The following is a 72089-nucleotide window of genomic DNA, read 5'->3' on the forward strand; positions in this document are numbered from 1 at the left end:
TAGTGAGAACAATTAACAAGTGGAACGGCTTACATCAGAATTTATGGGTGCTTCATCACTGGAGGCTTTTAAGAAGAGACTGGACAGCCACTTGTCTGGAATGGTATAGGGTTGGGATGGTGAAACTATGGCACGCGTGCCACAGGTGGCACGCAGGGCCCTCTCTGTGGGCATGCAAGCTGCTGCCCCAATTCAGCTCCGCCATGCATGCCGCCAGCCAGCTGGTCGTTGGATCTCTGCTGCACATACGCAGAGGATGGGGCGCATGCGGGGGGGCTGTGTGCACATGCACAGGAGTGGGGCACATGCACACGTATGTGCGGGGCCAAGTGTGCATGTGCGGGGCCGAGTGTGCATGCACGAGGCCGAGTGCACATACACGGGATGCTGTGGGGGCCTTGCGGCATGCGTGGGGAGTGGAGCATGTGAGGGGGGTGCATGCATGGGAGTGCATGCCGGGGGCCACGCGTGCATGCGCAGGGGTGGGGCGTATGCATGGGAGGCATGTGCGCATTGCATTTTGGGGGTTCAGGTGCGCTTTGGGCACTCAGTCTGGAAAAGGTTAGCCATCACTGGTATAGGGTCTCCTGCTTGAACAGGGGGTCAGACTAGAAGACCTCCTAGATCCCTTCCAACTTTATTATTCTGTTATTTCCTGTTAAATTCTAATTCTCCACAAGTTCTGGTCTCAGTCTATTGCTCCTGAGCTACATAACTTTATAAATAATGGTGCCACAGCGTGAAAAACAGAAAAATGTGTACATATGCTTTTGGAAGAATTAGAGGTAACATTCATATTTTCACTTAAGAAGTTTAAAATAATGTGCTTGATCCTTAATTCACCTTGACCATGGAATTAATCTCTAATTCTATCTGGGTAATGAAATTTTATTTGTTTATGTAGCCTAGGCTAGACATCAGAGGCATGATCTGCTAAAGTTGCAGTGAGTAAATGATTATGTAACTTTTTCTTTCTCCACTCTGATGATGCCCAGCTACATTGGTCTCAAATTACGAAAAAACGTGTAGGTTACAAATTCTAGGATTTATAATCCAACCAGTTCTAGAGAGCACCAGGGTTTGAGAATATTGTTCTAAGGTGAATGAGTTAGCCCCCATTTGTACTGCCAAATTGCCTTTTGCTTGAATAGATCAGCAGCTTTTAGGATATTTTGAAGTCCTGCTTCATTTGGACTCCTCAGATCAGGTGACTTGTAGTTGGGAAAGAACTTTTCAGGAGTGTCATCTTGATTATAGAACAGCCTTCCCTTTCCCAGAACAGCTTGCCCGATGGCATTTTTGTTATTGGTTCAGTGACTTGATTCAGTGATAAATGACTTTTTATTTATCCAGGCCTTTTAAATAATGTATGGGTTTGGTTTTTTTTTAGTCTGTTCAAAATGTGTGTTTAATCATGCATTAATTTTAGGTTCAGATTCCCATAAATGGTTGAGAATACTTTGTTCTTAGTCTGGGTCCTCCTAGCAACATCTAGGTAGGAGATCAAAAATATTTTCTTGACCCCCCCCCCCTCTCTTTTCTTTTTCTTTTCTTTTTGCTTCTAAACTGCCACATATTTTAGCTGGGAAGTTGGGAGGGGGTTGTTGTTGGAGCAATAGAAAGTTAGTCATTACAACATTCCGTACTTAAGGACTTTTGCCTGTGTCTGATGCAGATTGCATGAAGATTGTATCCGGTGCAGTGTGAAGAGTTGATTGGACAATGTGATGAACTTGTGGGTGTGGGGCAGGGCTGTGAACTCTTAGCTGGATGGGGGAAACCTGTAAGCTTTCAGATTCAGGTTTTCCCAGATGTGTCAACATGACATCTCTAATAAATTGGAACTTTGAGGAACCTCAGGTCTCACAGCTTTATTTTGTTGGGGTGTTCCTTGGAACCCTGACATTACTATGCTATTTAATATTACTATACTAAGTAATAGTAACAGTCATTATATATTACTACATTATTATATATTACTATATTACTTAAAACAGAAGTCCTTATGACAGACAATGATGGCTAGATTATCTCAACAGTTTTTCTTGGAGTATTTCACAAGTATTTGCCTAGGTCTTGAAATAAAAAAAGCTCCTTTTTATTCTTTGCAATCTAACAAAAAGTTTGAAAGAAATTATGCAAATTTACTGAGATCTTTGTCTGTCTGGATAACTCTCCAAAACTAGAATGGAATAATACCAAACTTAGTGCCGGAGAAAAAAACTGGAAAAAAGAAAGACTGAGTTTGGAAATGGATCAGATCTGACCGGGGCTGCGAAGGAAAAATATTGAAAAAAACAAAATCCCACAATGCACTTCTGTGGTGACCGCTCCCTTCTAGGCCCCTCCCTTTAGAACCTTTGACCTAGAGCAGGCGTGGGGAACTACTGCCCTTTTATGACTCGTGGACTTCAACTCCCAGAATTCCTGAGTCACCATTTCTAGGAGTTGAAATCCACAAGTCATAAAAGGGTCTTGATTCCTTACCTCTGACCTAGAGCAATACAGTTTATCTTTTGCATCCCAGTACACACACACACAAAACACATGAATTCATACAGATGCAACATGAGAGGAAAGCAAAAACATAGACGCAACAAGTTATTTCATCGCACAGAATAGAGATCCCTCCTATGGTGACGGCTGATTTTTTTAAAAATGGAAAAAGTTCAAGCAATCATGCTGTCTATATTCTCGATAGCTTGTTATATATAACCTTCTTTTTTCTAGAATCGGGTTATAAAGAAAGTTTAGCGAGGAGCTAAGGTGAGCTTAGATGAAGCTGCTTTAAGGAGTTGAATTATTGAAGTTAATGGGACTCTTCAAGCAACTGAAAAAAGATTCCCCAACTTTCTCCAGTGCCTATGCTAGGGAACTGGGAACTGGAAGCTGCAGTTACTTGCAGACTAAGTTGATTAACAGTTTGGAGGATACAGATGAGAACATGTTGAAATATATCTCCTGCAATTCTACAATCTGTGGGATCAGAGCTGAAGCCAGCATCAAGAGTTAAGGTGCAGGTAAGATGTATTTTATGTTTATGCTTTAAAAAATTTTTTTTTTAAAAAAAGAGTTAAGATGCAGGTCCATTGTTACATGGTGGAAAAGCTTTTTGTGATGATAACAGCTTGAGTTCAAAGGATTCTCTATTTTGAGTACCAAGAGCCTATAAATTAAGCAAGAAAGAAAGTTTGTAACAGCAGGTAAATAACCTATGTTGATATCTGCTGAATACAACATTTAGACAGGCTCAGAGGCCTAAATAAGGCTTTACAGTAGATCCCCCACAATTAAGTCCCTGTTCTTGTAGGACCCATTCCATTTCACAGAAGTTTAGAGCACATTAATTTTTATGAATCTTTCCAGTCTTATATCAAGCAGGTATATAGATCACAATAGAAGAGAATATACGTAGCTCAAAGGTTGAATTGTGGAGTCCTTGGTGCTCTCTAAGACTAAGGTATTTGTTTTCTTGCAAATAACCAATTAGAAAACCATCAATGCTAGTGAGTATGTGGTTTACTGTCCGATTACATACACTAGCTTGCCCTGTTACTTATGCTATCTCATATTATTTGTATAAATAACCTGCAGCATTCAAAATGTACACTGAGCTAAGGAATTTCAAATTGGTTCATACTGGATCTGCACAATATAGTCAGTGGTGGGATTCAATTTGTTTAACAACCGGTTCTGTGGGCATGGCTTAGTTGGGGGTGTGGCTTGGTGGTCATGTGACCGGGTGGGCGTGGCTAGCTGGTCATGTGACCGGGTGGGCGTGGCTATGTGCATAGGGACTACTCAGAGAGCTGAAAAAAGTCATTTCTGACTGGTCCTCGCACTTATGACCATCCTCACATTTATGCCCGTTGCGGCATTCTTAACAACCGTGTCAGTCATTTCACCACTACTTCTCTTCATCACAGTGACAAGATAGGGCGCAAAACGTAAAATGTGAGGACAGTTGTAAGTTCAAGGACTGGTCAAAAGTGCGAGGACCGGTCAAAAATAACTTTTTCAGCCTTTTGACTAGTCCATATGCACATAGGGACTATTCAGAGGGATGAAAAAAGTCATTTCTGACTGGTCCTCACATTTTTGACCAGTCCTTGCACTTATGACCTTCCTCACATTTATGCCCGTTGCGGCATTCTTAACAACTGTGTCAGTCATTTCACCACTACTTGTCTTCACCACTACTTGTCTTCACCACGGTGACAAGATAGGGCGCAAAACGTAAAATGTGAGGACAGTCGTAAGTTCGAGGACTGGTCAAAAGTGCAAGGACCAGTCAGAAATAACTTTTTCAGCCCTCTGAGTAATCCATACGCACAAAAGGATACAGCAATAGAGAGGGATGAAGGAAGGAGAAGAGAGATGGAAGAAAGAAGGAGAGAGAGGGAAGGAAGAGAAGGGAGGAAGGAAGGGAAGGGAAATTAGAGTAGGAGTGAGGGTAAGAGAGGGAGGAAGAGAGGAGGAGAAGGAGAAAGGAAGAGGAAGTAGGGAAGAGAAGAAGGGGGGGAAAGAAAGTAAGAAGGAAAGAAAAGAGAGAGGTGGTAGGTTTGAGGAGAAAGATTGCTGTACAGTAAAAAAGATGAAATGGAAGAAAGGCAACTCCAAACAAATATAAAGATATTAAGATAAAGAATGAATTGTTAAACTTTAAAGAACAAAAGAGAACAAATATGAATAAATAGCAATAATTAGAAACACACATACAAACATACAATTTATTTTCTTTGAACAGAGTATTTGGCCGGTTCACAAATTTAAACAGTGTTTACTCATTTCAATTAAATTTACAATTTCTATATTTCCTTTTTGGCATATTTATTCCTCATCTATTTTTTTAAAAAACCAATATTACCCTTTATCCTCATCTCTAATCTTAATCAAATTCAATTTTTCCCTTCTATTTTATATTATACCCCTTCCCATTGTCATCTATTTTTACATCCATCCTCACATTGGTTAATTATGTAATATTACAGTTGTTTAATATAAATTCAACATTTTAATATAAATCAATTAGTTATATAACTATCTTTTTTGTATATTAATCAATATGAACATGAATATTCCAATTATTTCCATGCAATCCAATTTCTTACAAATCAATTAATTATATTTACCAATAATAATAAACCAAATAATTTCCCCCATATATTCCTCCAAACCACAACCATTTCTACTTTCAACACAATATACAATTAATAGTATCTCAATTATTACAATTCCCTAGTTAAATAGAGCTTTTTTTCATTTGTGTTTTAAAATCTTGAAGTCTCCTCTTTTTCCCTAAATTTCCCATTGTTTACACCTATCTTTTTTGGTGAGGAAAAAGAAAAGAAATCTGCCTGCCTAATTTTCCAATGTTGCAGCAAACAGCAAAGCCAACAGCCTGCTTTACTTTCAGTTTCGTTTTTCAGCATAGCTAGGGGGAAAAAAATCTGCTCCAGCACTCTTTGCAAGCAAGCAGCAGAGCCCTGAGCAAAACAGCTGAGAGCAAATCAACTGAGAGTCGGGAGGCCGATCTAATCAATGGGCTAATTAGCCTATGCTGAAGCTCCGCGGGCCAATAAAATTACAAAAAAAACACCGAACCGTTTGTTAAATTGCTGGCTCTCCCGCCCCTCGCCCACCACTATTTATTGGCAATAAATAGTGGTGGAGCGAGGCATGGGGCGGGGCGAGCCAGCAGTTTAACAAACGGTTCGGCGGAACCACCTAGAACCGGCAGAATCCCACCACTGAATATAGTTCTATAAATTGTGATTGGATGCCATTATCCTTCTTATCTTCTCTATTACCTTCTCTTATTGGCATTTTAAGATTATATTACTTTGTTATTTGTATGTACACTGAGATCGTATGCACCAGAGACAAATTCCTTGGCTGACCAACCATACTTGGCCAATAAAGCTATTCTATTCTATTCTATTCTATTCTATTCTATTCTATTCTATTCTATTCTATTCTATTCTATTCTACTCTGTTCCGTTCCATTCCGTTCCGTTCCGTTCCGTTCCGTTCCATTCCATTCCATTCCATTCCATTCCATTCTATTCTATTCTATTCCATTCCATTTTATTCTATTCTATGACATTTTAGTGTACCATAATATTCAGTGATGGCCATGAACTTAAATGACTTGAAGTTAGATTAAATAAGTTCATGAAGGACAATTCTATCAAGGGATATTGATCTTGAAATCTCAGTGTTATTTCTGTGCTGGGGAAAGTATGGCTCCAAATGCTGATCTCAAGGACAAAACGGTGGGAGAGAAGTATGTCTCCATGTTCTGTTTGCAATCACCTCAAAAGCATTTGGTTGGCCAATATAAAAAAATTAAATGTTCCTTGACATTGCAATGGTATTATTATATTTTATTCACTAGTATCCTATTGTGAGACCATACCAACCAAAGATTTACAGCATTTAATTTTATTAAAAACTGATAGTTTTTTTCTTATTGTTTTTCCTGCAAGTACAGGTTCTACTTTTTTTTCAGATCAAATGAGTGTTGATCCATTGGTAATGATAGGAGTTGACTGATTGGCTTGTCGCCCAAGCCTGAAGTATTTTATTGTGAGAACATACCAACCAAAGATTTATGGTGCTTAATCTTCTTAAAGATGGAGATGTTTGTTTTAATTTTTAAAAACAGAAAGAGAGATCAGGTACACTTTAAAAAAAAAGTTGCAAGGTTTCTGCAAATCTTTGAGTTTTCTTTATTTGGACCATTATTTTTCTGCCATGGAGGATATTGTTCCATTTGCATTCAGTGATAAACTTTGTAATTCTTATTTTCTAGAAGAAACATTTGTAATAAACGCTATTTTCATTACTTAATTCAGATTGCTTAAAAAAACAGCCTTATTGCTATATGTGCTTCTTGTTCTTAGTACAAATTTATCTTAATTCTTAATTCTATTTTATGTTTGGATTCTAGCAGCTTTGATTTACGAAGTTAATCTGGCCCGAATCCCATCTTGGATTGTTGAATAATATATACTTGTATCATATTGTATTTTAATGATGCATTTATTCTAGTACATCATCTGACTGATAGTGCTTCCTTGACAGATTAGCATCATATATCATCAAAAAGGCATATTTGTAATATATAACCAAATAATGTCAGTGGGGAAGAAAGGAGAGGCCAATAGGAACTGATAGTTTATTAGCTGATTTGCTTATTTCTTTCTGACATTTTTGGGAAGGCTTTTAAAATACTGAGTTCAATAACAATTTTTTAACTGAAGTTGAAGATACAACATTTAAACACATCTTTTTCCTGTTATTTTGCTCTAATGATGGGAAAAGTCATTTGTAATAGAGAAGAGATCATTTGAACACTGAATCAGATGATCGGAGTTTGGCTTGCTGAGGTTTATTAAATTATTGGGTGTCAGAAGCCAAAGTCAAGTAGGCCAGGTCTGCTTTTGTGCAGGAGTTTTTTTTGTGTGTGTGTGTGTGTGTGTGTGTTTGAACCATATTGCACTTCTCAGACAGAAAGCTTTTTCTGTCTAATTTCTGATTCTCATTCATTTCAGTGAACTAGAATGTCATTCTCCAAATTTAACTAATAATATGTCCATCATCTTTTATATATATATTATTATTTTATATATATATTATTTTTTAATACAATACACACCATATGTATTTTGTGGAGAGTGTATTGACTGGGTCAAATCTTTTTTAAACAATGCTAACAGTAATAATACAAATAAGTATACATAATCCTGATCTTCCAGCTTCCAACAGTACCATTCTCTCTTTATAATTCTTTATCATTTTTTCCACTAATTCATTTAAACATAAATAACATTTCTTTGTGCCGTGTATTTGTTATCCCCTACTAAGTTACTGACATTTAATATTTTGAGAATTACTCATTATTCCACCATAATTTCAATATCCCAAATGTCTAGGACTACTAATAAGGCCAAATATTAACAAAATTTAATCAATCCCAGGAATATATCTCAAAATCCCCACAATTTCTAATCCTTAAAAGTTTAAGTTCACAATATACTTTAACACACAATTATTACAATAGTATAACAATACAATTAGATTTCCTAATCCTAAACTTCCACCTACTAAGCTAATAAGATAATAGATTCTATTATCTGTTAATATGTATGCTACTATTTTTCCTATTTGTATTTTCTATCTTTCCATTTTATTAATATATTTTATTATTATCCATCATCTCTTAGCCTTTTTGGAGTTCCATCATTTATTTACTTTTTAACCACCCTTTTATTTCTCTCTCTTGGAGTCTTATAACTCTTTTTGATATTTTTATACCTATTGAAGATTCCCTTCGGGTTTTGCCCTTTGTCTCTTTCTGCTGTATTATTTGAACACCCATCAATAAGATTTTCCTTTTTAAAAAAGAGATTTTTCTCTTTTTTTCTCTAAACCTTTCTTTTTTTTGAAGAGATTTTTCTCTCCCCCCCACCCCCACCCCCCGTTCTATTATAAGCTTTTAAGGAATTATCTAAGTGATTCCTACTTTTTAATCCTTTCTCTTCATTATCTGTATCTTCTTGCATCTCTAATTTCTCATCTATTTCCTGAATATCATGTTCATTTCCACCCCCCCCCCCCCAATTGTTGAGTGGCTTGTATACTCATTTAGTGGCTTCTACACTTTATCTTTAGAAAATTCCCTTGTCTCCTTATTGTTCTTTATAGTTTCATCATTCATGCATGTTTTTGAGCATCAAAATTATTTCCTCATTTGCCTCTATTATCCACTGTATATCAATTTTGTAACAATTTGATTCCAACATCTCAATATTTAAAAACTCCAACTTAATAAAATTCAGTCAATCCCATAGTTATACCACCAAATCCCCTAAATTTATAATCTTTAAAATTCTTTAGTAATTTACAGCCTTATGGTTTTCCAATTACATATCTTCCCAATTGTCCAAATTTCAAAGTCTTATTTAATTTTTCTTCTTTTCTCTTTTCTTCTATCACCTTTCTTCTTTTGCCTCGTAGAATGTTCTGTCAAATAGCATTAATAATCCAAATCCAAATTAATCCACTAGGTTCCTCCAATCTTTCAAATCCATAATCCAATAGCCAGTTCCAATAAAGTTTAGTTATTTGCACTTTAGTTCATCTTAGAAATCCTCAAGAGGAAAAAGAAACTCATTAGGTTTTTTCAAAATATCCAAATCATCTTCTAGAATAGAGTCAAGGTCAGGCTGCCTTCCAGATATTATTTACTTTCTTCTATTCTGTGTATTAGACTTTATGTGTATTGGACCTCAGTTTTACTTAGACTACTGGCACTGTAGTGTTCCTCTTCTTCCAGTAGATGGCTCTCCTGCTCCCAAATCCAAAATTAAACAGTATGTCAAAAACAGCTGATTATCAGATAGGTCCAGGGGGGTTAGAAATACAAATAAGCAAGACAGTTTCTCCAAAAAATCACCTTTCAAATTGTTTAAGCTTTTTTCCAGGCTTTCTGTATTTTAAAGCTTCCCTTGGCATTTCTTTCACCTTTTAATTTTCAGTCTTTAATCTTCTCCATGTGTCTAATCGCCACTTTCTTAATGCTTGGAGATTATCTTTTAAAATTCTTGTACTTAAATTAAATCTTTAGAGTAAGAGTTGGAAGTTATCTCACCCAGTTTCAGTGCTCTATCCATGGACCGTTCCAGCACAAATCTTATGATCCCGGTTGTCCCAGCTTGTGACTACCAAAAATGGCCTTCGTCCCTGCTGACGTTCGGGAGAGGTTGCTTTGGACCTAACGAGGAAATTGTGAGTTCCTTGTGGTTCACGAAGTACCTCTCTTTTCTTTGCTGCCCCTACAAGGCGGCTTTGACCTCGTAGGGTCTCCCAACAGTTGTTGCCGGCTGGATTTTGCAGGGCTTGGCGGAGCCCGCTATTTTTCAAGCCGTTCTTGCCACGAGGTCAACCAGAAGTCCTTTTCTATATGTCCATCATCTAAACATGCAAAAATAGTCTATTTTTCTTATTTTCTTCTATTATGACTTATATCAGTCATCTCTAGTTGGGCTCCCTTCAGATTACAGTTACCAGAAAGCTTCATTGCCATCATTCCTAGTGAATCTCTTGAGGCAGAGTGGATGGTGGTCTCATACCAGGAATTCCTAGTATAATTACAATAGACTGCCATTAATCAGGCTGAACCTGCAACTTTCTCAATTGTCTAGTTCAGTGTTTCTCAACCTTGGCAGCTTTCAGATGTGTAGACTTCAACTCTCAGAATTTTCCTAGCCAGTAATGCTGGTGATGCTGGCTGGGAAATTCTGGGAGTTGAAGTCCACACAACTGAAAGCTGCCAAGATTGAGAAACACTGGTCTAGCTGGAGAGTGCTTTGCTCTTCTCCCAAAGTCATTTGCCAGATCAAAGCTGTATTTCACTTTATTTCCTAATATCTTGTTCTTGCTCTTAGCAATTTCTGTTGTCTGCCCACCCACCAGTTTTTCTTTTCCTGGTTTTGTTTTTGTTACTCTTATCTGTACCTATGTGTCATCCTCCTTCTTTTCTTTCTCATTTTGGATTGTTCCTTTAGTCTTTTGTTACGCACTATGGCTTTACAAGAGAGATTGTGTATTGACAATATGTGTGGATGAAATAATCTAGTCAGATAATATGATCAAAGATTAGAAAGGAAAATTTAGAAGATCTTGCAAGCTAGTGCTTCCTATGGGTGTATGCTGTTCCTTGCCTTGGCCTTGTGTGTCAGAATGTATTCTTCATATTTCTCAATTCATTTTCTTGTGTAGTTGTGACTCATACTAGAATCTCTCAAATATAAAGCAGCATAATTTTGAAATAGTGGCATAAATAACAAAATATTGATTTAACAGGGATGACAGCAGTCAACGAGTGACACACATTTTTAAAATTAGCTTGTTGTAAAGTCATTCCTTGTCACTGAGTTGGCTTCGACCCCTGGTAACTGCAGGGATAAATACTTGCTATTCTGATATTGCTTAAAGTCACTCATAGTTCTTCCAGGAAGATTTCAGTAGTCTTTTTCATCCTGTTTATTTACTTTCTCCATTGTTTCTCCCTTCTTCTATTTCCTCTGAATTTGCCAGGCCTAATATTTTTTCTAGTCTATCATCAGCTTGCTCACATGCCCAGAGTGTTGGGTTTTGGCTTGCTGATCATCATCTCAAGGGAAAAATATTTGGCCAGGGGTAAACTCTTCTTGCAGTTCATTCAACCCCTATTAATATCTCAAAATCCATAATTTTAAGGCAACTATCTACTTTTTCTCACTCCACTTTTTCACTCATGTGAAAGATGTCCATCTTTCACATTATCACTGGGGAGGGGATGGGGGGGACAGAAACGTTGCTATTCAACTATTCTGATTTTCATTTTCACTATAATGTACTGTCTTTCATTACCTTGGCTAAGCATTTTATGTGTCTTCCTCTAGATCTAGGATCATTCTGGCATGATCTATTCAGTCAAAGCCCTTTCAAAAATCAATCAAGAATCAAAGGTGAACTGCCTTTTTATATTCTCTTGTTCTTTTTGTTATTCACCTGATAGTATATTAGCTATCTTGCTTGTGTCCATCTGTCTTTTGCTTAAGCCTGCCTACTTATTTGGATTTCTCTTTCAGCGTTTGGTTCTGTTCTTCTATATAGGGTGTTAAACAGGGCTTTACTCAGTTGAGGAATTAATGCGATTGCTTGTACTTGCTTTTTCTGTCTTCAGTATATGCACCAATCTTTTCCAGTCTCAACACATTCACTTTATTTTCTGAGCTAGGGTCTTCCCCCACGGTTGAGTTAAATTGCTAGCTACCATATTTGAGTTAGCAGTAAATTATATTGACATGATCTTCATGTACCTCCCCTTGCTAATCCCCATTTTGTCTATTGTGTCTATTCTGATTCTGTCTAATGAGTGCAGCAAAGTGATTGATTGGTTCATAGGATTGGAAGGAACCTTGGAGATCTTCTGCTCTAACCCTATGCCCCGCAGAGGTATCCTCGTACTATCCTAGACAAATGGCTGTTCAACCTTTATAGAAAACCTGCAGTGATGAAGCATCTACAACGCCAGGAGAGAAAACTGTTGCTACTTAATAGTTCTCATGGTCAGGAAGTTACTCCTTATTTCAAGTCTGGATTTCCTTTTGCAATTGGTTTTTGTCCTACACTCAGGAGCTATGTAGAATAATCAGTAGGTGGAAGCTTTACAGAAGAAGATCCATTCCTCCAATTTTGATGCCCTCCTTGCGTGTTATGAGCTGATGGGAAAACTCCTGCCAATCATGGCATTGCAGCAAAAATCTGTCATCTCCTGATTCCTTCCTGTGGGCTACTCTCCTACATCCTGTAACGTGGTAACATCAGCTGAATTAAATTTTTACATAGAGGCAGATTAGAATGAAATTTTTACACAGAGTCAGATTAGACTAAAAAAGGGAGTTGAGCCAGGGGTGAAATCCGCTTACCTTCGCTACCGGTTTGCAAATGGGAGTGCATGCGCGACACCTCTGTGCATGTGCAGGACCTTCGGCGCATGCGCAAAGCGTCAAAAACAGGACATGATGACGTCCGGATGGGTGGGCGGAGCCTCCCACCACCGGTGTTTCTAGTTCGGCCGAACCGGATAGAACCGGCTACATTTCACCACTAAGTTGAGAACTTTTACTTTAAAAAATCTTTCCTTTTTTAATAGATTCCTCTGTTCAGGAACCAGTGGGATATCTTTGTGTGGATGTGGTTGTTGTCATCATTTTAATATCGCAGTATTTCAGTGTGTTCCACTGAGACACTTTGTCAATATTATGCTATTTCCCTGTTGCACTATTTCATGGTCACCTTAATTCACACACTACTGTTTCATCTATTGATGTTTCAAACACCCCTGTATCCAGCTGTTTAGGGAAACAAGAGCAGAATAGCAGTAGAAGAGGCTGATCAAGGACAAGAGGACAAGAATCATATCCTTAAAGCCTGGTATTAAAATGAAAGCAGCATCTTTTTAAAAAATGAAAGTTGTTGTCTGGACATATTTGAACTGTGGTTAGATGCAGTTTTACTGCTGCTTCTGCAGTTTTAAATTGTTCAATGGGTAATTCATTTGTACCTGGTACTTGCCTATTTGACAGGTGGTCTATTACCTGTCATACCTTACTTTTTAGAGGAATTGATTCTTGAATATATTCTCTCTTGACAAATGTTTCTGTCATTCTAAAATCCCACTTGTGCTACAGACTTTATGTCTTCTTTTTGCCTCATTTGCTCCTGGGAGATCTGGTCTATTATTTTTCTTAGCTGTAAATTTTCTTGTGATTTCTCCGATCCTTCAAAAGATCTCTTTTTTCATTAAATATATTTAATTGTTGACATGTTTAGTTGAGATACTTTTCCAGGTTCTTTTTGGCTTTACATTGGAAATCTGTGTTCAATCATTGTTCATCCTTTTATCCAAAGATTTTACTCCCCATCTTACTTGGAATTTTTTCTCCTCAAAATGTTGGGAATATTTTTCCCAGTTCAGTTTTCAAGACATCTCTGGTCTCTTCCCATCATCCTTCAGGTTTTCTTTCACATAATTTATGCATAGAAATTCTAATATTTGTAGCTTTTATTGGGACCAGGGCTGATTAATGCTTCTTATTAATCAGAGTGGGGGAAAATGTACTATAGTCTAAAAATTCTGGTATTTCCCTTTTTCTCCAAAGTATCATTCTAATAGCTAATTGGGTCAGCTGGAAATACTGTATTATGTGCAATTATAACATAGTTAACCCAGCTACTGGTATCAACCAGAGGACGTTAGTTTAGTCCCAAGCATCCTTATCCAGACTGATTCAACCCTGTGTTCTCATTACAACGAATGGATATATGAACTCTTCTCTCCATTACTATCTCCTAAAGCTAATTAGTCAAGAAGCCGATGAAGGTAACATTACATTCCCATACATATTTTACAAAATCAGTTACAAAAACAGTAACCAAGATCTTCTCAATCCAGCAAATAAAATTGAGAAAACTGCACAAAATCAATTTCTGTGCAAATATTTCTTTGCTGTGTAAGAAACCATTCCAGAAACTGGGGTTGCAATTCTGCATGGTGACACATCTTCAAGGTCAAGGTATTGAGTAGCCTGCTGAAGAAGGGCATGGCATTTTAGCTGCTTCATAGCTCCAGCCAGCTAACTCATGTGAATGGATCTACCTATTCATGGATGACAGCTAGTACAAGACAGCGCAACATTTCTGTAATTCTGCTTTAAAGAAAGTGGCATATATAGATGCAAGCTCTTCCCAAATGTTATTTTTCAGGTACCAAATATTACGTATCATACCTATCTCCTTCTTTTCTACCTACCCATCTGTCTGCTTCTTCATGGATCATTCTTAATTAAAAATTGTTTCATACCAGCATCACTGAAGTGTGCATCAGCACAATTATGGCAGAGGCACACAAATAATAAAAGTAGCAGCCAAGCATAAAACATTTGTGAATCCTGAGGGATGTCGAGTAGACTCAGGGAAAAAGAGAGCCTTAAACAGTTGAGGGTGGAAAACCTTTCAATAAAAGTCCAATCTTGAGAGAAGGTCTGAGGACTGCATTTATTGTACACAGAGTATGCAATGTGAAGGAATGGAATCACTGAACCTGCAAACCAGATAAAGCCAAGCTTTTGTCATCTATTTGATTTTTAAAAAAATAATAGAATGGCCCACAGTGCATCTGTAGGCTTCGCAGCCCTACTAATGAAAGTCAAGAATTGTTCTGACTTGCATTCCCTGTTGCCAGGCAGCCTCGTTTAATTCTCCTTTCTTTCTATGTCCTTGTCCAGTAAAGTATTTTTCTTTTTCTACAGCTGGCTCTTTTGCCTGAGGATCTGCTCTTTTGCATTTTAAACATTTGCTTGGTTTTTAGTTTAAGCCCCTGAGACTAATTGAGAAGCTCTGGCTTTCTGCACTGCCAACTGCGGTTATTTATTTCTGTCACTTCATACAGGGCATCTTCTGCAAATTGGTTCCCTCCCTCATTATGGCACAAAGAATATCTTTAAAATAAATAAATAAATAACAATTATTGGAGGGTGTTTTTTTTTTTTTGGTTAAGCGTCATAAGGTATATTAAAGTGTTGGATTTGGGTCTTCTGAATAATTGATAGTAGTAGCCATAGCAACTGCAAAAGTTTTCTTCACTGTCTCCTCAATCTGCCTGCAAAACTGGCACTTTAGACTTCCACTTGGAACAAGGTGAATTAGTCCAAGAAGAAGCTGAGGCAGGCACTATGCTGTAGCCATTTTCCAATCTGAGCAAGGAACTATTGACTGAGTCACCAAATACCGAACAAAAACCAAAGTAAACCAAAGAAAACAATTGCAAATAAGCCTCGATTTACAACCAGTCACTTAACAGAGCCTCCAAAAAAGCTAATTATGACCCATTTTCAGAGTTAGAATGACCGCACAAACAGAAGTCAGCCACATGATCACACCTTTACGACTGTTTGCAGTGCTCTGTGGACACGTGACCACAATTTGACTTTTTTACCAGTTTCTGCATTTACTACAGATTTTTAGCAAAAAAAACACCCATTGGAGAAAATTGATTTGTTAACGGCTGCAATGTTCGCTTAATGATTATTGCAAAAGTGTTGAAAAATGAGGTCATGTGACGCCTCAACTTAAAGACCACAATGACTGATGACTGCTATTCCAGGCTCAACTATGGTCATAATTCAAAGACTGCCTGCATTCACAGATTATTTTACAGAGTTAAAGTGAAACTCCATTTTCTCTTGCAAGGGTCAATGCAGCCTTCTGAAAAGTCTAGTCAATAGGCACATACAAACTCTGCAAGCTAGAATATTTTTCCAAACTAAAAACAGAAGCCAAATCACAACCCACTTCTTTAAAATTAATTTTTGATATAGTATACTCTTATTAGATATATTTAGATTACTAGAATAAATAAGCAAGTACAACTGTTTTACAGCCTTATGCTATTGTTAGCCATTGGTGTTAATAAACCTATATGTAGTTTCCCTGATATCTACATTTCTTGATTGCCCTATACTTGATGTTAAGGATATATAGTAATAGCACTTAGACTTATATACTACCCCATAGTGCTTTACAACACTCTCTGGACAGTTTACAATGCCAGTATATTGCTCCTAACAATCTGGGTCTTCATTATACCGACCTTGGGAGGATGGAAGGCTAAATCAACCTTGAACCCCATCAGGATTGAACTCCAGGCTGTGGGCAGAGTTTGCCTGCAATACTGCATTCTAACCACTGCGCCCCCAGTGCTGTTACAGTATATAGGAGTTGTGATGCAATGCGACAAAATCTAAACTGCCAAATGTTGCCCACCTCTATCTAAAGCATGAAGACCACTGTTTCAGAGATAATCACTGAAAAATCTCTTGGTGGGTCTGGTTTATATTATGGTTTACAAATCGTAAGTGTTAGATTGAATCATAATAAAAACAGTTTTACTCAATCAAAGTCTTGGATGATCTTATATTAAACTTGTTTTATTTATAAAATCAATGCCAAATAAACAATATTATAGTTTGCATAATAGATAAGCCAGCCTTTGTGCATTATAACACATCATAAATTACTGTTACCATATATTGTATTAGGTTCCAGACGAGAAATGGATTAGTTTGGTGCAATAAAAACAACAAATATCTTTCTATATTGTACATTATAGCATTCTATTTATTTTATATTCTCTATTAATTAACACTGCATCTCCAGATGACAATTCAATATTTGTGGGGGTGTCAGTTAGCTAGCTTAATTTAACAGTCAATCTAGATTCAAATATTATTTAACAATTACTGTTTATAGAATTATTTTTGTGCTGATTGCCATGATTTAAATTTCACTAAAACGAAAAATAAGTGTCTGGACTGCATCACTTTAAACTGAAAAAGCCTTAAAATGATCTTTCAGTAGAACTGATAAGTATCATAGGAGTTCCGAGTCCAATTTGGTGTAGTTTAAGCTTACGTTTTCCTTTTAAGGGAAAACTAAATGTGTTTTCAGCCTAATATTCAAGATTGTGATGTGAACATTTCCAATTCCTTGGATGAGAAGGTAAGAAAGAGATGATAAAAGAGTTGTCATTTTACATTACTTGTGATTTGAATATTTAATCTGTCACTGCATCAATCGATGGTAAAGAACATCTTAGCATTTAGCCTAAATGCTGAGCAAGAAATAATTGGGGCAATCCATTTCTCATGATTTTACATATTGTCAGCCATTGTGACTTGGTTCATTAATTTCCCAAGAATTCCAAGACCCAACCTTTTCTTAAATCTATTAAAAATCTCAACAGAAATTGAAGAGTATCTATACAGAATATACTTTTAAGACATTCAGTTTAGCCACATAATCCTGAAAATAATTTATTATTCTCTGCTTTTAAATGATTGTTCCTTCCTTTTTAATTATTAAGTGTATTATACAAACTGTGTATATAATACAATATTAAATAATTTATTTACATTTTGTTATATTAATGCTTTACTGAGCTTTTTCTAATGAAAGGGTGGATGGACTTACATGGCAATAAAAAGTTGAAGTGATCCATACACTTTCAGTACAGAAGATGACTACATGTTTAATAACATAAAAATTTCACATTGCAACACACTTGGCTGACATATTTTCTTTCTGCACACACTATACTCAGTGGAATGTGTGTAGCTCTAAGCCTGTTTTAAAATTTGTGTTGGCTGTCCTCAAGAAAATTCCTGTTTTATTGTATGACAGGATGAAAAGTCAAACTGGCAGTTCTAAGTACTACAACCATCATACTTTATAAGATGTGACCTGATATTAATTATATATAGGAGAATATCTACATGTCAGTGTTCATTTTACTGCACTGGGAAGAGTTTTCAGATTCCACAAAAGCCTGAAGTTCTGCAGATGTTTATTATGAGCAAGAATACTGCCAGACTTGATCTACCAAGACAAGTTCTTAGGCACAAAAGCCATTCATTAAGACATCTTACCATAATTGTCTGCTTCTTTAGGAAGGATCAAGATCTTCCATATAAATCTACATGTCTCTTAAAATCATTATCAGAGATTTGTATGTATCCCAGCATTCCCAGAGAGATGTCAAAGTAAAATCAACAATCAGCTAATGGAAGCTTTTCTCCATAATGGCCTTCTGCAAAGTCACCAGATATTTCCTTCTAAAGAAAAGTTTTTGAAACATGAGTAGTTTCAGTCATTTTATTACTTTTATGGTTATTGTAGTTATTCTTTATGCTTACATGATTAAGGTTGTCCTATGTTATATGTCAGATGATTGGCAGCATCTGCCCACTTTTGGCAGATCTCAAAAAGTTATGCAGTGTCATATCATCAGGAACTATCAGAGCGATACTTGGAAATTTAAAAAAAGAAAAAAAGAAGAAGGCAATGGCAAACCATGTCCCTATTTTTGCTCAGAAAACTATATAGAATGTCCATGAAGTTGACTGAATTTAAAAGGATGTATTCATACATAAATATTTACATACATATATTTGTGTGTGTATGTGCGTAATTTAGAAACTGTCCATCTCTCTCAAAGAGTAACTATGTTCTATGTATTGTTAATTATTATTTATTAGTTCAACTTATGTAGTTAGTCACCTTGAGCTTGTTGCTGAAAATTTTATTTTAAATTTTATTTTATTTTAAACCGACATATATTACTAAATCAGAGATGTTAAAAATGACTAAATCCGAGATTTCCTAAAATGAACTATGTATGTTAAAATTTATTTCATGATCTATCCAGTGGCCAATCTGAAGTGTGTGGAAGGAAACCAAGAAGCATAAATCTATTCTTAAACAATTGCATAAATAAAACCTAATCTTATCTTAAGCCTTTCAATTGATTAATCAATTTTACTTCAAACTTTAACCAGCAAGAAATACAGAACAATAACAATTAATCACAAATCTATGCAATATCTCCGTAACATAAAAACACTGTACAATAACATAAGATGTACAGGTATTTACTATGAGTCTATAAGAATAAAATCAATAAAATTACTATAAGTGTACACATAAAATCTATTTACTGCAAAATACCTGTGGGATTAAAAACTATGAACTAAAAACTTGAAGTCTATAAACTATTAGATTTATTATAGTATAAATTTGAGGCTAAAATCTATAGCACTCGGAACAAAAGATAGATAGAGCTATGCAGCCAAGGTCTGTCAAGCACTATAAAATGGATTTAAATAACGTATCTTAAAATAACCTAACCCTAAAATAAGATAGATACAAGGTTTTGTCTTTTAGAGGAATTCCTCAAATTTTATATCTTAGGATAGAGCTGCCAAGTTTATCTCAAATTTGTTTCTGCTGGGTAAAATTGTGCTATTTTTTCCCCTCTTCTACTTGTTGCTGGTATCCTTAAAATTTATATTGACTGTTTCCTAATATGATTTGATTGCTTATTTGTTCCCTATGACTATCATGAATGTATCTTGTTTTTTTATGTATACTGAGAGCGTATGCACCAAGACAAATTCCTTGTGTGTCCAATCACACTTGGCCAATAAAGAATTCTATTCTATTCTATTCTTTCATTCATCTTGAAATTTGTTCAGTTTCTTCAGTGAATAAAGCCCCAAATACAATTTTGTCAGATACTGGCTTTTGAACACCCAGTGTGAACTGAATTAAGGCAGAATACTATGGTTGTCAGCTTTTTTTCCCGAACACCATCACTCTGCTAAACAAATAATTCCCTCAACACTGTCAAACTATTCACTAAGGCTGCATTACTATTACTATTAGTCTTCTTATTGTTCCTATCACCCATCTCCTCCCACTTATGACTGCATGACTGTAACTTTGTTACTTGTATCCTTACGACTTATTTTCACACTTATAACCATTGCAGCATCCCCATGGTCACATGATCAAAATTCAGACGCTTCACTTCAACTGACTCATATTTATAGTATATCGGTTGCAGTGTCCCAGGTCACATGATCACCTTTTGCAACCTTCCGACAGGCAAAGTCAATGGAGAAGTCAGATTCACTTAACCGTGTTACTAACTTAACAACTGCAGTGATTCACTTAATAACTGTGGCAAGAAAGGCGGTAAAATGGGGCAAAACTCACTTAACAATTGTCTCACTTAGCAAGAGAAATTTTGGGCTCAGTTGTGGTTGTAAGTTGAGGACTATCTGTACTGTCTTCAGTTCTTAATGGATTTATTCAGCAGGCTTGCAGTAGGATCTCCTTTAGCAAACGAAGGTCTAAGGATACACTGTCCTGGGGAGGAGAACACATAGTTTCTGCATTCCAACTGAGTGTAGCACAGTCCATTAGGTAAAATATGCTCACTGGTGGGTGGGTGGGATGGACAAAATTAGCATTTGCAAGAAAATAAAGGCTTTGTATAAGCCTTTCATCAAATTTTGTCAAGGGTTACCAGATATCTGACATGCCAAGGAAGACACAGACAATTGGAAAGAAGGACAAATAGTGGGGAAACGAAGACATGTTTTTAACTTTCTTGGCATGGGCAACAAAGCTGCAAAGAATTGACTTAGGCCTACATGTATGTAAAACTATTTTTTCCAGCATCAGAAAGACTGGTCTTTTTAAACTCAGTATTTTTTCCAACAAATTTTTATTTTTAAGAGGATGCTAGCAATAACATAGAATTTTTTTAAAAAAAATATTTTATTAGTTTTAAAAGTAAAAGAATGGACATTGCTCAACGTCTCTGGTTTCTAACATTTGCATCTAAATCAAGTTAATAAGTAATCTATTCCTTGATCTATATACAGATTTACATATCTCCTATTTCATTATATATCAAGTATGCAGTATTTTACTTCCTAAACAACTATGCATGTATTTAATAAACCTATATTACATTCACAAATTCAATATACATTGATATATTGATAAGCAATAACATAGAATTGATAACCTGTTTTCAACTTTCACTGTATGATGAGTCACGTGATCTCTAAACTACAGTGATCATAGATTTGAAAAGGCTAGATTGAAACCTATTGCTGGAATCGGAAAATAAATTAAATAACGTACATCTCTTTTTGTCTGTCAATGGATGAGGGAAAGGAAAAAACAAACAATTTACAAGGTCACAATAAAAAAAGTTTCAATGATTACTATTGTGGAAACAATCCCAGCACCAGCAACCCCATTTCCCCAGGACCCTCAAAAAGCCAGACAATATTTCATTTTAAAGCTATACCTGCTAGACAGAGGACATAAGGTTAAAAAAATAAAAGTAAAATAAATGTCTGGTAGAATTTTAGCAGTTTTATGTGCTGCCACTAAAATTAAGGGGCTCTGGGCAACATGTTTTCCAGGTCATCCTCAAGCACAGGGGTGCTTAAATATGGCCTGCAGGGCTGGCCTGGAAATAGCAAAATGTCCATTTGGCGGGCAAAGTGCTGCAGGAGGCCATCCAGGCTGAAAATGAGGTGCAGGGGGATCATGCACGCCCCTTGTGCCCCGCTTTGGCCAGGAAGGTACAGGGCGCCCTGTTTTGGGCAGCAGGAGACATCTATCCCATTCCCCCCGCTACAATGCTGATCCGGCCCTTGAAGAAATCCAGTTTGACATCCCTACTCTAGCATATTTTGATCTGTGCACTCCCTTCTCTCTCTCTCTCTCTCTCTCTTTCTCTCTCTCTCTCTCTCTCTCTCTCTCTCTCCCTCCCTCCCTCCCTCCCTCCTTCCCTCCATCTCTCTCTCTCTCATTCTCTCTCTCTCTCTCTCTCTCTCACACACACACACACACACATATATTCTTTTTATATCTCAACAGTATCAATTCCTTATCTCCTTGCTCTTCCGGTGCCTTGACCTGCTGGCTTGATTAGCAGAGAAGAGGGAAGCAGAGAGGAAAAAATTGAACAGTGAGGAAAAGAAACACAAGACTTATGGCGAGGGGGCTTGGGGTCATCCAGGCTTTGGACGTCCACCCAGATCCACCTCCAGGTTTCCATGATTTAAAGATTTAAAATAATGACCAAGGCTGTATTTTGGTTCTGATGCCGAAGTGGTTATCGAAAAAGTTTTTCTTCAAGTTCTGATTCAGTTTGTTTCATATTAAAGCTGCTGCTTATTCGGCGACTCTTGACCCAATTTATCTGATATGGAATTTTTTAAAAAAGCTCTCTCAAGCATCCATTAAGTGAGAAAGGTTGGTGAATTGATACTGGAATGTAAGTACATAATAATATTGTGCATTTTTAGCCTCTCTTAAAAAAACTGTAAAATAATCTGATAATTGCTATTAGGAGAAAACAAAGAGTGGGATGAAGTGTCTTAAGGCCAAATGTTCTACCAGATGGCTGTTTCAAGTGCTTTCCCCTGGTCTTTGAGCTAGCAGAAAAAACATCCTGGCATAAATATTCTGTCCTGACTGCCATAACGACAAGCCCAGTGAGTGGTGTTGCCGTTATATTTTTAATGAGGGACAAGTTAAGAAAAACATTCAGAGGATTTTCCGTCTTTCATTTCCCCTACCACCAAGCATTAGCTGCCAGCAGCAAAACCCTCACAATCACTCTCTCTAATGTGAACAGCTGCTTGGAATGGCATGTTTAATCCCTGTCAATTGACCAAGTAACAAGTTGCAGGTGATAGAACGCCATTGTACCATGACAGAAATGATACAATAATGTACTTTCGTGTTGACATCTGATGCCAGTATGTAAGTCAAGTTATTCACATGATATCATATTTCCCCCCTCATATCTTCTGCAGATGCCCAGAGTTAGGCGGGATCAAGGATTCATCTTGCTCTGCTTTGTATTTTCCAAACTGGCAGCCGTGCCCCTGTGCAGAGCACAAGAGGAATACAAAGCATCTCATTTTTCTGAGCAACTACTATTCAATGGCATACCGTTTCTAAATATGGAGGTTCTATTGAGCTATCGCAGTCAATTGCAGCTGATAACCCTGTTGTCCCTAACTATATTGTTACATTAATCCGCTAATTAAAAATGTCCTTCTAGTCAACGTTAATCAAGTTAATGTCACCATAATTCACCAAGGTAAAGTAGTAGCAGAGCATGTGATATTATATAAACTCTAGAGAGAAGCTGATGCTGCAAAGTTCCCATCTGGTTCACTGAACACAGCAAGTACATGAAGGGAGAGAGAGTTCTTACCTGGCAGATTTCATGAACAGAGAATTACATGCAATCATATGTCCAAGGCTTCCAACCCCTCATCCAGCTCAACATTCTAGCACATATGGCAGTCAGATGTGGTATCTGCATCATTCTGTGAAGTGTCCTTTGTAGTTTTTTTTCATAGTTTGAAGCTTAACAATTATACGGCTATTTGCCTAAGGAAAACTGATCTCCTCAATTTGTTGCCCTGTGAATATTTCATTGACCTTACCCTGGACTGTCACTTGGCTAATGGAAGGCAGTTCTTAAGTAGCATGTAATTTCAACTTGACCTTTGTCAGCATTATTTCCAAAAGCAAGGAAATGTTGCTTACTCCTACCATGCAGCTGAGAAAACTACGGCCCTCCAGATATTGATAAACTATCATTCCCAGCATCCTTCCTCATTGGTTATGCTAGCTGGGGCTGATGTTCGGCAATATCTAAAAGGCTCCAGGTTCCTCATCTCTGTTTTGTCAGGTTGTTCATCTACTAGAATTCCAACTAGAATTATTATTGTCAATAAATATCAGTAATGTTTACTTGCATACTTTCAGTTTGTAGATTAAGCATTTATACCTCACTGTTCATCCTCTCATGGCTACTTATATAATAATATAATAACCAACTTGTTCCTTGTTATATTGTTGAGCCTTCCAAAGGTTTGAAGTAGTTTAATATGCACTTCAGAGATGGGTTTCAGCAGGTTCTGACCAGTTCTGGAGAACCGGTAGTGGAAATTTTGAGTAGTTCGGGGAACCAGTAGTAAAAATTCTGACTGGCCCCGCCCCCATTTATTCTCTACCTCCCAAGTCCCAGATGATTGGGAGAAAATGGGGATTTTGCAGTATCCTTCCCCTGGAGTGGGGTGGGAATGGAGATTTCACAGTACAGATTTTTCCTTGGAGTGCCGTGGGAATGGAGATTATACAGTATCCTTCCCTTGCCATGCCCAAGCCACATCCACCAAGCCATGCCACACCCACCAAGCCACACCCACAGAACCGGTAGTAAAAAAATTTGAAATCCACCATTGATGCATTTCCTTTCCCAGTTCTATCCTCACAATACTCCTGTGAGGGGATTGAATTGAGAAATAAGGACTTGCCCAAAGTTATCCAATGGTTGAGGTTGACTCTACCTAAAACCATCATCATCTTTCTTAACCAAATTGTAGTGCAGTAGAAAACAAAAAACCAACAATACAAGGGTTGCTGGAGAAACTGCTTGACTCCCACAGTATCTGTATGGCTGATTCAATCTTGCGGGATTGATATACTCCAGGTTCCTTCATTTAAAATGGACCAAGGAAATATACCTTTCTCTGGAGCAGTGCCTACCTTCTGGAACAAGGTTCTTCCTGAGGTCCAGATAGTGCTCCACTCTGAGGTTTAGAAGAGCTGCTAACACTCAGCATTTCACCCAGGCCCTTGGCAAAGGAGAGGGAAATCCCTTGCCTCATGAAGCTTACCCTCTTTTTATCTTTTCACGTTTATTGATTTTATTGCAATTTATCTTTTTGATAGTTGTGAGCCACCCAGAGTCATTGTGAATTGGGTGCCATACAAATTTAATAAATTGTTCTTTTTATTATTACAAATAAACCCAATAAAATGAACTCAAAATCCAGTGAACAATACTAAAACAACCAACACAACAATAATAATCAGTGCCAAGGACCAAATGTCTATATTTGTTACAAATATTAATATTTAGAATATTTAATTTTAAATAAATTAGAACTATCGGCTAAATAGGAACGTGATGCAACAACCAGGCTTGCTCTTTAAAAAGGCTTTTTATTTTGGAATAAAGCCCTTTGAAACATCAAATTTCTATGGAGGGTGGGAATTGATTCCATAACCTGGACTTTGCCATCCTGTCTGGGGTTTGTTAAAACTCTGCTATCAGGTCTAAAAAGACAATACTAATGTCAGGTTCTGGGAAATGGCCAACAGAATGTTGTGTAGAATTTGAATTCCTCACTCCTAGTCCAAAATTGTAAAACTAGATAGGAATACAATCTAAAAAGATTTAATATGAAAAAGTAAGTAGATGGATAAAGGGGAAAAAAATTAGATTGTGTAGCAGTGGACAGCTCTGATGAGGGTGAATAGTTTCGCATAGTCTCTTGTTTTCTATCAAGTCAATTGAATCATTCATAAGGGCCACTGTTCTGAAACTTTTTTGAGTATTCCACTCAGCTCTTGCCCCAGGGACACCTGCGTTCTTGCTTTAAAATGTCAATAGGAATGTTATTAAAAGGGTCTGTCACTATCTCCTGTAACACCAGCCTTGTTATTTTGCTGTTCCTCGTGGAATGGAATGTTCTGAATGCTTTCCTGCCAAGTGTGACTGGGTGGCAAGAGTAGGAGAGATCTGCAATTTAATTATTTCAACATCACTGGAAATATGGAAAGAACATCTCTTTGGAGAACAAAAGCATACCGAAAAATACAGAAGCGAGCGGAAACGAGCTACAATGCATTGGTTTTTGGTTTTTCTTCATCGAGTCTGAAATCCTGCTCAGCTAGCTTCTTTGCCATTGTTACTTATCTGGATACCGAGTCAGTGTGACATCATGACTATGCATAAACTAGAGGTGAATTGCTGTAGCACAATGCCTTGCTTTTAAAAATGCATGCCTAATGTAAGATAGGGATAAAATACATACATGTAGCTGCATTTAACCCAAAAGGTTGTAAATCCTTTACATTTTTAAAAAGGAAAGAAATAACTGGTTAGGATTAGGGTTGCAATATCAAGAATCTTCCTGAACATCCTCAAGTGAGTGGGTATGATGCTTCACAACAATATTGTGGATTTTTATTTATTTTTTTTTGGTTGATTTGAGGGAGGAAATCGGCACCTTAACCGTTTTAAAGAATTGCACCACCCTGATTTAATATGGGATGTAAATCCAAGATTTTCATGCACCAAACGATTTTGTAAGAAGTAGAAACCCAACCACAATCTTCTATTCGCACAAATAAACCTGATATAACTGAGCTACATCTTCATAGTTATCCATTTCCATTTTCCCTTTGAAACACATATTTCTGCATCATATTAATCTTGAATTACTTTCTGAGAGCACTGTATTGTGGCAGCACTTGGTTTACCTTGCTAAGCTACAAGCTAGAGGGTTGGATCTAGGGAAGTCCCATTAGAGAATATCAGGCCTCTTGGCTAGACTGAGAAGTTAAAAAACATCTCAAATGGTGCCAGTAGCAACTGACTTCCTTAATGTTGCTAAGGAAACTGCATAATTATCTCCAAGGAGTCATCAAGAGACAATCTCAATTTTTACCTTCACACTTACAGAAGAAAGGGAATTGGGACCAAATAATTATGGCTACATTGGAGTTACAATTCTAGTTTTATAATTAAGAAAATTTGCTCCCTTGTTTTTCCCCCCCCTGTAGTTTCATTTTCAATCTGACAATAAAGAACAAGTCCAATAATCTATCTTCCTAAACCCTTTGTTTCTGTAGTGCCTTTTCCTCTAGTTGAAGATAAAAACTGAAAAATTGTATTCCAGTTGGATTTTGTTTTTCAGATGCTTTTGCAATTTTTTTTAAAAAAAATGCAAATACAGCAGCATGGCAAACTCAGCTCAATTAAACCTTGATGCTATCTTGACCTTCTGTAAAAATCCATGGAAGCAGAAAAATTGCACTACACAGTGCTCATTTGCAAACACACAAGCATTCAGATACTTGTCCACTATAGCAAGCTATTATTTTTCATCATTTGATCTCATTTCTTTGGGTTGTCTGATCAAATAATGGCACGGAATTTCCAGCTGAGATGTATGGATTTTCTTTTAAATACTTTTTGAAATATCAGTTACAGAACTTTCAAAACAAAATGGTAAATTTTTTTTATTCTAAAGATTCTTCTCACTCTTAATCCAAGTGGTTTCATAGTTCCATACATATTCCTTATTCACATTACTGTATTTTGCTGCAGATAGACGACAGTCGTGCCTTCCATATTTTGAACAACCCTTGTAATTCTCTGCAATTGTTGGTGTTATTGAGAATTAAGTCCAAAATCTCTGGAGAACAGCCAATTGCCAATGTACACACTAAAGAAACGTTAGCAAACAAGCTCCAAAACCTTTGGTTCCCTATCTTTTAACACAAAGAGCTAAGCCTTTTTTGAACAAAGCTTAGTTGCAGAATTTGAAACCCTCATTGTAGTCTATGCTTCTGCATGAATGAAGCCATTATGAGCTGTTAAAGGATATATATTTAGCACTCTGCCTTATAAAGCAATATATGGACCAAAGCTGAACCTGAACGCTTAAAACTTTCATTTGAATGTGTACTTGACTCTAGGACTCTTTCATTGGACCCCTACTTTATTAAAAAGGAAGGAAAAATTTAGCAACAAAGTTAGATATCTTGCCGATATGCAGCTCCTCACTAGACTAGAGACTAATAAATGTCAGTTCTAGCATTACAGCTACCATAAACCAGGAATAAAAAAATGGTGCCACTTCCCTACAGACTCCGGATGAGTCAGAATCAAACAAGCCAGCGAATTAAGATTGTCATAAAGATGAAAGGCAAGCACAAGTTCATTTATTTATAGCAAAGGTCTTGGGTTACAAGAGGTCAGTTCTTGCCATCTTGAAGAAACATTAAACAGGTTAAGTTATTGCATACATGTGCATTATAATTTAGCAGCAAGTCATTCACAGAACACATTTTTCTTTTGTACTGCCGCCTTACCTTTTTTTTTTCTTTTTTTTTTTCCCTTTTTGGTTTAATCTCTCAAATTGTATAGAGATAAATCTTTTTCGGCTTTTACAAAGCATGTAACACCACCTTTAAGTTAATGGTCTTTTATTGGAAAAAAGACTAGCATTTACAACTTGGAATGGACATAACTGTACTATCTTGAACATCGATGTTGATAGTTGTGCTGAAGTCCACAGGCTCCTCTGCCAGCTCCAAGTCTCGGTACAGTAAATTTTAAAACTGCAAGAGAGAGAGAAAGAGAAAGAAAGAGAGACAAGGAGAGAAACAGAGAGGGAGGGAAAGAGGAGAGGAGGGAGGGAGGGAGGGAAGGAAGGAAGGAGGGAGAGAGAGAGAGAGAGAGAGAGAGAGAGAGAGAGAGAGAGAGAGAGAGAGAGAGAGAGAGAGAGAGAAGGAGCATGTACCCAAAGGTGCTCCTGCCCTTTGGTAAAGATTTTGTTAAAACTTTTTAGAACGGTAATGGCCCAACATCCGTTCCACAATAGTGCAATGCAGACAATTTTAAAATCAATGTAGTTAACACAGAAATGCCACCAATTTGCTTTTGGAAACAAACTACAGCTACATATTGGTGAGCCTTCTCCACCTCGGATGGGGAATGGGGAGGGGGGGGTTGCCTCTAAACTTTTTCCAGTCCTCAGCCACTTTGCTGCATACCACCTGAGGTATAAAACAATTTTGAAAGTAACCAGCTTTGACAATTTTATAACTACAGATTCAGCCAGAACCCACTTTTTGACAAAAGAGTGATTAGGCTTTTTTTCCCTTTAAGGTTTTTCTCCTTTTTAAAACTGTTTTAATACAAATGTCTGACTGTGCTCAATTGTCAAGCTGCATGCATGAAAAACTGGCCAGCCCAAACAGAGTAATAGTTATTAGCAAATGGAACTTTTTGAGGAGTTCACTAAGTGCTTTCTTATTTTTAAAAGGCAGTACAATTATTTATATTGGAAAAAAAACTGATGGCTAACTTGATTTTTTGGGGGAACAGGACCACCAACCATTACATGCAGTTTGTGGACAGAAGGTATTTCAGCATTCAGTTTTGCTATACAGAAACAGAATGAATAAATGAACATTTTTTTTGCAAGAGGTAAGTAAAAGATTCAATTTGATTCTTCTAGAGGAAAAAAAAGGTGAAAGGAGATCTCTTCATTTTGCAGTCATCATCTGTACGAATTCTGAAAGAAACAAAGGAACATATTTTTAGCTTTTTCAGAAATTAAGCAACCTGTAATGCAGAAATTCCTTACCTCACTATATTCTAAAATGTACAAGATTAACAATCCACAACTTCTAAGACCTCACTGTAATTTCTGCTCTTGCAAAATTCTATAGTTATAGGAATCCACATTATACCTTCATAGTTAACTTGTCCATCTCCGTCAATATCTGCTTCTCTGATCATTTCATCTACTTCTTCATCTGTTAACTTTTCTCCTAAGTTTGTCATAACATGACGTAATTCTGCTGCACTGATGTAACCATTGCCATCCTGGCCGGGGGGGGGGAAGGGGGAAGGGGAGAGAGAACAAAATTGAGAGAAATATAAGATTCCAGAATAAACTTTACAATACAACTAAACATGGCAAAAATTTTGGAAATGAAAGAACCTGGAGGGATAACAGGACAGTATTTCTGTTAATCAAGTATATGTTTTGATTATAGAAGTTTGTAAATTCAATCTCTGGTATCTCCAGCCCAAAGATCAGGGAACAACTAATAGGAAAACTAACATTTGAGATCTTAGAAAGGTGCTGTAGCAATAGCTAACTCTGGGCTAAACCTGTAATATGGCTCCTTTCTATGTTCTATGTTTTTATTAACTTTATCCTATATATATTGTCCAGAATTTAATTGTATTAGTCTTAGGGAAATGTGCAAAAAACATATCCTAAATCTCTCAGGAATGTAGGATTACCAGAAGAACAATAATCTTTTAGTATTATGTAAAATGTTACTGTTAGGCAAACATTGTAAGCAGCAGAAGAATTAAGGTTTAATTCAAATCCAAGTCCTCAAACTATTTATTTTGCCATCTTAAAAGCTTTGTAATTAGATTTAGAATCAATGTTCCAATCTTGTTTCATTCTATTGGTTTACTTCTTATACCATGAAGAACGTTTCTAATATGAAATCACTTAAAAATGCCAATAAAGTTACTGAGTGTCCCATCAGAAAAAACAAATTATCAGAATCTAAATATATGAGAACAGTGTCTTTCTTCTCAATACACTGAGAAGTTTCTCTAACTCTACCAACAGCATATATCTGAATGCCTAGATTATCTCCAATGACTTTGAAGTCCTCTAGAGAACAGCAAGAAATTCCCTCCCGTGGGAAAAATACAAACAAAAATGTTTTTTTAAAAAACAGAAACCTATATCATACAAATATCCTAACAGTACCAAATAATCGAGATCTATGTGCTGAGAAATCAATGTAAGAGTGAATTTTAAGTTATTGGGCTGGTTCAGAATGCTTCTTGCAAAGTTGTTAACCACTTCTTAGTTTACATTTTATAGGAAATTTGGGTATTTGTTTCTAAAGGTCTAATAAGACAGGATTTATTGCAACTATTCTCAACCTAACCTTCTCAGGAATGTCAGAAATGCAGCTCCCAGAAAGTTTTATTGCCTAGGAATTTTTGAATTTGCAGACCCAACATATCTGGCAGGCTCCTGATTGGAATGACCAGCTTATTGACCTGAGATGATGACATCTGATCCAAGCCACCTCTTCTCTTGGAAGAGTACAATTTAGAGCTTACGTGCTAAAATAAAACATGCTTTAGACTCTATGAAAGATACAATTCTTCATTTAGGAGGTGAAGATGGGATAAAAAATAGACCGTTCAAGTTTTGACCTTACTGAACACAAACAAAGAGAAAAGACTCATTAGCCAAACCCGAGCAACTCTGATTGTAACAGATACATCAACTCGGTAAGGAATAGAATAGAGTAACAGAATTGGAAGGGAGTTTGGATGTCTTCTAGTCCAAACCCCTGCTCAGGCAAGAAATCCTATACCATTTCAGACAAATGATTGTCCAATCTCTTCTTAAAAAATTCCAGTGCTGGAGCATCCACAACTTCTGGAGTCAAGTCTGATTAATTGTTCTGTCAGGAAATTTCTCCTTAATTCTAGATTGCTTCTCTCCTTGATTGTTTCCATCCATTGCTTCTTGTACTGCCTTCAGGTACTCTGGAGAGTAGTCTGACTCCCTCTTCTTTGTGGCAACCCCTAAGATATTGGAACACTGCTATCATGTCACCCCTAGTCCTTCTTTTCATTTAATTAGACATACCCAATTCCAGCAACCATTCTTAATATGTTTTAACCTCCACATCCCTTAATCATCTTCGTTGCTCTTCTCTGCGCTCTTTCTAGAGTTTCAACATCTTTTTACATTGTGGTGACCAAAACTGGATGCAATATTCCAAGTGTGGCCTTACCAAGGCATTATAATTAGAAACAAAAAGACCTGGTCTTAATTTTTCACTTAGTCATAATGTTCCCAGAGAATCCAAATAACTTTCTCCTACAGTGAAACAGACACCAGGATGGCAAGCCAAATCAGGATTGCTATTTGCTTCCCCAAACAACAAAGAACTTTCTTAATCAGAGCCATTTCAATTATACATTACAATGCAATATACTAAATTGTTTGCCACAAGCACACTCAATACAATTTGGGCAATTCTGGCTTTTTGTTAAAGGCATCTTATACACCACTTGTTTTCACTGGACATATTTTTAAAGATATGCAACCAGTAAACAGTATACTGTGGAAGAGTCCTCATTCAAGATTTCAAGGATGCGTTTGCAAAATATCAATTGTTTCCATACAAAATACATTACAGTTCTCATATTATGTTTCCCTTCCAAATAGTTTTGCTAGGAAGATAAGTCAAACAAAGCAACCAGTTAGAAGTTTGATTGTGAATTGCAAATTACAAGACTCACTGGACTTTACTAGGAGGACATCGGCTTTTAGCAACAAAGAACAATTCCAAGGAAACTGTAACACTAGCACCCACCCCACAGTTAACCTTAAAATCATACCTTATCAAAAACTCTGAATGCCTCACGAATTTCTTCCTCACTGTCCGTGTCCTTCATTTTTCTAGCCATCATGGTCAAGAATTCTGGGAAATCAATGGTGCCATTGCCTGTCAAAAAAAGACATAGAAAGGAAAAAATATGTCCAATTGTATTTTCAACTCTATAAAAACAGAACTTGTTCTGTCTTCTTCCTCTTAATCCATTCCTCTTTAGTTAAAATTTGTTCTGTAACTGAATTCTCATATATTCTTTCTAGTCAAATACCTCAATGAAGTTCTTTCATATTGTTCAGTTTTCAATATCTTCATTCACCTATTTTTTTCTTGACCTACCTCATTTTATCAAAGATGTGCTATTCCTATTGCCTTCAACATACTTTTATGTTTTTCTTGACATGCCTAAGCCTCACTGTTGTTTAACATTCATCCTATTCACTGCCTTTCTACCAGATTTACATATCTTAAAATTGTATAATTCATTCTGCTAAGGGACACGGTTTAATCTGTTTGTTCCAGTTCTTCACCATGAATGTATAATTTAGAATCACTCTCCATTTTCCCTATCAAACATCACTACTCTTGGATATATTCACTTTTAGATCCATACTCCTTGTTGCATTTGACATTCACTGGAAATCATTTGGGTTCTCAGCCAAGTTATAACATCATATGCATGCTATCAGTTTTTTAAAAATAAAAACCTTTTTTTTTTTTGGTCATAGGAGAGTCCCTTTATACCACCAAAGATTTTAGATATAAAAGATGCAATTTCTTAGCAGATGTCAATTAGTTCAACTGCCTGAACTCCTAAATTGCTTTGAAAACATCACGTAACTGACCCCAAATTTGTGCTCTCCAAATCAAAGGCCATTGCAAGTGGAAATTTCAGGATTTGGGAAAGACAGAAATGAAATTTATTCTCCTCTACTACCTGCTCAACTATGAACTGGAAATTCTTAGTTTTTACATAATCCAGATTCTCTCTCTAGTTTTAATGCTAATTTATAATTTCACAGTCATTCTCTTCTCTTTAAATACCAGACTAATTTTCAAAGGAACTAAAAATCTGACTGCTAATCTTGGGAACGACAGGACTGCAGATGACTGGAAGGTCAACATTATGATGTCTTGTTCAGCACATGATCTATTCCTTACATTCAATACTCAGATTCTACAAACAATCTGAGGAACAGATCTTCAAAATTCTCAAGGGTGTGTGGTTTATTTTGGAAGGGATATTGTACAATTGGCCCCAATGAAGGCTTTTCTTAAGCACTGTTCTATATTTGTAGGTATAAGCAGTGGTGAAATGTAAAATTTGTTACTACCGGTTCTGTGGGCGTGGCTTGGTGGGTAATATGACTGGGTGGGCCTGGCCAACCTTTTTTTTTTTTTTTAACTTTTAAAAGCATTTTTTCGGCCGAAGAGGTTGTAGAAAAAATGCTTTTAAAAGTAAAAAAAACAGCCTCTGATGAGCGTGCGGCTCAGCTGGGCATGGGGGGGGGGGGGAGGCAGGTATTTTTGCTACCGGTTCTCCGAAACACCCGCCATCGCTACCAGATTGGGCGATCCGGTCTGAACCTGGAGCATTTAACTCCTGGGTATAAGACAAATTAACCAATTATATGCAGACAGTTATTTTATTAAAAATTGGTTCTCATGTCTTTAACACATGATATACAATTGTAAGCTTTCTCAAATTTGATGCCTTCCATTTCTACACAGCATATTGGTGAAGAGTTATGGCAGTGAATTATATCCTGTCTTGAAGATAACAGCGTAGTAATGCTCTGAATCTCTTCCACTAGATTACTGGACTAGAAATTATTTTGTAGACAAGACAGGATGATATAAATAGTTGTAAGAAAATGTTAGCTATTCTTTGCAGATTAGAAATTTATTTCAAAAATCGGGAACATCTCTGATCAAGATGTCTTTTTATAACGTTCAAAGTACTCAAGCTCTTATTTTGAACTCATTTGTATCACAAGAGGATATGCAGGAGCATGATTGGGCTTTGATTCCACATGCTCTGCTCTAGAGACGATTTTTTTAACTTTGAAGAAATATTTGATCCCCGATGAGCACTGATAATATTACCTAGATTGGGTAATCTGCAAGAAAACCAAGCTCAGAGAGCACGAAGGATCCCTCATTTCAACTGTGAGCTACAAATATTCTCCTGTTCCCCCCATACTCTAAGGAACAGTACCCAGAGAACTCAAATATTAACACATAAAAGGTAAAAATGGTTAAACAAATCAGTGAACAGTTATATTAATCACACCCAGTTTTATTTACATATAGTGTAGCCAATTCAAATTTAGATATTGTTCTAGCCCATCTATTTCTTTTTAAGTGTCTCTCTCAACAAGCCACTCAAACATTTTAAGCAATGCAAATAATTTTTCTTTGGCAGTCAGAAATATTCTCTATGTTAAGTTTCTCCAACCATGCCTATACTAGGGTCCCATCCTGATTAGGATTGATGCCATGAAGATGCATGATAAAAAATTTGCAGCTAGGCAATTTGTAATTTGACTTGAAATACATAGCTCCAATACACGATTATCTCACAGCAGGTAGTAGGATTTAGCCAATTTTGGCTGACTTTGGAAATGCTAAGAAGGGTCAAACTATTAGTAATAACACGAAATCAGGAAATCCCAGCCTAGACTGGAAGTTGAAAAACACCCAAGAAAGCAATGGCAAGTCATATTATAATCACTAGGGAGATTATAATAAACTCCAGGGAGATAAGATCTCTTCATCTAGAAAGTTGTGTGGCAAAAAAAAAAAAAGTTGCACTGCAAATTGCTTAACACATTGTAAGCCGCCCTGAGTCTCCGGAGAAGGGCGGCATATAAATCAAATTAAAAAAAAAATTCTCTTGCCATTAAAATATTTTTTACTCAGAATTTAATCCCGGATTTAATTTAGATTTGGAATCTATCACAAGGACATGGTAGAGAAAGCGGAGTCTATCTCTCGCCAAGCTACTCCATAGCCCACAGGCTAAAACTAGAGGGTAAGAAGATAGATAAACTGTTGCCTATAAGGTTTCTATTTCACTGACTCCATCTGACAGTCTGCCAAACTGAGTGCATTCTACTCCATTTGGAGATAGGGATACTATTAGCATATTGTCTATCCTGCAACCCAATAGTCCCTCTTCCTGAGCTAGCTGTTCTGACCTCTGGCAAGGCATTGGTTTACTCTAGGCATTTTGTTCAGGACATATATTAGGTGTGGTTTTCTGCTTGAGTGGAGCTAGTGATTTGAAGTTGGGGAAATTATGGTAACTCAACTGGCATGGTCAGATCACCTTCCAGTGAGACTGGCAGACGATGGAAATCTTAGTTAAAGCAATCCAATTCAGGCACCCGATGCATTTGGATATTTACCATAATGTGTTTAGGAAATTTCCCATTTTACTTATCAGCTATTATGTCAATGCTCGGTCTAATCTATGGAATTTAGAGATGGGCTGAATAATGGCCACTCTTTTCTCTCACACAGCAAGACCAAACCAGTTCCAGCAAAGAATATGAAAATAATGAAGCAAATGACAAATGGAACACAAGTGGACAGGAATTGAACAGGAATTGAGCACTACTTGAAGATTATGCAACAGCTAGAGAAGAATTAAAGAATGCTTACTTCTCTGCCATCACTCCATCCACATAAGAGGCCAGCCTTGCTTTATTGGTACAAGTGCCATATTCTTCAACAATATGTTGGAGATGCACAGCCAGAATTGATGGGCTAAGTTGATCAGCTGTGCTCCAACACCGTTATGCAAGCTGCACTGGCTGCTGGCCTGCTTCCAGGTGCAATTCAAGGTGTTGGTTATTACCTATAAAGCCCTATGTGGCACGGGTCCAGGTTACCTGAGGAACCATCTCATCCCAATGGAATGGGCTCACCCCACTTGCATCAGGAGAGGAGGTATACTGCGGATCCCATCAGTCAAGAAATTTCGGCTGGCAGGATACAGGAGAAAGCCTTCTCTGCTAAGGCTCCTACTCTTTGGAACATCTTACTCTTCAGGGTGAGATCTGCTCCTGACCTTCCATTAGGATCTGAAATTCTGGCTCTATCAGTTGGCTTGGAGTCCCAATGGAGACTTGTCACCGGAGGTGGTTGATGGACTAACAGCAGATTCCACCTCACTTCCTGCACACTTGTTCCCTCCCACCCAATCTTTTTACCATAGTTTATAATATTGCCACTAGTGGCAAATAAATTTAATAAATAAATAAACAAACAAACACACTTGGACAAATCATAGGGAAACAAATTTAGCAACAGCTTGTCCCATCACTTGGAATTTTGGGACTAGCTTTATGGAGAGATGAGAATTACCAGCCAATAATTTAATTATTGCCTTTCTTGACTGATTAAGACAGGACTGACATGATGGTAAAGAGAAGTAATCTATGTGTCACTGAGGGAAGGATGTATCTTAATTGCATAAAGAAGGGAAGTAGTCCATGCAAAGAAGACCCTCCTTTCCCTTGGCATTGGCAATCTGTGCGATATAAACAATAATTCCATTTCTGGGAAAGTTAACTGAGAAGACCTTACGATTCCAGACACAAATGAATTATGCTAATCATTGGGAGCCATTTTAATCATGGGATTACATTGGCAAGGGTCTCTGCCAGAACCAGATGTGATGGAATTAGCTTTACTCCTTCTCTTGGGCTTCTGGGAAAGTTTTGATACCATTAACCATGATACCTTTGGGATCATCTGATAGGATTGAACCTTGGAAACAAACACCACTTCACAGCAGCTTTGATCCTTCCAGTTTGACTCTGTGTGGATTCACCATCTGGCTTATCTATAATGTCCCATAGAGTTATAATCTGTCTCAACATTTATAGAAAACTGCTGGGAACAATAATCAGACGCCAACAGTATACGGAGGAAACTTTCTCATGATGCTGCTCTTTACCATCCAATCCACAGAAGTCAATAACCTTGAAAGCTGGGTTCCATTTATACCTACTGTGTGTGCTGTGACCTTTCTTGAGGTAGTTGTATTTGGCAATGGTTTGCCTTGGTTGCATTCCATTTTGTTTGCTGTAACACTCATCATAAGGAGCTACTGTTGAAAAGAGTGGAAACTGCAATGCAAAATGCAGCTGACAGATTGCCACTAACAGCGATCATGTGATGTCTGTACTAAAAGATCTGCTCTGATTATAAATTGCTTATGGGACAGAGCTTAAAGTTTTGATATTAACCTTTACAGTCCTAAATGGCTTAGGTCCTACTTACCTAAAATACTTTCTCTCCCATTACAAACTTGTTTGCCTGTTAAGATCTGCAACAAAAGGCTTCATCTGGCATTAGTCCCAGGCTACACATAATGTATTTAATTAATATGTGAGTGACAGCAGCTATGCCAAGGACTGGAATAAATAATATTCTTAGCAGATAGGCTGTATCTTCATGTGCTGTTTTATTTAGATTGCCCTGATACAGACACAATCATAGCTGTCACTAATACATGGCAGATTTTATTAGGAGTATAAAGCCCAGTTGTAATTAGTTGCCACAAACCTTCATATTCTGTAATTTAGAACTTTTACCAACACTGAGTTATGAGTTTGAAGAAACTGAATTATGTTCATGTATGAATGATAGCTGGTTCATTCCTTCATATGCTTACCATCAGCATCCACTTCATTAATCATGTCTTGCAATTCTGCTTCTGTAGGGTTTTGACCCAGCGACCTCATGACAGTCCCCAGCTCTTTGGTTGTGATGGTGCCATCACCATCTTTGTCAAATAAAGAGAAGGCTTCCTTGAACTCTGAGGACAGGGAAGAAAAAAATCATCAGCACTCAGCAACCAGATAGCACTATGTGTGAATAAATCTTCTCTCCAGTGAACGATGCCACAGTGAACAAATTAAGGACATGTTCCATCTTTTTGCAAATGTATTTTGCATTTGTGTTACTAATTTAACAGCTATAGTGATTCACTTAACAACTGTAGCAAGAAAGGTCATAAAATGGAGCAAAATTCACAACAGTCTCACTTAGCAACATAAAGTTTGGGCTCAATTGTGATCATAAGTCAAGGACTAAAACTTACTTAGTAAAATGCTCATCAGTAAAAGTGCAGTAATTCTATGGATGCAAATTGGGGAAGATCCAAGAAGAAAGTTAGTATAGAATAGCTAGACAAGAGCAGCATCCTGAGACAGAGAAAGTTATTTTGGCCTACAATGACCATTGTACTGAGTCAACAAAGAATAATCCAAACCGTGTATAAAGCATCCATTTCCATAACATCAGGACACATTTTTGGATATGAAATATGGAAAGTAGGGTTCAAAATCCCACATATAGCATATATGGAATCAGTCTCCTTTTCTCATCCTAACGTACATCACAAGAATCCAAAATCCCATGTCCTAAAAAAACTTGAAGTCTGGGATTGGGTGGCAGTGCGATATGGTAAAGACAGCTATGACATTACTGATACATAAACAGATAATTATATTCATAATATATTGCATTCATAATGATTATAAGCTCATTAGCTGCAAAAGAAACCTTGTTTTTCTCTTTTGAAGGAAAGAAGAAATGAGTATAAAATAGTTTCCTCTTAGACACTGCACACATAGATTTTTTTAAAGCCTTTACATTGTATACAACATTTACAGTTGCATAGCATCTTCTTCTCTCACTGCACTTAAAACATGTCATCCAGCGAAGCTAAATAAAAGTATTTCACAGAACACCTAATTAGCTTCAGTATGATGTCATTGTAGATCTTTTTAAAGAGAATAGGCAAATTCATGGAGACTACCATGACAGCTATTTCTTAGCTCCAGGTCTGGATGCAGTTAAGTCTCTCAAACATAAGTCCAAGGACTTACAGAATTCATGTCCTGCTTGTTGGTTTTCTGAGGACACGGTTTCAATGTGAAAAACAGGATCCTAATCTAGATTGCACAAATCCCAGAAACAGAACATGAGTAAAGAATTCTGCATGCCATAGACTTATGCTTTGATTCAACCAAGCGGTGATGTTCTTAAGGATTCATTCCCACTTGAGATCTCTTAACCCTGAAAGGTTAACTATTACCCCATCCTGAATACACAATAATACCATAATACATCAAGCTTCCTCAGTTTGATGCCCTACAGATATACTTGAACAGTAATTCCGTCACAGATCCAGTGACATGATGGCGGGGGTGATGTCATCATGCAAATCACACAATTTATATGTGTGTGTGAGAGAGAGATTTCTTTGGAAAAAATACTTCCAAGATTGGCAAAAATGTAAAAAAGAGAGATTACTTGCAACAGAAGTAAGGTTTGAATTAGGGATTTCTTGATTCATATCTCAGACTCTTAACCATGATGCTGCACCTGCAGCATTACTATAAGCATAACACTCACAGGGAGAAATGCAATCAGGCACGAAGCTCTGAATGCAAGGTGTGCAGTATTCAGATCCCCAAATGGTTCAGGTCCAACATAAGCTCATTATACTGGTTGGCAGTTCCTTAAAGAAGTTGTGCCAAGAAAATAAGCGCTAAGGAGTACAAGTCAGTGCTCTCTTGCCTGGTCCTTAACTCAACCATCTCAAGCCAGGTGACACACTCATGCTGTATGTGAAGTATCTTTTCTATTTCACAGCTGAATTTTGCACACTTCTGCTTTAGAGGATGAGAGAACAGAAAAATCACAAAAAGAGGGAATGACTACTCAGGACTTTTCAGCCCACTCTTGACCTAGCCAATGCAATTGTCTAAAGTTCCCAAATTATTCTATACTACTTTTTCCCTTCGGTATATTTAGCCACAACCTTCGGCAAACCAAGCAGAAACCAAAAAGTAACAGAAGGGAAGGGGAAAAAAGGCAGCACTTTGTTTAAATTTGGCAAGAGCCATTATTTTCTCTGAAAAATCCCAACTACTTTTTAGCTTTCAGCACTCTCAGCACTCTTTTATTCTGAGATAAATATGCCTTGATACAAAGCTATAAATAAACATTGTCAATTTCATGAGAAACAGTGCTTTGCACAGTAACTACCATCCAATGCATTAGAAAGCTTCAGATCTTTAATGTTGAAATAAGTGGTCTTGATTGGTACCTAAGCAAACGTACAGAGGAAATCAAAAGACCGTATCCATTTCATAGTTACATTTGTTATATTTATACAGCTATAACTGTGTACGCAAAAAAGGATGTGGGTTGCATAACCAGCCGGTAGGTTTCAATTCCTATGGTAACCAGTTATCTAGATAGAAACGAATACAAACATATATGTTTTCAGGAACATATTTAACTTGCTGAACGAAAAACAATTTAATGTGATGTTTTCTTGTCTTTTTAAGATCAATCCACACCAACAGGAATGTAAAATCTTGAGAAATAGCCAAGCGATGGCAGCCACCAAGAATGTTCTGCAATATTTTTGTATTCACAATAAGTTGCTAGGCCAACAGAAACCATCTCCCTCCAATTAGAATACTCACCAGCAATCTGTTCTTCGGTCAGCTGATCGGCCTATGTAAAGAATAGAAAAGTATTTCAGAACATTGTTTACCTGTAGCTATGTCAAAGCACACAATGCAGCAGCAACTCAGAGGCAAGATGACATAACATTATATTAATGCTTGGCACATCCAAGAGCAATTGGTAATAAACCATTCTTCTCTTCAGTGGATCGTGCAAACAGAACTGAGACAGCATGGGGGGAAAGAATATGAAATACCCAGAAAGCTGGAGAGCCTTCTTTATTACTCTGATGATCAAGAAACAGACCCTCCCCCCTTCCAAATGCATTTTGCATCAGGTTTTCATGACAGCCATGAGATTACTGATCCTACCACTAAGCAACGGGTAACAAAAACAAGCCTGCAAAATAAGGACCTAACTATTTAGGTAATTTCTCTTCAAGAACTACACACCTTGGTATGATGTATTTAGCACTAAATGCTTTTAATTTTTTTAAAAAAAAAACATCTGATAATCTTATTTTTTTGTCAAGGCAATCATTGGAACTTGCTGATCTATTAGTTTTGCAAAAATAAAGCATTGCTTTCAAGCTTTAGTAACTGTCCTAATCAATAGTCCCACTCTGTAATATCTGACAAGGAAAAATGGTATTCTGCTCTGTATGACACTGTCAGCGCAAAGAGATTATGATTTATTTAAAACATTTATATAGTCAGTTATTTATGTAGAGTTGGGTTATAAGATGTGTGGCTACATAAATGCTTTAAAAATAATTAATTAGCCTAATCAATATTTAATAGCTTAGTGAGAAAGATGCAAACATATATTTTAAACCTGCCGATGAAATTACAGATTTTCTTTAAAAGGTTGCTGAATTTGGAAAAATTATACTCTTATCCAAGTATTGAATGTCTCCTCTGAAGCTTTGTTCTAAATAGCTATTTGATGCTGCAAGAGTCATATCCAAATACTGATTTCCTGTTAAATATGCAAGATGGGTGGATATGAAGATGTGTCTGGAAGTTTACTATGAAATTTGAAGATCAACAAATGCGTCAAAATCCTCTGCAGTTTGAAATCCTGTTGGCAAGCATAACTGACTTCACAATGCAGTGGCTTGCCAGCGATTAAAGGACATCCCAAAGTAAGCTTCTCATTAAAAAAAAAAAAAGTTGCAGGATTTGTACACACCTAATAAGCAACCCTGTCTTCCCAGAATCCAGTTGCTGGATGTCCTTTCGGTGAGGCAAGTTGGCATAGTGATTTACATAACATATCAGAGCAATGCAGAGCAGGAAACTGGACCACACCTCAATAAAACGAAGAATGCAAATCAACAGAACTAGAGCGTATGAAGCCCTCTGTCTGTGATTTGAAGGATAAGAATCCAGGTTTTATACATTCAAGTTTTGATCTTATACATTTTTTTTCCACATAATATATAATAACATCTAGCTTGGTATTTTAGGCAACAAGAACAAATATGCCTTACTTTGGCTACCTGATGAAAGTAGCTAACATGGTATTAATCAGCCACCCCGCCCATACAGGGTTGTGTGAAGGGGAATCAGATCCGATGATGTAACCCCTCCCAGCGGCAAAAGGAGACACACCTGGGCTTTTCCTTTCTACTATAGGAAATGAAAGCTGAGATTTCATCCCTTTTCTCAAGATATCATGCATTTCACAATTACACAGCAATTCTAGCTAAAAAAATAATAAAATCCTGAATGAAGACCAAAGATCATCATCAACTAAAATGCTCTTGGGAGATGTCTGACTAGTAAAATCTAACTGCACATTAGGAGAAAATGAAACATAAGGGTCAGTTTCTACAATGCACCTGCACTAAGCAGCCTTCCCTAATTGAATGACTTCCAAATGGGTCAGATCACAACATGTGTCCAACACATTTGGAGGGCTCCACTATGGGGAAAAAAAAAAAACCTGGTTGGAAAGGCTTCCCCTGACTGCCTAATGCACAAAATGTGACCTTGTCCAACAGCCCAATTGTGATCCATACTTTTTGGTACACCAGACAGCTATAGTGTCAATTTTAGTAGATTTAATAGATTGAGATTGCTTTATAAACAGATCTTTTTCACTCTCCATTCCAAAAATCACTCAAATAAGCCCTCTTGTACAAACAAACTCACATACAGTGCATTAGTGAGCTTTTAAGATTTTTGTTCAGGGCTTCTAGGAAATAATTTCCAGTTGCTACTGTAAACAGCATGGATTTTTATCCTCTCCTAGCTTCCCACCTCTGGGGATTAGTAGGGTGGAGGCTCAAGAGGAAGAAGAGGAGGAGACATGATGTAATCCAACCTTCAAAGGTAGTTTGTTTGTTTTTTTTGCAATTGCTGCATTTGAGGGTTTTGGAAAATTATTTTGGGGGGGTGGGGAAATAGTGCAATAGTCGCAGAGGTTCTCCCTCCCCCTACGCAGTGCAGCTGGTGTAGAAACTGTGATAGTTTCCATCACCCTTCCCCTGCCATCCTCCTAACCCTGAATGCCATCTCCTTCAGCCAGCCTGGTCATCTACTTTCCTCATCCTATCTCCACCAGGAAAAAAAAAAAGGCACATGCAATCATCATCAATTTTTTTTAATAACATCAAAATTATGGCTCTTTACATTGCATTTTCACAGGGCAGGGTTCTGCTCCATCTGCAGCCATATCAATGCCATATGTTGAGCTCCCATATGGTTCTAACCAGGAACTTTCCAGAGGTATGTCTCAGGGTAGTCCCTGTCAACCCCCGTCATCAGCCAAGCACATCTGGAAGGCACAGGGAAGGGGAAACCTACTCCCAGAAAACAACCCCACCACTTTCTGAATGTCTCCCCAGCTAAATAATCCAAACGGCATCCGCCAAAATATAGAATAAATTCATTTTAATGTGGTCTTGTGCCCAATGAAGGCCTGATCCATTTTCCCCAGCCTCCGCTCATTCCTGCCGAAGATACCCTGTCTTTATTCTTTAGGGGAGCATCTAGGCTTAATCTTAGCCCTGTCGTTTTGCGGAGGGGGCGAAAGGCCGCTCCCCAGCTACAACACAGGAAATCTCCGCTCCGGAGAAGCGCACGCAGCACCTCTGACTACAGGCAAGGCGCGGCCCGTTACTACCTCGCCCCTATGACGTGGGGATGTGGAGAGGAGAACCAGGGCGCTCCTCCCGCGCAATTGCCATCCCGTCTCCCGACACATTTTGCCCCAAAGTCCTTGCAAATAAAAACAAAATCGGGAGCTGCTGCGGCCGCCGCCGCCGTGCCAAGCAAACGGATCGGCCGGTTCTCCAGGCAAACATCGCCCCCTGTCCGAGAACAGGCGGATCCGCTACTTTCCCAGCCCAGGCGATCGCTGAACTCTGAAGCATCCCCACCCAGCCTTGGGCGCTAACTGGGAGGAAACCGGCTTGTACTCCTTGCAAGCGAGCGCCAACAAGAGCGCCAGTTTCCGGCAAGCGGTCGCGACTTTCTCCGCACACAAGAAAGCCCAGCCGGCTGCTCCGGGGAGGAAGCGTGGTCGTGGAAAGCAAGTGAAAGAGACCCGGGCGCGGGACGGCGACTTGCAAGACCGCCTTGAACTTCGCCTGCAAACCTTCTGCCCTCCTCCACAGCCCAAGTGAAAACTGTAAGCAAAAAAAGGACAACCGCTGGGCCAGGACTGTAAACGCTTCGCCCCATTCAAGAACTCCCCCATTCCCACCTTCCATGCAAAAGAGCGGATCCGCTTTCCAGCAGATCTCAAGGCGCAGGGCCCGCTTCTACCTCCGCTCCTAGGGCGCAGTCCAAGCGGATACCCCCACCTCCACCCCACCCCCGAAGTTGGCAAGGCATAAGTAGCGAAAGGGCAAACGCGTTGCTATTCGGTTCCCGCCAAGAGTCGAAAGATCCAACAGCAGGTTGTAGGAAGTCAAGCGACAAAATCCAGATGTTTCTCGTCCGTGCTTTAAAACAAAACCCGACCAAGAACACCAACCAGACAAAAAAAAAAAAATCCCTCTCGCGGTAGATCCAAGCTACCTACCATTGCGGTTGGCGGCGTTGGCTCTCTGTGCTCTGGCGAAGGTGCAGAAGGCAATCAGCAGCGAACAGCGTCGCTTCCTCCTCCCTTTGCCAGAAATGCTGTAGGTGTGAGGCTGCGCGGAGCCTTTTTTATAGGGAACGGCGTATCCCTCCGCCGGAGCAGCGCCTTTCTCTCTCTCCCTCTCTCTCTTTCTCTCTCTTACTCTCCTCCCCGGACTGGGGCTCACAGTAGCAGGACTGCAGCAGGCAGCTCTGCCCCTCCACGTCGCCTGGAGCCTCCCTCGGTTCACTCCTCTCTGCCAACTCAGTGGCCAGTTGCAACAGTTCGGGCTCTCCGCGGGCGTCCGTTGGACGGGCGCAATAGCAGCGGCCACGCTACAATCCCGCGCGCCCTGCCCTCCGGGATTATTGCTGCGGATGCTTGGCGGAATTTAAACATCCTGCGGAGTCCTGTTAAGAGGCACGATACGCGCCTCTGCTTTTGGGGCACGGGGGAAAAAAGCGGCTTTCAGAGCAGCCGTCGAAAGACAATTGGCCTCGCAGCATAGTAAACCTTTCTGCCACGTGGGGCGGGCCTTACCAGGAGGCTGCAAGGGAAGCCTAGAATAACAGGATAACTTGCATGCTCTTGTGGGAGAAAAATGGCCAGATGGGGAACTGTTTGCTGTGCCTCAGGCCACAGCTGGCAGTTTTCAGGTTAGGAGAAGAGGATGTTGTAGCTGATGTGCTGCTATTTTTCCCCTTATAAAACACCCCCAAAATTGCCCACTGACTTGAAAAGTACCTCTGTGGGTCATACTCATACCTCAAGTTTACACAAAGGGAAACGTTTTGGGAACACAAGTGGGTCTCAAAATGGAATAGACAGTACATGTCTAATGGCTGTGGGGTACATATCAACAACAGCATTCCCCGAGGAGACCCTCTTTAAAACAATGGGATTGCAATTCTCATCCTTCCAATCAGCTAGTATGGTCATATACAGAAGCTAGGAATCATGATCCAACCAAACAGAGTCTATCAAAATTGGAAAGTCAGGTAGTTATATACCTCAGTATAATTTTTTGTATATATTGGTGTAAGTCTTATCAGCAATGGGATTCTGGGAGTAGAGAGCAGCAGATGCTTTGGACTTTGTGTATGCATTTGTGCACATTAAGGAATAAAATGTTGATCATCAATTCAGTTGCATAAATGCGAGTCCCATTACATCCTTGTTCTCTATATACTCTTGGAAGATGAGGCCAGATAATTTTAATTATAAAAACTCTTAAATAGTGGGAGATTAAAGAGACAGAGGCAGATCTTCAACTTCAAACTCTTTATTGCAACAAGCAATAACCCAGCAACTGTGTCTGACAGCTTGCCCTTTTATAGGGAGCTGTCAGACGGCTTAGCCAATTGGAATAAACTATTTTTCCGGCCTAGACGACAGACCTGAGTAAAGCCTATATTCTTCGGCTTCACTCTTAATTTATTGAGTATTCAACAAAAACGGTGCAAGGGAAATCTGGACAGTCATGCAGCTGCTATTACATATAAAATATAAAAACTAAGAGATCATATTAATCACAAATTATTATTTTCTTTTGTCTATTCATGGTTCATTTTGGTAAGACCTTCAGTCAAACAGATGAGATGAGCTGAAATTTCTGTAAAGTTTTTCACATACAGTGTCCTGTGTGTTGGTTCTTTGGAAACAAAAGGGACTTCCTCTTTCCACAGAAATGAATAACAAAATCCCGTTTAGTTTGCAGTGAATCAGGGTTAGGCTTTTAATGATTATGCTTCCATGTCCTTTGAAACACTTCAGTTGCAATTCTCAAAGCAATCCCTTTGAAACATACCATTAACTGGTAGTGATAAATTATTTGAGTATAGCAGACTTTGTTCTCTCTTTATAAAATAGAAACTGCTAGCTATCATGTTTTCTGAGATCAAACTAACTGCCACTTCCCTTTGGTAGTGCAATTATCCCCTCCTTGAAATAGATTCTGACGTACTCTTGCACTTCCATCATCTCAAGAGAGTCAAGTAGAGCTTGTTTCATCTACAGATATATGGCCTTACGCTATGGTTTTAACTGATATTTATATACAGAGTTGTCAAGGATAATTTTCAACAGTATTTTGTGCTGCTTTGATTACCATATTCTATGAAATATTGCCTATAATTTATACCCCCTTGTCTTATACCAAGATTTACTCAGTGTTTTAAACACAGTCTCTATATTAAAAATATCACCTCAAGTGAGCTTAAGACATTTTGATGACTAGAATTTTCAGAATATGGCAATTCACAAAATATGGGAAGAAGGACAAAACTAGTTCACCAATAGACCCGTTTTAATCATCTGGGTTCACTAGAAATGCTAGCTGAGTATTTTTGGTAGCTTGAGTCGCCAAAAGCTTTTGAGCTTTATATTTTCTGAATGCCTGGATAGATTTAAAAACCAGCTTTTAATGAGCCATTGTTATGAACCATCTAGAATATTGAATCATTAATTATTTCAATGGTGGAACAAAAAACAATGCTCTGTTCACAGATTGAGGACTTTTTTAAAAAAAATATTAGGCCAGATTTTTGAAAGTAAAACTCAAAAGTTTCATATGCAGTATTCTTGGGGAGGTGGGGTATACTGAAACATTCTCCTTATAAATGACAAAGGCTTATTAATAATCAAGTCATAATATTTGCTTCCTAGATCTCATAATGTTAAGAAGCAAAGCCAATCATTATGTCTACTGCTCCTTCCTCCTCTTTTTCTCCCCCTCTGAAACCGTCAGTAAATAGTTGTTCCTGAAAGCTAACAAGACTCACCTTTATTCCGTTTTTCCTCTGAGAAGTATTAACATGTTGGCTCTAATGACTGTGATACTAAACCTATGCCCAATTTTGTGCCATTTAGTGTAGTGCACATTTCATAACTATGTGGTTTTGTTGATTGTTCAGTGGCTCAGATCCAGGTATGTCAGATTAAATTGCTACACGTTTTCCCAGAATGATCTGTTTCTTGAAAAGAAAGAATAAAAATTTTGAAGGAATACATCCATATGCTTCCTGAAAAATATTATGTCATCTTTGGGTAGCCCATTATTTTTCATAATGCCAATCTTTACATGGCTTCTCTCCTCAAGAACATTTGCACTGCCAGTCTGTCTTTCAAATAAATTGTTTAACCAATATACAATTTTATTTGCTTAATCACTTGGTCTTTATCTCCTTCAATGAAAAAAAAAATCCATGTACTTCACTTGTCCATGTAGAAAACTTAATTTTTTAAAGTATTTTTCAGAATACATTGAAAGATTTCTAGGATCCATTTCACAGTCTTTCAACCAATTGTAAAAGTTCAAGGAAATTGCAGGAGGGAAAAAAGCAAATTGACTAAACTTCAGACATTTCACTGAATGTGAATTCAATGCCTATGAACAGCTAATGTATGAATGCAGCAGGAAAGCAGAAACAAATCTCTCTGTCTTCCATCTGGCCAGGTGAAAGGAACTGAACCAATCCTGTCATTTTGTGAGCAAAGACAGGAGAAAAATTCAGGTAACAAATGAGGAAGTTAAATAGAAAATTATGCAGCACTTTATTTCAGTTTTAATGTGGTGTTTTGCCAACCTTTTCAACTTTTCTATGACTTGATAAATGCAAACATCACAAAATTGGGTCCAGGAAAGGCACTGAAACTTCTTTTTCACCACTTAGAAAATAGGGGTCTGCATATTATTATTACTCTACAGTAACTATCAATAATTACAATTTTGCTACTTTATTTCATTATGAAAGCTGGCTATAGGGAAGTTAAACAGTAATGGCTTACTTTGAGTAGTTAATGTTTCCTCAGGAAGAGATAGTATCCAGGATATACAGAGCTTTCCCTTCAACCTGAGAGCCATTTAGAAGAGATTTCTTCTTCCTCAATACCCTGATTTTCACGTCAAGTTTTTGAAGAAATAGAACAATAGGAAGACTATATTTGTCAGTAAATTATCCTGTCTGGAAATCTAATTTGAATCTGTAGGTCTACTGTCCGCAACAAATGCTGTGTTACTGGAAACTATATTCAGGTCTTCAAATATCCAGAGCCATATAAAAAAGGAAACACAACACAAATGGACTTAGGACTCCTTAGTATAAATCAATGTAAAGGGTTTGCACAGTAGGTGCTATTAAGCATAGGAGAATGCAGAAAATCTAATAGTTTAAAATTCTGCTGAGTACTATGAACCCTTAGCCCAATCCATGCAACTTGGTACAAATGGAAACATAGTGTAAAACGCCCAAAAGTTAAGTATAGTACCTTTTCTAATATGCGAGTTGCCTCAGCTGCTTGATAGTTGTGGCGGTTTCTGCAGTGTTCAATCCGTAAAATCATTTTTACATAGCACATGAAGTAAATTTATGACATTCAGAAGTGAGAAAGGGTACTGAATAAAATTACCAAAGCAAAGAAATGAGTTTCAGTGGCCAACTGAAGTACCTGCATTTCTGTAATTTCCAAAAGCATTAGAAATTATGTAAAATACAATAAATTGCAGAATAAATTACGCACATGAGCGTTAACTGTGCAGTACTGTCTTCTTTTGTTTATCTGATTAGCACAAGTCCCAAATGACTTGTGATTATTTTTAGCACAATAGTTTCCCAATTCCTCCAAAGCATTCTGAAACTGACGTGCAATTGTCTTCTCCCCCCACCCCAAACTTGAAACCCTGAGAAGAGATAGAGAACACTAGTAGCCAGTTAGAACTTCTGTTTTGACCAACAGAAATGCTTAAAGAGCATCAAAATTGGTGCCCTGCCCCAAACTGCTACCAGTCTGGAGGAACAGAAGTCACTCCATTGTGGCTACAGACAGTATCGGGAATAGGACACCACACTCTGGGAAGGCAGGAAGGGAATAAAGGCTATCTTAAGGCCAAGAGGCTTAGCAATGATGAGTCTCTGCAAATGCTCAGCAAAACGAAGTGCTGGAATGAAAATGCCAGCTTTATTGCAGTTTCACATACCTGTATACCACAGCAGGGCCAAAAATGGGCTGACTCCAGGGGTGAAATGCTCCCGGTTCGGACCGGCTCAGGCGAGTAGGTAGCGATGGCAGCGGGCAGTTTGGAGAACCGGTAGCAAAAATCCCTGCCCGCGCCCCCCATGCCCAGCTGAGCCGCACGTTTATCAGAGCCTTTTTTTTTCTTTTAAATGGCTCTGGCGAGCCAAGCTCTGACGATCCCAGCTGAGTTGCCTGCTAATCGCCAGAGATTAGCTGCTGGGATCGCCAGAGCCATGTAAAAGAAAAAAAGTTTCTGTTTGTTTTTTTGGGCTTTTTGTAGCTGTGTGAGGTTCCTCCTTGTTGTGGGGCCATTTTGGGTCTAGCACAGCTGCTTTTACATTGTGGGTGAGCCAGTTGTGTTGTGTTGTGTTTTGCAGGTTAAAAAAGGGCAAAGAAGTGACATTGACTTGGCCACGCCCACCCAGTCACCTTACCACCAAGCCACGCCCACTAATTAAGCCACGCCCACAGAACCGGTAGCAAAAAAAAATAGATTTCACCCCTGGCTGACTCAATTCAAACTCCATGGAAGTATAAGTATACAGATTTAGAACTAGTTTTGAACTGGTTTGAAGCCCTAGTGTGGAGTTACTCTGTCAAAGTCAGACATTCCCAAAGGGAAGATAGCTAGCATCTTTTAACATTTTTGGCAGGAAAACAATGGAAGGCTAAACCATTATGTGTTGCCATGAACAGAATTTTTATTCCAAATGAAAACATTTATGTATTTACCCTGTTTTCCCAAAAATAAGACATCCCCTGATAATAAATTTGATAATAAATAAATAAATAAGCCCAATTGGGCTTTTGAGCGCATGTGCTAAAATAAAGCCCCCCTGAAAATAAGCCCTCCCCAAAAATATTTAAACACATGTGCAGCCGGTCCCCACCATTTCCTCTGGTTTCCCATGCCTCAAAATGATAAGACCTCCGCAAAAAAAAGGCCAAGCGCTTATTTCGGGGTTCAAAAAAATATAAGACTGTCTTATTTTCTGGAAAACACGGTATACGCTACGTCATATACCAAAGTATCCCAACCCAGTTAAAAACAACAAAAAATATACAATAAAATAATACCAAAATAGTAGGAAAGAACACTTCAAAATAATACCCAATAAAATTTATCAAGGTGGCAGTAAGAAGAAAAACATATTTTCAGCTTTCATACTGAGAAAGTCTGGAGGCAATGTAGGGTTTCCATTAATGCCTAAAAACTAGCAGGGTAGATACATCGTAACAGGGCTGATTCTAAGCTAAGGTTGAATAGGCATTGGCTTGGGGTGCCAAGTTTTAGGGGACACCAACATTAAAAATATTTCTGAAAAACGCAATGAAAAAGCAATAAAAATGCACTCTATGATTCAGCATGCCTGCTCAAGTATTAAATATAATTTTAGAGTATAAATAAGGGGAAAGTATCCAAGAGAAGAAAAAAAATGGAACTGAAAATTGTAAGTGTACAGTTAAAAAACTCAAAGAAAAGTAACAAAAGAGCATCATTTCCTAACAATATCGTAAGAGGAGTCAAACCATAGGAGGCACCGAAATATGACTTTATCTAAAGTCCCAAAATGTCTGGAGCTGGCCCTGATTCCTAAATTTGAGGGTGAGAAGGATTCCAGAATGTGTCTCTGCTGCAGAGAAGGTCCACACACAAGTGCTGCATTCAGCAGTTCTTGTACACATACCAGGAATAATTTAGAATCTATGATCCAGAGTAGAATGATGTGTTAGTAAAGGGCAATCAAAATAATCAAGAAGCTGGAGCAAAAAATTTTTTGAGAAGGCTATATAACACTAGATTGGCTGTTACCTGTTGGATAATTGTTTCAGAGATTTTTCTTTACCAGATTCCTCAATGCCTTCAACAATGGCACAGCTCCTAATGTATTGGTAACATTCTTAAACATTTAGGGGAATATTTAGAGATGTATCTGCCTTGAAAGTAACCCATGTTGGACTGTATAGCACAATCAAACATCAGGAGTTGACCACCTGAAATGTCTAATGACATTTTGTATTATATCACAAAATCCTTTCTGATAATTTTTGTAAAATGTTCTATAAAATTTGCTAAATTTCAATTCCATTGGAGTCATGGGTCCTGGATGTTGAATGCACTCTGAAAGTTAGCCCATGTGAAGTATCTTGGTTCAAAATGTTTTGCCCTATGATGCACTGTTTCACCCAGTTAAAGGTTACAGACATGAGATTTTAGTAGTATATAGATTGGAGAGCTCTTTGGCTTAGGAAAAAGCTAAATAAGGGGGAACATGCTGAAGCATGTTATGGTTAGGGTGGTAGAAATGGATAGTCTCGGTATAGGCTCTCCAGAGGCACCTCTTTGGTCATTGTGGGAACAGAACACTAGACTAGAACTTTCATCTCATACTGTATGGTTCTTCTTATGGTCTTATCTTAGTGATATGTCATTCTACTTTAGCTTGAGTTATATAAGTCTCAGCTTCCTTGACAGCATGAAACTCATTTGATGATGCAAGTCAGTCATGCCATTATTATAGGTCCAGTTGTTTTGAATACTTGAGGGCAAACACATCCAACTTAACCATGTTTTTAAAAGGAGGAGCTACAACAAATACACTACTATTCTCATATAATTATTCAGTTCTTCTGACTAACTGGACCCTATAGTTAGAGATTCATTTGATTTAACGCATAGACTCACAATACACAAGTCAGGAGGCAGCGTGGTCTCTTTGGAAGCCATTATCCAAACACACAGAAAGAATTAAGAGAACAAAGGAACAGAAAATAACATATATTTGTAAGAGATGCATAGAGAAACCCAAGAATCTAGGAATGCCAGGTCAAAGGAGAGTTCCTGTTATCAAGAGCTTACTGTGAATTGTGGTAACTTCAACAAAAAGGACATTTGAAAAACCTTGCATAATTTTCTAGTATCTCATTTTTAGGATGCTGACTTCCGTTTTCTTGCCAATGAAAACCTAGAGGAAAATCAAATCAAATTAAGATTCCTTAATTGTTGGAACACAGGTAACAGGGAATTCACCTTTCAGCTAGCTGGAGAGTTTGGCTGGGAGCACTGAATTCAATCACAATATTTAAAGTTGGATGGTTCTAACAATTAGCACTTGAATCTGCATCTAAACTATTTACATTCAGGCTGCTTTCAAGGGAACTGAAGGACAGAAATGATTTTGGAACTAACATGGCTTCACTAGACTACATGAAAAATGAAATATAAAATAATCATATAAGTACAGACTTAGGTTTTTTTTAACCCCACATCATAGTACAGAGAAAATTGATATTGAGTACTTATACATTTTAACCTATAGAAGATATTTGAAAAATACAGTTTTAATAATGAGGAGCCTGATAGTACAGTGGACTAAAGCACTGTTATTAACATCTGCTGCTTGCAATTACTGCAAGTTCAAATCTCACCAGGCTCAAGGTTGACTCAGCCTTCCATCCTTTCAAAGGTAGGTAAAATGAGGACCCAGATTGTGGGGGCAATAAGCTGACTTTGTATAAATATGCAAAAGTATGAAGGCTATTGCTTAACGCATTGTAAGCCGCCCTGAGTCTCCGGAGAAGGGTGGCATATAAATTAAAGCAATAATAATAATAATAATAATAATAATAATAATAATAATAATAATAATAATAAGTCATTTCTGCAGTTGTATTGCAGTTCTAATCTATATGACAGTGCAGGGCAAGGAAAAGACCGTCACTGTAATAATTAGCCTTTTTAATTTTTAGAGAAATTTATTCACCTGTTTCTGCAATTATACTGTTTTTACCCTTAGAACATGGCCCTTGTCTATACTCTACAATGTTTCTCAGTCTGAGCACTCTCCTGATTTATTTATTAATAAAATAAATATGTTATTTAAGTAAACGTATACGGCCCCTTCATCTGACACAATGTCACTCTGGGAGGCATACAAATACACCAATAATTAAAACAGCATAACCAATCTTAAAATACCAAACACAAATCAGAATAAAGAGACAAAAAAGCCAAGCCTTCTAGATGTCAAAGAATTCTCCAAACAGTAGAGCTGTTCCTAAAAAGTCTAGGAATTGAAGTCAAAAGATCTGGAAATTGCCATGATCAAGGAACATTATTCTGAGAAGGACAGCTTGGGGACAGTCCCAGGGCTACCCTTCTATCCTTTTGTGGTTCCCAGAACTCACTCTGACCAAGTAATAATCCAAACTCAGGAGCACATTTGCCTTTTATTTTCAGGTGAAGATTATAAAAGCCCGAAACTCCATGTGAGCCCTAGAAATTCCTGGTCTTGCAAGTGCTTCAGACTCAACTCATACTTGACATAATTGTCCCTTTCACAGTTGCATTACTCCAGCCCCAAATGTCACATACAGCCCTGCATTGCCAAAGATTATTAGATTACTTTGAGATTAATAAAAACTGGTGTTTGAATGCTGCCCTTCCTTTTGGCAAAAGGGTAGAAGAGATCATTTTGCCTTTTCTCCTCAGTCCTTTAATTTGGAAGCTCCAAACTCAGGGCACCTTCATGAGGGGATATTGCGACCTTTGACTGATTTTACTCCTGAGAGAGAAGCAGTATTCCTGAAGTGGGTGCGTGAAATATAGGTGTCAGAAATTATAGCTGAATACACTGAAAACCATTGGTGTGAGTCAGATTGCTCCAAAATGTTTTACTTTTTAGAAATCACATTATTTCATTTGATTCTACTTTACAGGTAGTCCTCAACTTACAACAGTACATTTAGTGACCGTTCAAAGTTACCACGGCACTGAAAAAAGTGACTTATAACTGTTTTCACACTTACAATCGTAGTATCCCCAGGATCATGTGATCAAAATTCAGACACTTGGTAATTGTCTTGTATTTATGACGGTTGCGGTCATAAATCCCGGAATCATATGATCCTCGTTTGCTACCTTCTAACAAGTAAAGTCAATGGGGAACCCAGATTCACTTAATTATAATGTTACTAACTTAACAATTGCAGTAATTCACTTAACAACTGTGGCAAGAAAGGTTGTAAAATAGGACAAAACTCACTTAGCAAATGTTTCACATAACAATGGAAATGTTGGGTTCAATTGTGGTCGTAAATCAAGGACTACCTGTATGGCTTGCTCATAAGGATTGCATAACATTTTCACATGTAGAAATTTAATGAGCAAATCATCTGATGCCAAAAACAGGGCAGCTTTGACCAGCTACATTTACCTGCCTACAATCTGTGATTGAGGTGGCACGCGGATTTTATAAAAATAATTAAAGTACAAAAATACAATAAATGCAGAAAGCACAGGAGAAAAGTTGGTGAAGAACTGGCAATCCCATCTGCTTGAGGAAATATATATTTTGATTACAAGATACGTTATGTTAGACATGCAATACAACATACTATTGCATTCTATCTAACTATCATCAGAATGGTTAATTGTGATATATATTGCTATGACTAAATAAAAATACTGTTAAAACATCATGTCACACATGAAAGGGCACCAGTGATTTATAATGAAGGGGGTATCTATTTACACTGCAACACTCAATCAGACTATTTTAGTGATTGCAGGACTACATTAAAAACTATAAATAGGATTTCCTTACTCATGCCTCGGCTGCCTTTTCTTAAAGTCTTGGCATGTGGCCTAACAAGGAAGAAAAACAGTAAATAAGATGCAAAAGCATAATGGCATAAAAGGAACTTGATATGCTCCTAGCACTAATGAGTTTATTTGACGTAACTTTTGTGAATTGTGAAAGCTAAAGCTTGAACTTAAACGCCACAGTTACTTATTTTCAATACCTTTACAAATCCTCTTTGTGCCAGATATCCTACATCTCTTCCTCACAGAGTCTTGCAGATGAATTGTGCATGTTATGTTCAGAATGGCTTTTGCAGGATTATATGTATTTCTTAAAGATCTTGAGCAGTATTTCTCAACCTTAATCACTTTGAGATGAATGGACTTCAACTCCCAGAAATTCCCCAGCCAGCATACTGGGTGGGGAATTCTGGGAGTTGAAGTCCATTCATCTTACAGTGGCTAAGGTTGAGCAACACTAATCATGAACATAACTCCCACCCTCGGTCCTCCAAACCTTTTCATCAAACTGCATATTTTTATATTTGGGTGGCTATTATTAAATATTAAAAATCAGGTATGGCCTTATCTAAATTCAAAACTTATTAACTGTGGTTAAGTTATATTGTTGGTTAAGTCCCACTCTACAGTACTGTACTGATACCAGATAAGTAACACTGGCTTCTTTGTAGTATTTGTACTGTGCATTCAAAAGAATACAATTACTTCTGCCCTGTGAATATTTGACTCTGTGTTTAAATGCCTCTGGAGAATCTGGTGTCATTTCAGCAGCATCAGCAGGGAGATATCCAAAATGTGAGCACTTTGGATTCATGATAGCTGAACAGGACCTAAGTAGAATATGAAACCAACAATCAACCATAGTTTCCAATTCTATTGAGCACATTAGAAATGATGGTCATTCTGGGTTCAAACAGGAAAAGTGCCAATTATGATCAAAGAACCATACAAAGAAGGGGTCAAGAGGGTAGTAAATATGTTTATTAATGTGACCTAGTGGCATTCTTCAAGGAAGTCTCCACTAGTATCAATGACAGCATTTGTAGAAATGCAAATAACAGCTCTGGAGGGTAGATCTGCAGCTACTCCACCTCTAACATTGAAAGATTGCTTGTGCTTTCTTGTAAGCTGTCAATTACCTAAAAATGTGCACAATAACTCCATTAATGTAATAGCATTTTAACCATAATTGCATTTCATGCAAGAGCATATTTGCAATTAATGCCAGGTTTAGTTTGACCCTAGAATATTCTGTCTCTAGATGACAGATTGAATTCTGTCAGTGGTTTTCAAGCAAGCTAACATCTAACGTTCACAGTACTGTACTCACATCAATTCATCAGCTAATGTGAAGTAGCCACATTAAATATTTGAGTCACGTTTTTGGCACAAATGCCCAAATTTCATGTTTCAAGCATTTTTTAGTTAAACATTGAGTTTCTCTAAGTGGATCCAAGTACACTTTAGCAGCTGAGAGATGGTAAAGGCAGGTACAAAATGATGTCTGATGAGATGGAGTTAACTTTCAAATAGATTGAATGATGCATATATGTATATGCATATATGCATATAGAGTGGTGGGTTGCTACTGGTTACAGTGGTGGGTTGCTACTGGCTCACCCCGGATTGGGCATACCGGTAGCAGTGGTAGTGGGAGGCTCCGCTCACCTGCCCAGAAGCATCACGCGAGTGTGCGAGCGCACATGCGCGCACAAGCAAACCAGTAGCAAACTAAATTGAAACCCACTACTGGTAAGTTATATATTTTATAGAAATAAAATGAAATGAAATGCAACTCAGTGCTCTACTCACAAATTGTGGTCAACCTTTTGCCTTCTTGCCTATACAATTATGAATACACAGGGAAGTCTGAGCACTATACAGAAGAGGGTAATGTGTTGAAATAGATGATTCCATGCCACATGGAGTTGGAAGATGGATGGACCTTTTTTTAAAAAATTCCCATCACCTTTTTTCTTAAATTCAGTAAATAAATAATGAATTAATCAGGAAGCTTTTGCTCTGCTCTTTAAAATTTGTCAGCATACTCAAAGAAGGGGAACAATCAAAATGTAAATTTTGACTTAAAATGGAGTATGTGATGAATATGAACATTTCATTTTTCTTATTTCATTCATGATTTTGTTCTACTACAGATCCGATCTCAATTGATCAAAGGCATTAGCCAGGCCCACTGTATGCAGAGAACACTTCCACATGGACCCATCCATATCCCATTCACTCCAAAGCAATTTGAAGTAGACCTTTCAATCGTTTTCACTCCCTCCAACTCTGGAATACTCTGGCTTCTAATAAACTCAATAATCAGGATCTCAAGGCAGAAGAAATTAGAGGTTGTTCTTTCTTAGTGACCACTCATTCAGTGACCATTGACTTTGCCATGGCACTGAATGAATGGTACTTACAAACGCTCCTCAAAGTGCTGATTGTCACAGCATCCCTGCAGTCATTTGATTGCCATTTGCAACCTTCTTTGGCGGCTTCCTATAGGAATATATAACAAGCTGGCAGGATATTGCAAATGTGACCATGTGACATTGTTAGCTGACCTCAAGAACTCCAGCCAGAGTTCAGTTCTTTATTTGCTTACATGCAATAGACAGCATCTTGCCAGACTAAACCCTTAGTATTCTCTCCCTAATGGATAGACCTTGGAGAATTCTAGGGATTGGCTATTCTAACTCTCTTGCTCTGTCTCCTATCCAGCTCCAGGCTGTGCTGCCTCTTGTTTCTCCTCCACCTTTCTGGAATGTGATCCTTTATTTATTTATTTATTTATTTATTTATTTATTGGTTTGATTTATATGCCGCCCTTCTCCGGAGACTCAGGGCGGCTTACAATGCGTTAAGTAATAGCCTTCATACTTTTGTATATACCTGCTTAGTAGGGCTTTTGGGCCCCGCTAAGCGGTGTTCTTTTTATACAAAGTCAGTTTATTGCCCCCACAATCCGGGTCCTCATTTTACCTACCTCGGAAAGATGGAAGGCTGAGTCAACCTTGAGCCTGGTGAGATTTGAACTTGCAGTAATTGCAGGCAGCTGACAGCTAAGTGCTACTTAACAGCACTTTAGTCTGCTGTGCCACCAAGGCTGTTATTCTTCCTTCCTTCCTGGATTTTCTTAACAATGGCAACTGGAAAGCACTGGAACTACCATTGTTAAGTAATGCGGTCACATGATATTGCACATTACAACTGTGTCACTTAGTGACAGAAATTCCAGTCTGGATTGTCATTGTTAACATTGTCATTGTTAATCTATAATGGAAAAGGAACTCAAGATAGATAAGAATTCCTAACAAAAAATATCTTAAAATCACAATAGAAACTATTCCAGTGAGCGGGCTAGGAAAAATCAAAGACAACGGGAGGCACTGATACAAAGACACAACATCAAAATGTAATCCAATCCAAAAAGGTGCAAAGAGGGACAGTTCACCAACAAAAAGTATGCACAAATATGCTGGATTTGTAGAGATGATGCAGAGCTAAATTTGGAGCAAGCTCATCAAGTTTGTTGAAAATAAAAAGAAGAAAAAATATGAATTATGTATCAGCTGCTCAATAATTATGACAAAGAATAACTTCTCAGAATAGTTCAGTTTTCAAAAACTTCCAGAAAGTAATTAGGATAGGTGCTAAATAAGGACCACAACAGAAAAGCGCGGTTTGCGAATCCCTACTCCACAATCTCCTGAAAATAATTAATGGAATCCATTAGTTATTTCCGTCAGGAAAAGGCATAAGATGAATCAGTTCTATTTGGAATAGGAGGTCTTAAAGGTTGCTAAGTGCCAAGCCATATATGAAATTACAAGTTAAAACTTTAAATTATAGTTTAAATTACATCAAGAAATCTATCAGTTATTGATGGGCCCATAGATTATCACATGGTGATGATTCGCATTCAACAATAAACCACTTCATTCAGCAGTTCCTGGTTCATTCCAAAGTCAATTCCATGGAGACAAACTGAAGAAGTATAAGGTATGAGAATCAGTCACCAAGGCTTTCCAATCCAGTATACTTGTATAATTTACAGACCAGGGAATCTGTTGAGTTACTTCAGACTTTGAGTCTATGCTTAGCTATTCTGTTTCAAGAGACAACTACTTTGATACTGCAGAAATCTATCTAGGGAATTACTTTAAATTACATATCAACTTGTTTATAATCTACAAATAACAATTATAGTTTACAAACTATGATCTACAAAGTAAACCTGTGCCGTCTGCAGCTTCTCAACATCTTCAGTCATATGTATGTAGAATCAGGGGTGAAATGCAAAATTTGTTACTACTGGTTCTGTGGGCGTGGCTTGGTGTGTGTGGGGGGTAATGTGAATGGGTGGGCGTGGCCAACTTAAAAAAAAAAACTTTTCAAAGCATTTTTTCTAATGGTTTGAAAAGCCTCTGCCGATCAGGCCTCAACTGGGATTGTCAGAGAGGTTTTTTAAAAAATGCTTTGAAAAGCCTCTCTGCCGATCAGGCAACTCAGCTGGGATCGTCAGAGAGGCTTTTTAAAAAATGCCTCTCTGCCGATCAGGCAAGTCAGCTGGATCGTCAGAGAGGCTTTTTAAAAAATGCTTTGAAAAGCTTCTGACAATCCCAGCTGAGCCGCGCGATCATCAGAGGCTTTTTTTTTTACTTTTAAAAGTATTTTTTCGTCAGAAGAGGTTGTAGAAAAAATGCTTTTAAAAGTAAAAAAAAAAAAGCCTCTGATGATCGTGTGGCTCACCTGGGCATGGTGTGTGGGGGGGCACAGGGATTTTTGCTACCGGTTCTCCGAACCACCCGCTGCCATCGCAACCGGATCGGGTGACCCGGTCCGAACCGGGAACATTTCACCCCTGAGATGAATACTGTCGCCATAATTACCTAAGCAATTTCTCCAAGATGCAAACCATCACTGAAATTTAAGTCCAACACATTTGAAAAAAATGGCAATGAACATTTTAAATTTTACAATAAGAAATTTGGTTTAATTACTTTATAAATTAAGCTACTGTCTTCCTGTCCCTTGATAGTAGATAGTGGAGTATTGAAAGTGGAAGATTGGGGAGCGGAGCTCAAATAACGACTAAATGTCAGGAAAATTAATCTGATGGGACCTTCTTGCTTTGGCCTTCTTCTTTTGGCAATGAGTGAGGTGAAAAAGTGTTTTGGCCTTTGAGATGCCACAAATCTCCTTACTCTTTGCTGTAGGTGACTAATACTGGGTCTATATTGTTTGCAAAAGATTTACAATGTTTGTGAGAAATTCTGACGGTGTAAAACAAGAGAAACCAAATAATAATGCAAATAATAAGAGACTGGGTACTTCATTCTTTCCTTTGGCTGAAATTAAATACTTTATATATATATGCAAATTGTTTATAGTTATAATGAAAAAGTAAACAAACCTTTACTTTTGATATGTTATTTGATCTTTTTACAAATCAAGTTTATGCAGTCCTGAATCAGTGCTACTGGCTTCCTTGCAACTCAATCCCAAATAGCTCTGCATAGATCATGGTCATGCTGATTTTAATAAATCGGCCAAAAAAGATCAAATACAGCTGTTCTTTGATGCATGCTGATGTAGGCATATTCATACAATGACCACTTGCATTTCACAATGTTACCATTACACTGCCTCTAGAGCTTCTATACTGTAGTCCAAAGTAGTTTTTTCATTTAAAAAAAAATTGAACCTACATCCGTAGTTTTGATTACGTTGTTATAAGATTGGGTTAATTTTTAATAAAATATCAAAAGTGCTATTATTTTACGGTTAACTCTTACCCTTTCCTGTGTTTGAAATGTTATGATTTACAAATAAGTTATATTAAAATCCAGCTAATTGACTTTCCTGAAGATAATTTATACAGAAATGCATAGACCTCATACTTACATCCCTTGCTCGGCTGTTCTTTTCTTTCTGCAATCCAAAAGTCCATTAGCTTGAGTCTTCAGCAAATCTTAGTTTGTTAAATTAAAGAATTCTGAGCTTAATTTAATCACAAAAACTGAACAGGGCTCCTGGTCCCATACAAAAACCGCCAAGACCTCTGAATTATAACAATCTAATTTACTGAGATGTCATTTTGCTGTTGATATTGTTAAATGATTTAGAGTCAGAAATCCTAGCCAATGTATTGTAATGGCAAGATCTATCAGATCTGTTTGTTTGCTGTTAAACTAATCTAATCAGATACTTTATTAAAACATTTTTTAAAATGCTAGAAAAAGTCAATAGGGAAGGAAAGAAGGAAAAAAAAACAAGAATGTGCAATTAGAATAGGATTGTTTTCTATGCTTGCATCATAAAAAAAATTCAAATCATGGACTTTCAGTTTACTATAAAAGGTTTCTGGTTATAAATTCCAAAAGAAGCCACTGTCTAATGTTTTGTTGTTATATTTCAGTAGTCTTCTAAATTTGGAAGAAAGCATTTAGAGTTGTTAAGAGTCCCCTTTTTATCTTATTTTTACAAAAGCCCACAGAAATAGAGCCTTAAGTAGCTTTTCTGAATCTAGTGCTCAAAACTGCTAGTAAACTACAATTTATCATGATAACTATGAATCACAGAAAAGCTTATGTACATACTACCTTCTCTCTTTCCCTGATATACTTTCAAGGAATTTAGCAAAAAAAAGCCCATTTTTTTCAAATCAACTTCGGTTTACTTTTGTGTTTGAAAGAAAATAGCTTCAAAGCCTAATGCTAAAAATTGACTTGTCTTAAAGAAACAATTTTTAAGAATAGTTAAGCTCATTAGGTTTCGATAAAACAATTAGCACAAGTTAAATATTTATGTGCTAAATAACTATCCCCATCTTTTCTCTAGGACTTCATAGCAGTTTATGCATCACTCCATCTATTTTTTCTTACAACACCTATCTTGGGAAATAAATTGAGCTGAGTTAGAATAACTGGCACATCACACAATACTATGACTAGTGGACTTGAACTTGGGTCCTAATCCAATATTTTAACTCAATACACCATTTTGGCTGTAAAAAATATCCTCTCTATAGCTGCACTGAGGAAGGGGAGAAGGAGATGCATGACTTATTATGGTTGACCGCATAGTCAGCTAGATGTTTAGACTGGATTTGGCATTTTTATCCACCAATTGACTCCTTCTCAAAAACCTGGGATAGGCAGATGTTGTTTGATAGTGTTAAAGTTATTGTCGCAGGATGTAAGCTACTCCAAGTAAAGCTGCCTTTTACAATTGACTGAGAGTGTTTTGTCAAATCCCAATGGTGTTCAAGTGGTGTTCCAGTTGTTTGGGATTGCACCCTAAGTGCCTATTATTATTGTACTATCTTTGCTTTCTTTAACCACAATCATTCTATTTCTATTTGCAGGTCTGTGATTTTATTCTTCTTCTGATAATTAAAAATTAATCATTTTTATAACAATAAGTTTTATTTTGGTGTAATGTTTTAATTATATCAAATTTCATGTATGTACAGGTAGTCCTGACCACAACTGAGCCCAGAATTTTGATCATAAGTCATTGCGGTTGTAAGTCAAGTCACCATGTGACCAAATTCAATTTTACAACTGTTTTTACAATGGTTGTTAAGTGAATCACCATGGTCATTAAGCAAGTTACTACAGTCATTAAGCAAATCATGTGGTTGTAAGTCTAAATCCAGTTTATTCAATGGATGTTTTTTGCTGGAAAATGGCAAAAAAGTTGCAAAACATGTCAATATGATTGCGAGATGCTGCAGTCGTTCAAAAATGCAAACCAGCTGCCAAATGCCCAATGTGAACCTTTGAACAGCATCCTCTACAAAGCAGTTAATTCAATGGATTGAGATAGGCTTCTAAAATTCTTTGTACCCAATTCAAAGTATCCATGGAATAATGACTAGTGATGAGTAATGACTAATTTAAAAAATCAATCTAGTTACAGAATACAAACTATCACACATGTAGAAACATTATCCATTGTCCCCGGGTTTCTGGGAATGGGGCAGCATATAAATTTTAATAAGAATAACCTTGCCTCCCACATATGCATGCACAGAGAATAGATACATTCATAATACTGAGATGCCCCACCAAGGTCAGTAAGGATACTCTCTAGTTTAGTACCAACTAAAGCAGGATTATGACTAATCCAGACAACAATTTGCGTAGTTATCACACAAACATGTCACACTTTGCTTAAATTAGTAAAAGTTCTTACATGTGTAACACCATTTTTGTAGTTATGCATGCATAGAAATAGACACAAATAACAAAACTTTGCTCTTATTTCTTTTCCCAAGATTTGAGAACTCATCTTTCTAAAACCTCATTCCTGGTTTGATTGGTTGCCATATCATATTTTATTGAATCATTAGCCACTGTACTAAACAACAGTTCAGTTGTCTGATTGTCCATGTGTATACCTTCAGGCATACAGTGCTGCAAATAATGATGAGAGTCTTGTTAAATTTGTCTTTGCAAGTTTGCATCTTTTATTTTAAAAAAAATCACAATCAATTGAGAAGACTTCAGAAGAGGAAAGATATGCTTTAACTGTATCAAGTTTCTAGATGAGTAATATTGAGCACAGAAATGTTTATTTACTTATTAAAAGTTTTTCTATTGCTCTTATTATTAAATGATGTGAGGCAGTTTTTCTATGTCAGCACCCAGAACTGGTTTTCCTGAGCTAAACACGGAGGATTAGATTCAAATTTAATCATAAAACTGAAATGTCCACTTAAGCCCCATTGATTTGAAAAGGCTTCTTAATATGATTACATTTGGATCCAAACCAGTTTCTTTAAAAAAATATTTTTCCATACCAGGCTCATCACCTAAATTACATGCATCTTTTATAATATGAATATAATGTATTTTTGTGAAATAGCAATAATAGCAACAGGGTTTGGTATGCTGCAAATAATATTGTCCAACATATCAAAAGATGATAATATAGAAAGTATATACAGAAGTATTAGATACAAGTAGGTACTGCAACAAAACCTTGGAAACAATGTTTACTATCTTTTTTTAATATATATTATTAGTAATAGTAAACATTGGTTACCCAGATTTTGTTGCAGTACCTATTTGTACCTAATGCTTGATGCATTAGGTACAAATATTTGCACCTAATGCAAATATATATTATAGTATATAATATAATGTAACAAAAGTGTAGCCAGTTTGCTCTTTTTCCATTATCTCTTTAGATTTCATTCATATGTTTATCAGTGGTACAAATAAAAAAACTTGAATGCACCCACATTTCTTTGGTTTACTGAACAAAAGAGCTGAGGTGGCGCAGTGGTTAGAGTGCAGCACTGCAGCTACTTCAGCTGACTGTTAGTTCAGCAGATCAGCAGATCAAATCTCACCGGCTCAAGGTTGACTCAGCCTTCCATCCTTCCGAGGTGGGTAAAATAAGGACCCAGATTGTTGGGGGCAATATGCTATATGCTAACTTTGTAAACTGCTTAGAGAGGGCTGTAAAGCACTATGAAGCGGTATAGAAGTCTAAATAATAATAATAATAATAATAATAATAATAATAATAATAGCTTTGTTGAAATGACTAAGAAGCTGGTTTCCCATTTGTGTTCTGAGAAGTACTGACGGACCATGATAACACCACAGACTTAACAAGAGAAGGCTGGTTCACAAGTACTTGAGATTCTTTATTTAAATATCTAAGATTGTTAGAGTCAACACATCTACCTATTACTTATGGGACTGACCTTATTGTTAAACACATGGAAAAGACTTGTTTACAAATATGACAGATCAATTCTGAAGATTTTAAGTTTGAGAGGGGAATTAGTGCTATATTTCCTTTTCTGAGCAATTGTACTTCCTTTGTGAACATCCTGAAAAAGTGAAATTCATATCTGTTGAAGAAAACTAAAAGTAAAGGTTTCTCTTTTCCAGTTGTTTCCGACTCTAGGGGGCGATGCTTATCTCTCTTTCTTAGCAGAGGGAGCCAGCATTTTCTGAAGACATTTCCGTGTTCATATGGCCAGCATGGCTATATGCCAAGGCGCTTGGAATGCTGTTACCTTCCCACCGAGGTGGTACCTATTTATCTACTAGTATTTGCATGCTTTCAAACTGCTAGGTGGGCAGGACCTGGGGCAAGTAACGGGAGCTCACCCTGTTACATAGCGCTTGGGTCTGAAACCTGGGCTATCGACTTTCCAGCCCACAGGTGCCTTAACTGCCGAGCCATCACACCCCTCATCTGGTTAATACAAGGCCACATAATATTGTGTAGAAAGAACCTTTTTAGTTCTCTAGAATTCTTCATCTGGGGAACAAATGAAACAAAACCAAAAGTGATTCAAAAATAAAATGAGAGCTGAACATGGTATTTAGGTTGGATAAAAGTATTAAAATTTTGACTTGTGCCACCTTTAAACCAACCCCTTTATTTGGAAGTATCAAAAGGGAAATGAAATGTATGGACAAATATTATTACTGATTTATCTAATGTTAACACTCAAAATTTCCTTCTACTATCGCAGATGAGTTATTGGTAAGCCATTTGATTTTATTGCTGAAGGTTTTGCTTCATAGGTACAAATAAACAAATAAAACAATAATCTATTAACAGAGAGTAGCTCTTCAATCTGCACTATGATATCTTCTCAAGTAGTTTTTTCTGGTTATGGGATCAGATTTTATTGCTGTTTAAAAGGCTGACATAGAGGAAAACCTGGCTATTCCTCATCAACACTCCGGAGTAAGAGAGCTTCTTTTATATTTATTGTGTTATGGGGCTGTGAGTGTTACACATTTATGGTGGGAAATAGTCATTGGGATGCATTTGTTATTTATCTCTGCTACTTTTAAAAATGCCTGTCCCCAAGCTTGGACAATTAGGAGAAAGTGTTACTGTGCAGAAGGAAATTTGATTTAGTTTATCCGATAGGGAGAGTCCTCCAGTTTTTTATAAGGATAAGTTCTGTCCAAAGACATTCTAGAGGATCGTTTTCACTCGATTTTCTTTGCCTTTGCTGCAGCAATCTATAATAAAGCTGCATGTAAACTCCAGATGCTCATTATATTTAGAAAAAACACATTTCGTACAAGCCAGAGCTATGTCAAGTGACAGCGACCGAGCTGAAGCTAGCCTGGACTGTCAAGACAAATACTCTCTCAGCAGCCGTGGTGTGAATCCAAAAAAGAAGCAGCGTCCGCGCCAAAGAAGCGAAGCTTTTGCATGATCAATTAATTTAAGGGAAGGGATTACATCTCCGCGCGGAGGGTTACGCGATTTTTCAATCAGTGGACCAACCCATAAAGCATCCGATTGCCGAGGCGTCTTCTCTGGTATTTTGTGAACAGCTTTCTGATTGGCCGGCGGGACTCTGCAATGGTTGGCACAGAAGAGTCGGGCTCCTGGATTGGTGGCCTTGCACCTGCAATGCGTCAAGTAACGATGCTGGCATGAATGTGCTTGGAGAGAGTTTTGTATGAATGGCTGAATGCGAAGAGACGGGAAGGAGCGAGAGGAAATGAGGGAGGCTGCGGGCCTTGGGAAACGGTGGGTGACGGGGCGGGTTGGCCCAAAAAGTGCAAAGGTGACTGCAGAGCCTCTTTGCGGCTTGCACGGACAGGCACGGGAAAGACCTCCCCTCCCCTGGGCATTTGCGGCAAGGGAGTTCGGGGCTGGGCTGTCTCCCCGACAGGGAAGGGAAGGGAAAGGAAAGGAAAGGCAAGGAAAGGCAGGGCGTTCATCCCTCCCCCGCCAGAGGGAAAGGCGCTCGTGCCCGATAACCGCCAGCGACTCCCTCTTGCCTCGCTCCCGAAGCGGCCGTTTCGGACAGCAGCAGCCCCCTCGGCTTGAGAGCTGGGACGGCGATTGCAGACGAGAGGGCAGAGCCATCTCCATCTGCGTGGCCAACCGTGGGTCGCCACGTGGTTTTCCCGCGGAGAAAAACGCGGCTTCGCCTTGAGAAGAGAGGCCGTTTGGGGGAAACGATCCGTTTCTCTCCCGCGCTCGCAATCTGCACGGCGCCAATTGAGAAACGCCTCAGCTTGGAAAAGGCTCGGTTGGCCGGACCGCGCTCGGAACTCTCGGCCTCTTTGGCCGAGGAAGGCTGGCTAGCTGGCTGTCGTTCAGTCTCCAAGCTGGAGCCGACTGGGAATAAGACCGGACAGAACAAGTTTTGAAAAGGGACCAAGAACTATTCTTTTCTGCCCTTTTCGTTGTGCAACCTAACAACAACAACAACAACAACAATAATAATAATAATGTAATAATAATGTAGTAGTAGTAATAAATAATAATAATAATAATAATAATAATAATAATAATAATAATAATGAGTCCTGCTTGTCTGGTTGCATACACAAACACAAAGAATCTCAGGTTGGGGGTTAAGGGTGGGTCAGTAGTCAGCCTATGAATGTAAGACTTTCACTGGAGTTTTGTGACTGAGTATATGTAAGACACAACACATGCAGAAGTGTCTTCCTGTACGGTAAATCCTCCTAAATCAGATTGTGAGTGTTGGGTTTATATCTTAAAATGTCCAGTGTATATATGCATAACTTGAATATAAATCAGACTCAACCGATTTATTTCCTTTCTTATTTTCAGTATTTACGATTTGGTCTTGTCAGTTGGAAAATAGACAGCGGGTTCCTTAGTTGCTTCTCTGCAGTCTCCCCCCCCCCCCCATTTACTTAGTAATGTCACCTAGTACAGTAGCATCATTTTATCAATATACTGTTAAAAAAGTTTAAATGAAAAGTGAGCATGGTATCAGGTTATTTTACTGGCACAAATGACATTAAAACCATAGATGCTTTTCAGTATTGTCTTCTTTTTTTTTTCCAAATGAAATATTGATGAGATATACAGGAGATTCCTGAAGGACTGAAGTACCTGTTGAGAATGTAATTGGCTGCAGTTTTTCAAAGGAGCAACTGCAGTGGAAAATGGGTCTCTGACATCTTTAACATTGGGTACCATGGAGATTTCCAAAAGATGTTCCCATCTCTGCCAAATAGCCTCTTCAACAGAATATTAAAGACGAAGTCACTAACAAAAAGGGAATGACGATAATAGCAGAAACTTTCACATTGATTGTGTGTGTGTGTGTGTGTGTGTGTGTGTGTGTGTAACTTGCAACAAAATTTTGCAATGAAGATGTTCAGCTATGGCTTATTTCAGATACACACCTGCTACATTGTTTGCAAGTTGAGATTTAATTATATATTCAAAAGCATATGCCTCCAGAAAAATATGGAAGTATCCAATTTAATTAATGTTTCTCATATACTTGTATATAAAAGTTGTCACAATTTTGAATCTGCAAATTAGCTTGAATTTGTTCTACAGGGAAAAAGATAATTTGTTGAATGATCAAACAAAATTCATGGTATACAAGTATATTATAAGATGGCACCATCGCTGAAATTTATTAGATATATGTACTTTTGCCATTTTATGGAGCCTCTTTGGTACTACCAAAACAGAAAATATGACATAGTAATGTCATGATAATAATCCATTTATAATTCTTACATTGTCAGATTGTCATTGGGTTTATTACTGGAACTTTCCCCCCTATTTATATTTTTTTTTCCAGAAAAATGACTCAAGTTTGAGATTTTAGCAGGAATATTTTATGTGTTTGAACATCTTTGTTTGAATACAATTTTTTTGTTTATTCTGTTGTATATCGGAAGACTACAGTTCTTCAAAAATAATTGGTATCAAGTATTTTAATTTTCACGATAAGAAACATTTTTGTAATAAAAGAAAAACTTCAAGCATAATGTTATAAAGCCAGTAGGTATGACATATTTTGATGAATGATATCTGGGTTGGGGAAGGTTGCCATTTCAAAATGCTGAAGTAATAGCTTTAGTCTCATTCTTGCGAGTTCAACTGGCAATTGTTTGACTCACAGTTTTGAAAATTTGATATCACTGAATAATATTGGCAATATATCCCAAAGAACTGAACAAATAAAATTTTGTTTGTTTTCTTGCTGGAGAGGATATTAAGGACTAGCCAATTTATTTTAAAATATTTCATCTATCAACATAAAGCAGTTTTTCTGATATTAGCAGATTACAATTCTGGAGAAGATATTTGTCCTACAAAAACAAAAGTTTCTGCTTTTCAAAAATCTTTCCACTCATGTATGCTTCTCGGCAAACAATTATGCAAAATTTTAAAAAGGAAGTTTTAAAAAGAAAAAAAAATAATCTCACTGATAACCAAAAATGGAAAAAATGTGAAAAGTAATGTTTAACAATCACAATAAAATGCAACAATAGAAGTGAAAAAGTGAAATCATCCAATAGAATCATCCTATCAAATTTTCACTTATTAAAAATTCTATCTTGGGAGGGTCTGATATAATACTTTATTATTTCATAATAGTTATTAATTTATATATATACCAAGATGATTGCAGTAATATTATTGCTGTAATTGTCATTTTGATACATTTAAGTTTTAACTGAATTATATTGTTTTAAAATTGCATTGCCTTTTAACTCTAACCATTACGTTTTTCCCCATTTAAACATGTCTCCTGCATGCCCTTTTATTTGCTAGGGCCAGTATATGCTGCTTAAATCTTTGCTTAAATCTTACCTTGTAGCTTCAGATGTTTGGTAGCAAAAAAGACTTGTCTGATATACTAAAACTACATCATGCATCTGATGAAGTAGATACTTACTTTAAAGAGTAAATTCTTAATTTTTACAATAGCTGTTTCTGCAGCAACATACTAATATAGCTCTTTCTCTTTGGAAACTACAAGGTTACGGGCCTCTGACAGCATAAAAATACAGAGTTGTTCTTTGCAAAGCAAGACAAATGGCAAATGTGTTCACTTGGTTCTTCTCACAAGCAGTAGTAGCTAAAATTAATCTGCAATAATAAATTTAGTGCTTCAGAAACTTGAGGTTTCTGGCTTCTTGTTGCCCTTCGAAGTCAGTTATGAATCAGGCTTATTTATGTATAAATTCCAAGCTGTTTAGAAAGTAAACCAGAAATCCCACTTGGATGACCTACTAAGTATGTTATTTTTCCCCCAGTTTACTTGCTGCTATTGTTAGAAAAAGTCAAGTGAAAACACATTTGCAATGGATACAGCTTGTTTATAATAAGCCAGGATTTTCCAGAAATAGTCATTGTATCCACTCATCCTATGTTTCATTCTTGCAAAATATTTCATTTTTTTAATTGAATAAAACAATTTAACCAGTTATGAAACTAAGGTCAAATAAGCTACAAATGTACATGTAAAAATGCAAGCCCTTCTGAAATTCTACTCAGTGGGTACAAAAATAATTTTCTGAGTTTGCATTCAGTGAACTTTGGAAGGAGATTCTAATTTCTATGCCCCAGAAAGTTTTTGGCACTTTTCTTCTTCCCTCTAGTTGCATTGCAGCCATCTTGGAAGTGTATACTACAATATGGAAAAGATACTTTTGGTCTGTTTTTCCCACTAGCAACATTTGTTTACTAGTGACCTTTATCGGAACCAGCTCTTGCTATGGTGATAGAAAGAACTGCCAATATAATAAAATACTGTGTTGTCTGTGCTTTCCTACTGAGTAGTAGCTTGCACTACAAAACAATTAGGATATGGATGTTTAAATTATAGCCTGGGAAGGAACCAACACTGCATTGTTCGGATGGAGTAATATTGATGTTGGCAATCTATCCCAGTGACACTAAACTAATGAAGGGCAAGTTTTCAGGCATGTAATCCTTTCTTAACATGCAATTTATGCAAAAAGTTACTCAGAAACATCAGGACACAACCTGAGAAGCATAAACTAACACTTTCGGTACTTTAGGAATGACTTGCTTGCCACTTTCTACAGTTTCCTAGCCTATGTAGGATGTTCCTGAATATATGTCTAAGCCAGTGTTTTTCAACCTTGGCAACTTTTAAGATGTGTGGACTTCAACTCCCAGAATGCTGGCTGCAGAATTTTGGGAATTGAAGTCCACACATCTTAAAGTTGCCAAGGTTAAGAAACACTGGTCTGGTAATTCAAATTAACTGACTTGAATAACATAGTATATATTGTACTGTATATGCAGGAAGATTCTTGGTAGACTTTAATTTATATTCGACACTTCTGTTTTTGAAAAGTAGCTTGATATGTCAACCATCCTGTATCAGCTGTCTTTATAAACAATGGTTGGTAAAAATAAAATGAATTTACATGACATTGGATAGAATTTCTTGTAAGATTGGAGATAACCTTTAGATAACACAGGAATAATTCCTAATATATGGATTCTTAGAGATAACTTTACAACCAAAAGTCTAATTGAAAGAACATGAACTCTTCTAAGCTTTGTAACTGGTGGAGCTGTCCATAGAGTAATGCTGGATTTTCAAGGCCTCAGAAGGCTCATGCAGTGACAGAGGCCATTCTCACCTGCTTCTCAAAAAGGAAAGGTTACACTATTTTTTTCCTCTTGCTCTTCTGATGCTAGGGTGGCAAGTGTCATTGCAATGAACATTACGAGTGCATTTTGAGCCTAAAACACAGTATAATTCATTTCTGCTCCTTAATCCTGAGCTCTTCACACTTCAAGGTTAGCAGGAAAGATGGAGAACATACTTATGGAAAGTAGAATTAAGAACTCTGACTCAATTTCTGACTCAATTCATGTTGATTATGAAGATGAAGATAACTTATTTTGGCCCCCTATCAAGGCATGGAAACATAATTTCAAAAAATGTCCAATAGAAATACTTTGCAATTTATTAATCAGAACAACAGAGAATATATTTACAAGAAACACAAACCACTACAGATACGCATTTTAATAGCTCCCTGTAATGTAGCCAAGTGCTGTACATCCATATAAAACATATTACTCTAAGAAC

At 37.5% G+C, this 72089-nt stretch overlaps 1 protein-coding gene across 2 annotated transcripts; it reads right to left on the minus strand.

The window, feature by feature from the left end:
* Positions 1 to 27773: 27773 nt before the first annotated feature.
* On the minus strand, positions 27774 to 44664 carry CALM1 (calmodulin 1). 2 transcript variants are annotated; one of them, XM_034418312.3, is made up of 6 exons: positions 44563 to 44664; positions 40548 to 40578; positions 37718 to 37861; positions 32039 to 32145; positions 29332 to 29467; positions 27774 to 29153 (listed from the first exon to the last, which is right to left on the minus strand). In XM_034418312.3, exons 1-6 carry the CDS (start codon positions 44563 to 44565, stop codon positions 29125 to 29127), a joined length of 450 nt encoding a protein of 149 aa, XP_034274203.1. In that variant the 5' UTR covers positions 44566 to 44664; the 3' UTR covers positions 27774 to 29124. The 2 variants fall into 2 exon arrangements, with proteins under 2 accessions (XP_034274203.1, XP_087729126.1); XM_087873000.1 differs by lacking the exon at positions 40548 to 40578.
* Between the last annotated feature and the right edge of the window lie 27425 nt (positions 44665 to 72089).

Source organism: Pantherophis guttatus, chromosome 1 (genome assembly GCF_059756535.1).
Source record: "Pantherophis guttatus breed Tessera chromosome 1, ASM5975653v1, whole genome shotgun sequence".
Taxonomy (NCBI): Eukaryota; Metazoa; Chordata; class Lepidosauria; order Squamata; family Colubridae; genus Pantherophis; species Pantherophis guttatus.

Excerpts from the sequence above, each read along its gene's own strand:
- CALM1 (XM_034418312.3), bottom strand. Across the intron at positions 37,862-40,547 it reads GACCGAAGAACAGATTGCTG|AGTTCAAGGAAGCCTTCTCT; the intron begins GTGAGTATTCTA and ends CCCTGTCCTCAG. Across the intron at positions 32,146-37,717 it reads TAATGAAGTGGATGCTGATG|GCAATGGCACCATTGATTTC; the intron begins GTAAGCATATGA and ends TTTTTTTGACAG.